The sequence below is a fragment of the Sorex araneus genome, chromosome 6 (genome assembly GCF_027595985.1).
Source record: "Sorex araneus isolate mSorAra2 chromosome 6, mSorAra2.pri, whole genome shotgun sequence".
In the NCBI taxonomy this organism is placed as follows: Eukaryota; Metazoa; Chordata; class Mammalia; order Eulipotyphla; family Soricidae; genus Sorex; species Sorex araneus.
Window position 1 is genome coordinate 121238941 of NC_073307.1, and position 72089 is coordinate 121311029.

At 39.2% G+C, this 72089-nt stretch overlaps 2 protein-coding genes and 1 pseudogene across 2 annotated transcripts; 1 reads left to right on the top strand and 2 right to left on the bottom strand.

Moving 5' to 3' along the window:
* Positions 1-27033: 27033 nt before the first annotated feature.
* LOC129405951 (mas-related G-protein coupled receptor member X1-like) lies at positions 27034-31060 on the bottom strand. The gene is made up of 2 exons (XM_055143674.1): positions 30926-31060; positions 27034-28054 (listed from the first exon to the last, which is right to left on the bottom strand). The coding sequence occupies exons 1-2, from the start codon at positions 30934-30936 to the stop codon at positions 27034-27036; spliced, it is 1032 nt and encodes a 343-aa protein (XP_054999649.1). The 5' UTR covers positions 30937-31060.
* A 9095-nt stretch (positions 31061-40155) lies between these two features.
* LOC101553156 (mas-related G-protein coupled receptor member X2-like) lies at positions 40156-41148 on the bottom strand. Its single transcript, XM_004607945.2, has one exon. It carries the CDS (start codon positions 41146-41148, stop codon positions 40156-40158), a length of 993 nt encoding a protein of 330 aa, XP_004608002.2.
* Positions 41149-52078: 10930 nt separating this feature from the next.
* Positions 52079-52272, top strand: LOC129406145 (small nucleolar RNA U3; annotated as a pseudogene).
* Positions 52273-72089: the final 19817 nt, after the last annotated feature.

The following is a 72089-nucleotide window of genomic DNA, read 5'->3' on the forward strand; positions in this document are numbered from 1 at the left end:
TCACAAGCTTCCACAAACAAGGCCCCCACTATGCGGATTCCAGGACTAAATCTCCAGGCTGCATTGTTGCAGAGAACTTGGGCTGTCTTATCCCAGTCCCTGTCCGCCCATAATTTGCCTCTGGGTGCCCTCTTAGCACACCAACAACTCTGTCCCAGAGACTCCCAATTGAATCCCAAAATGCATTAGTGCCTTACAGAGATGACTCTGGAACACAACCATATGCAACCTAGAAATTGACATTTGCAATCATGGTCACAAAAGTTATCATGATATTCAAAATGAGCAACAGAAAAAAAATTATCTAGCATCTGCCCCTGGAAGGTAGGCTGGAATGATAGTGGCAAAATTGGAGCAAGATATAATGCCCAATTTAGATGAGAGTATTGGGGAAATTGTCTGCCATAGAGGCAGGTGATGACTGGGATTTGGAGGCCTGGTGGATATATATAGAACATTGGCAGTGGAAAATATGCTGGTGGAGGGATGGGTGTTTTATCATTATATGGCTGAATCTCAAACATGAAAGCTTTGTAGCTATCTCACAGTGACACAATAAAATAAACAAAAAGTAATGTGGACTTCATGTCCAATTCAATCAGCTTAATCAATAGCTGAACGATAAGCAGTACTCCTACATGATTGAAAAAAGGTAAGAGACTCCAGTAAGTATCTGCTAATTTTAAAGGATATTGTTTATCATGATAAATAAAACTCAATGAAATTTTAATATTTTAGTATGGGAAAGGTATGTAATTAATGGAGAGAGGAGGCAGTGGGGGGCTGAATTAGAGACTTCATTATTTATTTAATACTGATGCATATCAAAGTATAGAAGAGAGATAAAATTTGCAGTTTTTTAGTAAGCATTTCTATAAAGGATTCTTTGAGGAACCGGCTAGAATATTAATATTTTGTTTGGTTTTATGTTTCTGGCATCCCTGGTGCTTCTCAGGGATTATAACTGGTTATATATGCAGAAATGACTCCTCTACATGCTTGGGGGATCATATGGGATCCTGAGAATGGAGCCCAAGCTGGCCCCATGCAAGGCAAATGCCCGACTGCTGTACTATCACTGGGCCCCATGGAGACTGGTTATGGGTAAGGTGCCTTTTACCAGAGTGACTTGTGATGTAAGCACAAATGCTCATTTGAACTTCAATTTGGGAAAAGCTGTCCAATCAAGTGAAGAAGAGCTGATGGGTTAGTTCTAGTCAAGAAAAAATTCTCTCTTTGGGTTTTCTCAAAAATAAATTGAGTTAACAGATCAAAACTGGTGGCTCTGAGAGGCTGACAGGAGGCTGAGTAGAGGGCCTTTTTGGTCATGGGATGACACTGAAATCCAGCAGTGGGTGTGCTGAGTGAGTGACCTATGTAAAGGTATAAAATTAAGCCTTGAATTTCATATCTAAGTAACTGAATCCATTCAAAATTAATGTAAAAAGTATGAAAATGTTAAGAAAATACTATCATTTCCATATAGAGAAAAGAGAATGGAAGCACAAAGGGTTTGAGTAGTAGATACCTGATTGCTCAAATACAATTGGTGTAGCGCTGTTCTGAATATCCAGGTCTGGGTCAGTTGTTTTTCCTTTCCCAACTGTACCGATCCACTTGTAAAATGGAATGGTGCCTACTTAAAGAGAAGGGAGAGAAAGATGCCAGTAAGTTTATATAGATCCCAGGAGGAATATAATGATTTGGGAGGGTTTTTTTAATCGCCTGGGTTATACAATTTCAAATGTTAAAGATATTTTATAAACTCTACTAAGAAAGTTTTTACCATTTAAAATAAATAAAGTTTTTTTTAGCTTGATAATAACGTTACTGTCGGATTTCATGGATTAAACATTCTAGCACCACACATGTCCTGTGGTCTCACTTTGCTCCATCTTTGTTCCAGTGTCCCAATCCCTCTGTTTTTCCTTCCATTATCTTCTCAATATCATAGGTTTTCCACTGATGTCCAGTTCTCAGCTTCTTTTAGTCTTGGACATTTATTATTCCCTTACACTATTTCTTTATGAAATTGTTTATTCTATATATGTCTTTTTATTTCTAACTTCACTTACAAAAAAATCAATCCACATAGCAAGCAACGAATTGGATGTTTTTTCAAGCCTCCCAAGAACAATGCTCAAAGGCACAAAAGGCACTAGGAAAGGAGAACCATTGTTCTACAAATCAGAAAACGTAAATAGTAGGAGGACATCCTCCCCTGAACAAGTCATACAATGAACTTGATTTCTCTTTCTTTTTTATTGAATCACCGTAAGATCCTCTTACAAAGCTTTCATGTTTGAGTTTCAGTCATACAATGATTGGACACCCATCACTCCACCAGGGCACATTTTCCACCACAAATGAGGAGGGCTTATTTTTATGGAGATGATAAGCCATCAAATTTCTCTTGAGTTTTGCACTCTTGGTGGCCTGAGTGAGAAGAGGTAAATAACAAACATATTCCCATTCATCAGGGCACATGTCCTATTCACTCATTGCACTTAACATAAATATCAGTTGTGACTAGTATTTGTCTTTTATATATCCAGAAAAAAAAAACTTAGAAACCTGAACGTTCTTCATGTTTGTTGTGGTTATAATAACACTCATTATTACAATCTGTTCCTGTAGCACTATTCCCTTTGACTATTTATTGTAATAGCCATATTCACAGAGAAGAGGGATAATTAATGAGAATAAATGACTTGGGATCCAGGTAGGTCAACATAGGCCCTGATCCTGGAACCACACTCAAGGTATTTCAGGTTTTCTGCCTTATTATTTAAAATGAGAGGATCTTCCATCAACTGTCTCTAAATGGGGCAGTTCCTAAGGAAGAATCAGGGTTGAGAGACTTCAATTACCCATTATGTCCATTCTCCTCAGAAATATTATTCAGGGTGTGGGAACAGGGCTGCCTGATCCTGGCTGGTACCAAGCAACCCAAGGAATTGGGCTAATATCATCATTGGACAGCTGATCTGGTGAGGGCAGAAGTAAGGCACTGACTCTTGGTATTCTGCCTTCTTTTCTCCCCTTGGCTGTTTGCTACATGCCACAGAAGACGACACAGTCTTAACACATTAAAAAAATTAAGGGAAATACAAAAAAATGGTAGAGGCATGGGTCCTCAAGACTCAGGTCTGTTTTAGATATTTTAGTTCATTTAAAGAGACCAGCGTGGAACGCCTTCAAGAGCATCAAAAAAGTGGTAAAGAGGACGAAGAACCTCCGGCTCCGGGCACATCTTTTTGACTCCACTGTTCTTCCTGTACTAACATATGGCTCACAGACCTGGGCCCTATGAAAACAGGATGAGAACGCTATTTGGATATCCCAAAGAAGAATCAAAAGAGCTATGCTTGGAGTATCACATTTCACTCAAGTAAGAGAAGAAATCCGGAGTTCCGACCTCCATTGACGGTCAAGAATCAGGGATTCTGTCTTGTTTGCCAAGGAGTCAAAAATCAGATGGGTCATGGGGCCGGAGCGATAGCATAGCGGGTAGGGCGTTTGCCTTGCACGCGGCCGACCCGGGTTCGATCCCCGGCATCCCATATGGTCCCCCAAGCACTGCCAGGAGCAATTCCTGAGTGCAAAGCCAGGAGTAACCCCTGAGCATCCCTGGGTGTGACCCAAAAAAAAAAAAGCAAAAAAAAAATCAGATGGGTCAAACAGAGTTCCAGAGATGAACGTTGGACTAGAGCTGTTACTGACTGGATTCCACGGGATGTCAAAAGACCGCGTGGCCATCCACCTATGAGATTGTCAGACTTCTTTGTCAAAACCCTGAATGAACAGTTTGAGACTCTTCCTGTTCCTGCAGTGAGCAGATATCATTGGGCTACACTAGAATGCAACAGGGATGGAGACTTTACTGGCCTCAGCTTGAGCAAGTCGAAGATCAATAGGATGACAAGTGATGCAAGTGATAAATTCACTTCAACCACATGTTATTCTTTCTTTCAAAGTAAAATAATGAGCATGAAATAATTAAAAATATCTGCTCATCACCGTATTTCCAAATAAATATCAATTTATACTGAGAATGATTTATTATCATGAAATCCCCGTTGATTATCTAGTTGCTCGAGCTGTCTCAATAACCTCTACATTTGTCCTATCCCTGAGATTTTAGAAGCCTCTCTCTTCTCGGCCTTCCCAACAGTGCCGCATTAGAGGTTCTTTCAGGGTCAGGGGAATGAGATTCAGCTGGTTACTGGCTTTGCCATATGGATAGACTATGGGAAGCTTGTGAGGCTGTCCCATGTGGGCAGGAAATCTCAGTAGCTCGCTAGATCCTCCCAGAGGCAAAGTTTCTCTAGTTCCTCCCAGAGGGAAAGGTAGGCAAGGCGGCCAAGTGCTTTTGGGAGCTTGCTTTTAAGTCTCTGGATGTTGGCCGTTGATGGGATTACAAACACCTGTGTTCCTCTGCCGGTACCTTCATGAGTAAGGCTTGTAGAACCTGTGAAGAGGGGCCTTGAGCATGGCTGTGGCTAGATTCTGGTAGTCTTCGGCCGCCGGAAGCTCTGCTCGTGGTGGGGAGGGAAGCTGGAGCCCATCCCCTCTGAGGGGCCCCGAGGAAGACAGCCAGGTGTGCAAGCAAGAGACTCTGACCGAATCATTCCAAAGAAATTATACCTATTAAGATATAAAAACCAAAATGTAAAGGAAACAACTTGATGGTATACAGTGAATAAGAGATCCATCACCCAGAGAAAATCCCAGAAACTACTTCTGTGTACAATCTAAGAAGATAGTCTTCTTCCTTTATGAGGAAACCTCATTTGCATATTCACCATGATGATGCATTCAGGAGGAAATATCTTGGCCTCATAGATGTATTCTCATTTCTTCTGACTCTGGTGCATCATAAAAATGAGATGTGAAAATATCGAAGGACAGCCATTTGAAATACTTTCTCCCTGACAGACTGTGAGTTTGAAGTGACACAGGTAGGCAGTGAGCAAGACAAAACATCCTACCCGCTGGAATATCTCATTGTCTCCTGACTTTCTGTTTTTTCTTGGAGTATTCACATTGCTCCGATTTTGAGGTTCATAGATGTGTCTTACAATAAGAAAACAGCAGTGACTTTGGAAATAAGTTTGATAAATTTACCTGCTTTGCATTCTTCCTTTATGTGGCAAGCTGACTCCTGTTGGCAGAAGATTCTGTGAAAATTCACCTTTTTTTTTGAAACCCTTCTCTGCCCAACTAAAGACCCCTTGAAAGAAGTGGATGTTAGTGAGAAGGAGGCTTATCAAATATCCCAGGTTCTTCTGTGAGTTGCTGTTCAGAGACCTGCTGTCAACTGTGAGCACAAACTGTGAGCACAATGTCTTTGGTGTCATGATTACTCTGGGGATGTGTCAGGAGATCTAACCCCTATCTCAGCCTGTATTTCTCCACTGTAGTACACGTCCCTGCTAGTGGTTCCTGTGGATTGTCTCACTGACAGCTCTGTGCCTGGACAGCACACAGAGCAATGTGAGTCGAGTCTGTGAAGATTTTTAATTAGGTTTAAAGTGCACATTTCTTATCTGACACTCAGACTCTACCTGGCTCACTTAAATTTTTTTGTTTTATGGCAATAAATTAGTAGCTTCAATTTTCCTTATAATTGGCTACAGAAGTTTATCGACTCATATAATATCTACTGATCTCATCTTTGGTAGCAGCACTTTGGTTCATCTTCACATCTAAATCCTTTTGCCATGATTATTGATTTGAATAATTGGCATATGTATTTTCACCTGCCAATTTGAACTAGAGAACCATTTTTATTGATATAAGTTATTAGAATATGACAGTAAATTTAGAGTTTTTCAGATTTATAATTAAACTTACTTGTTGATAATTTGCTAATACTCTCAAGAAAAATTGAATAATATGCAAAATCAACCAATTATGGATAATTAGAATCAGTGCAAAGTCACCATTTTCAATGGCTTAAATGTCAATTTAAATCACTCACAATTGTATTTTTCCCCTGAAGAATAAAAATGCAAAACATTTCTTTGTCAGATGCGGTGAAAGTGTGGGTTGAAACATTCTCTCACATTTTTGACAGAAAATTTGACAGAATCGGCAAGCAGGGACATTTAAAATTTGTATAAGGACATATAAATATCATTCATTTTCCTCCTTTACTTTCTTATGCAGTAATTGATTTACAGTGATGTTTGTGCACATGCTAAATACATAATGCTGAGTTTACACATATAGAATTCTTTGCCGTATTATCACCAAAAGTCAAAGTGCTCAATACACGGAATCAATTGCAATGTATATGAAAACCAGCACTTCTGTAGCTGTACAAAATTGTAATATATTGATTTGGAATGGTTTCTAAGTTAATACTCTTTTTTTGTCAAACATCTGTGAATAATGCACATTAAGGAATTCATAACTGCAACATCAAAAAAACTCACAAAACTCAGTACCATAAAGACATTTAACCCAATGCCCAAGTCAAAGAGCTTAATAGACTTCTTCAAAGTGTACCTACCCATTACTAGTAGGCATAGCAGACAACAAACTCTTCTTCACTCTTACTTGTAACACCATAGCTCGTAGTACCATAGTCTGGTTGTTCATTGATTTGCTCCAGTGGGCACCAGTCACGTCTGCATTGTGAGACTTGTTGTTACTGTTTTTGGCATATAGAATATGATATGGGTAGCTTGTCAGGCTCTGCCATGAGGGCAGATATTCTTGGTAGCTTGCCTGGCTCTCTGGGAAAGATGGAAGAATTGAACCCCGGTCAGCCGCATATAAGGCAAACGCCTTATCCGCTGTGCTAAGTTGAAATAAAAGTCAAAAGGAGGGCTTCTTGTGGCTCAGAGGAGGTAGAGGAGAGGACCTGCATATGAGGAGCTTGGTTCAATTCCATGTCCCACATCAATAAATGCATAATATAATAACCTCACTATCACCTCACATTTGAGAAGGTAGTATGTATCACAAAGATAAGAAACATCGAGGCTTTATAAATATGTGATATGAAGTGAATTATTGTACAGTGTTGGTGGATTTAAAATTGGCCTTCTGTCTTTTTCTGTAGTGTAATACTTCTTTAAACTATAGAAATAATCAAGATGTCTCATAACAGAAGTGAAGATAATGAACTTGTGGTACACACATTATATATACACATATTGTTCCACTATATATCATATCTAGTGTAGGATGACATTACTTTTCCTTTCCCCCCTTTGCCCCAAGGAGCGCATCCCAGTTTTTCCCGGAGTTTAGGCTTACCCCAGTAATACCCATCAAGGTGTTCCAGTGTCATTCCCATCTTTTTGTTTAGTTGTAATCACTTCTCTATGCTCTCTTCTCCAAAACAGTTAATCCGTTTTCCCTTAATCTGACTCTGCAAATTTGTAAGGTCAGACCTTCCTAGGACACTGAATATTATAACATTGCCTTTCTCCCCTCTTTATGCCTTTTGAATAATTTACTTTAAAGCTATGTCTTTTTTGTATAGACACAAGAAGACAATATTATGTTTTTGTAACTTGGGACTTAATTGGATTCAAATATTATTCCCTCCTGGGCATCTGCTTTCTCCACTTAAGCCTCAGTTGCCCTCAGTTCCTAGAACTCCCAAAGCAGGGTCCCGATGAGGGACGGGACAGATCCAGGGCAAGCGGTGAGTTATGTGCTACCCTGGCATCGAGATGGGCCTGGCCAAAGTGCCTAATTCTTTTTTTTTTGCTTTTTTTTTTTTTGGGTCACACCTGGCGATGCACAGGGTTACCCCTGGCTCTGCACTCAGGAATTACCCCTGGCCGTGCTCAGGGGACCATATGGGATGCTGGGATTTGAACCCGGGTCGGCCGCGTGCAAGGCAAACGCCCTACCCGCTGTGCTATCTCTCCAGCCCCCAAAGTGCCTAATTCTTAACTATAAGTTAAGAGCTTGATCATAGACAAATGCTGTCATGATCCAAAAGTAATGATGAGACTAGGACCCTGCTAGGGATAGGAAAGACTGATCTGGCCTGAGCACTGTAGTCTGAGATCAAGATGGCCCCATGAGAGCAATTCTATAAGCTTTAATGCATTTCTTATTGTGTCCATACAAAATGATTAATATTAATTCTTATATGTTTGCTGGCTGAGGAGAGGAGAAACACACTTATGGGACTCCACCCTTGGGTGGATCCTCCTGCTGAAAGGGAGTCAGTCCTAGGTGAAGCATCCCCTGAGGGAAAGGAACCTCAACCCTATAGATGGTGACCACACCTATGTGTACACCCCGAGCCCCTCATGCTGGGGAGATTTAACTAGGCTGTAAGAGTGGGTTGGGGGGCCAGATCCAGAGATCCAGAGAGAGATCGAGAGCTGGGAGAGAAACAGAGGGAGAGAATGAAATAAACTGATTGAGCAACCAGTTTGGCCTTCTTCCTTCCGTCGCCTGCCCTTGACCTACAGCACACACAGCGGTTCCGGAGCACCGAACGTGGGTGGTGTGACAGAGCCGCTCGGAGAGCCCGCGAGTGCACACGCCCCTCAGTGTGCCTTAGTTTTTTACAATCTAAATTGCATTCTAATATATATATATATATAGTGCATATATTATATATACACATAATATTCATTATAATGTATATATACTGTATCACTGTCACTGTCATCCCATTGCTCATCAATTTGTTTGAGCAGGCACAATAACGTCTCTCATTGTGAAACTTATTGTTACTGTTTTTGGCATATCCAATATGCCACGGGTAGCTTGCCAGGCTCTGTCGTATAGATGCAATACTCTCAGTAACTTGCCGGGCTCTCCAAGAGGGGTGCAGGAATCAAACATGGGTCAGCCGTGTGAAAGGCAAATGCCCTACCACTGTGCTATTGCTTCAGCCCATGTATATATACATGATGGAATATTATTCAGTCTCAAGCAACAATAAATTTATCCAATTTACTCTAAATAGAGTGGAACTAAATGCATTCATGTTTAGACACACAAAAGAATCTCGGAACTGAGCAACTCACTGAGGAATGCCTCTGGACTTTAAGTCAGTCTGACTTCACTGGGGGCCTCAAGCAGGGGCATGCATTGTCATCCCTCCATCTGTCCCTTAAACAACCCAGGTGGCCACCCACTTCCAGAACCCAATGAGAAGCCCAGGTACACAGCATTAGTGATGGCAAACTCTAGGCCTCAAGAGATAGGAGATGGGCATTACTTCTTATTTCCCTGTCCCTATGGACCCTGTAAGTCACGCTTAGAACTGAGTCCAGCTGCTATTTCAGCTCCTTGATGGCCAATATCCAGAGACACACAAAAGAATCTCCAATCAGAGCAGCTTGCTACAGAGATTCCTTCAGACACTAATTATCTAAAATTATAGAATTACAGGAGTGCACAGCTGCTGTTGCAGCTACAGAACCTCTTATTCTATTCATAACAAGCATTGTCGCACTGTTGCACTCCCATCCTGTTGTTCACCGATTTGCTCAAGAGGGCACCAGTAACATCCCCATTGTGAGACTTGTTGTTACTGTTTCTGGCATATCAAATACAATACGGGCATCTTGCCAGGCTCTGCCATGCGGGGGCTATACTCCTGGTAGCTTACCGGCTCTCCAAGAGGGACAGAGGAATCGAACACAGATCAGCCGTGTGCAAGGCAAACACACTACCCGCTGTGCTATCGCTCCAGTCCTCACAACAAGCAATAAAAAATGAATTATCTATAATCTGCCCTTTTCAAAGGTTTGAGTGGTGGCAGGAAAATTAAAAAAATTGTTGGTGGGAAGGGGAAGGTATAATGGTGATGTAATTACAATATTGAATGTAATCCATCATTGTGAACAAGTTTATGAAAATTTAAAAACAAGAGAAATAAAATAATAATGTTTAGTGAAGTAAGGCAGGAAAACAAGGAAAATATCTGATGTTCCTCAAAGTGGGAGGAATCCTGGCTACCAGATTTAGCAGTACACATCTTAAGATGCAGTAAATATTCCTGGGTCAGGTCTTGTGTGATAGGCTGCCAACAACATTTCTTTAATAGGCACACATGTGTCACCTTCTCACAAGAAGTTTTTTAGGGACCCAGAACTGTGAAATGAAGCAAATCGCTTGAATTTATAAGAGCCTAGTTGGCTTTGGAGGTAACATCTATGTATTGAAGCAGAGGCTCTGTATCAGAACAGCTGTGTGTATCCCAACATCTGAAGGTGCTAGAGGAAGGCTGTCTTCACTTTCATTCTGTCAACTCAGGGAACTCTTGCAAGGCTCTCAGGAGAATCAAAATCGGGGTCTTACTGTGCTGTTGCCACTGTGAGGTCAAACAAAGTAGCTAAACAGAGATGAGGTATAGCTACATCACACACAAGAAAAACAAAAATGGATAAAGTTAACGGGGCAAACAACATCTTTCAGAATACAAATTGTTTCAGGAACAGTGGATTTCCCGGGAGTTCACAGAGTGGTTAGACAGCACACTGTGAGCCTGATGGTCAGATAGACTCTGGTCAGTTCTTTGTCCTGAGATCTAGTCATCAATCTGACCAGCAGGTCCAGAGAAGATCCATCAAGAAGTAAAAACTAAAAATATTGAATATCCAGCAGTGATGGGACCCTTTTAGTCATTGTTTGCAAAATGAAAGTCACTGCCCTTCCCTTCTAGGACACTCAGCAGCAGAATCAAGGGTCAGAAGAGGACATGTCTGTCATTCACATGTGTGTCAGATGGTGATAGCAGCACATTGTGGGGCACATGGCCATGCAGCCCTCAGTGCCGATAGCTTGGGTGTTTAGGCCTGAGACATATGTGAATGTGGACACATGGTAAAAATCTGGGCATGTAAGTAAAGATGGAATGGAAGGAGTTGATGAGCCTCTCTTGAGGCTTCTGGAAGGAGTAGGAGAGAAGTTCAGAATACACTGGGGTTACAGAGGAAGTATTCCTCCATCTGTGAAAGTCCAGGAAAGACAAAATAATACTATATATGGATGTTCAACTAGGACAATAGCAATAAACAGCAAGTTCAGTATCAGTATCTGTATGTGAAAAAGATCACAGATGGTATGGTTCATTCTATGGATCATTGTGAATTCAGAATTCCAGTCTGTGGAGGGTGGATTCCTATGCACAAATTCTCAACTTATGTTCCTGAGTCGAGAAGTATAAGCAAGACCCTCTGCTATCTTATAACTGATACTCATGGTCACCCCAGTTACTAGGCAATTACTATGTTATTTTTCAGAGGAAAGTAATGGAGACTGAAGATAGCATGCATCTTACTAAAGGTTTAGTTCTGCTTTAACCCACATTCCAATCTAGTTTTTAAACTGTAGTTTTCACTACTGCTATATGGATCTCTTATTAGAGTACTGTAGGATAACATGGGGTTTTTCCTTTTAGCCTTGCCGCAGGGAACTTAGTTTACCTTAAAGCAATCTCCTTCCTGTATGGACACAGGAAGTCAGTTAATGTTATGCTTTGTAACTAGGGAGCCGAATGACTCCAATAATATTTACTCCCGGACATCTGCTTTCTCAACTCAGTTGCCCTTAGTTCCTAGTACCCCAAAAGCAGGGTCCCAATGAGGGACGAAATGAACCCAGGGCAAGCTGTGAGCTACCCTGGCATTGTAATGGACCAGGCCAAAGCACCACAATACTCAACTATAAGTTGAGAGCATGGTCATAGACAAATGCTGTCGTGATCCAAAAGTAAGGACGAGACTAGGACTCTGCTGGGGTTAGGAAGACTAACCTGGCCTGAGGACTGTGGAAGATATAGTGAATTTCCTCAGTAAGAACCAAACTTTAAGTCTGATATATCTCTTACTGTGCTTATACAGAATGACATTGCTAGAAATATTAGAGGTAAATTTACTATAACTAATTAAGCGGATTACTAGCTGAGGAAGGAAGAAAGGGACACACCTTGACACACACTTGTTTGGACCCCACCCCTGAAAGGATCTCCTAGTAATCTCCTTAGATGATGTTTTGATAATCTCCTGAGAAATGGTCTTACCCTGTTAAACCCACCTTTGTGTTACCGCCCTATGTATATAGGGCGGCATAAACTATATAAACTAAGACTGAGACTGTGGGGGAAGACGGGGGAGACAGAAGAAGTACGGGGAGACAGAAGAAGAAGGCAGAGGAAACAAAAGAAGGAGACAGGAGAGACAGAAGAAGAAGACAGAAGAGACAGAGAAGGAGACACATGAGATACCACAGAAGAACAGATAAGAAACAGAAGCAGAGACAGAGAGAGGTCAGAAGAGACCAGAGGAGAGAGTACGGAGACAGAGACAGGGAGACAGACAGAAGTGAGCACTTAAGTAAACTAGAAATAGATCAAAGTTTTTTTTATTCGAAAGCTAAAGATTCTATGTGAACAATATAGCTCTGAGAACAAAAAGAAAAGAGCAGACATACCATAGTCTTTGACTTCAGACTACTGTACAAAGGTAGCAATTAAAACATAATGGTACTGGAGCAAAAAAAAAAAACACAGAACAATGGAATAAAATTAAGCCCCAGAAGATATGCATTTATGCACTTATGTAGCAACTGATTTTTACTAATAGATTTTTAAAATTAGATATTATGGTACTAGATATACATAGGTATTCTTAGCTGAGTTTTAGGGATGCAATGTTTTAACAATTCCACCATCAGGGTTGACTTTCTTCCACCAATGAACCTAGGTGTTCTCCCAACCCCATGTCTGCCTTTTTGATGCGCACATTTCTAAAGTTGATTGTGGAGTTTCAACTTCATACTTAAAGTATTGTTGGCTCTGTAATATAGACATATACTTATATCCATCCCATCTCTACACTACCATTGTTCTCAAAGCTCCTGAACCCTGCTCCTATAACTTCCATTCCTTTAGACTTAGCTTTTTAATTTCTTTCTTTTCCTATCCTCATTTCTATATTCAGTGTTTGGAGTGCTCTGGGTATCCATGCTGAGAGAACAGATATACCTCCTATTTCCTTATATAGACCACAAATAAGTGATTGAATCTTGTATTTGTCCTGCTATCACTCACTTCACTTACATGATATTCTCCTGTTCTACCCAAGTTGCAAAAAAGATGAATTTTTTCATCCCTTGCAGCTGCTGTGTATAAGTTGTATGTATAATATATCTTATTTTCATTAAACTTTCTTCTGTTTTTGGACACTTGGGTAATTCCACATTCTAATTATTGTCCTGAGATTGTTATGAATAATGGTGATCATATGTCCTCTTGAATGAATGGTTTGTTCTGGGGATAGATAGATAGATAGATAGATAGATAGATAGATAGATAGATAGATAGATAGATAGACAGATACCAAAAAGTGGAATTGTTGGATACTATGACAACTCTCTCTATATATTTATTTTAGGCCACACATAGTGGTTTTCAGTGCTTCTTCTTGATCTGTCCTCATGGATCACTCCTGCCAGGATTGGGGGAGCATACAGAGTACCAGGGATTGAACCAAAATTGGCTGGCTCTACAGTGGTACTATTGTTTCTATTCCATGCTAACTCTATATTTCTCTGAGAAACATCCATATTGTTTTCTCATAGGCTTGCCCTAGTCAAAACCACAGACGAGAGTTCAGTTTTTACAGATACCCACCAAGTGAAACAGAGTTTCCAGTTTTGTTTCTATTTGGGTTTTGTTACTGATGTGTGCTAGTCACCCGGGTTTCAGATGACATATCATTGCATTTCTCTGACGCATTTGTATTTCTCTGATATTAAGCGATGATCAACAGTTTTTTCTTGTCTACTGGTCATCATTCTGTTTCCTTCAAAAAAGTGCCTGATCGAAAACCTTTCTATCTCTATTTTTGGATAGAGCTTTTGAATTGTCTTCTGTTGTCAATCTTTGTGCTCTATCTCAGATAGGAATTATTTATCTGATGTGTTGAGTGCAAATATTTTCCCCTGTTCTGTTGATATCTAGTTGTTTTAGCCCATTTTTCCTTAGATGTACAGAAGTGTTTGAGTATGATGAAGTCCCAGTTAGGCATTAAATCTCTCCTTGTTCTTGAGGCCTTGGTGGTCTGGTGAGAAGAGGAAAAGTACAAACATATTTAAATGTATCAGGTGATGTCCTGTCCATTTATGTCACTGAAAATTAATGTCAGATAGACAATTGGCAAATAAACCACCTCTGCTTCACTGATGACATAGTTCTAATAACACCAAACATTAGCCAAGTGGCATGAATGCCAACCAACTTTGACCTTGAGTTGTGTGTGGAAAGGTCGGGCTGCAGCTGAATCTCACGAAGACATTGTTCATAAAAATGCACAAGTTACTGATTTTCCATTTGCCCTCAATGGAATGAACATTTCTAAATGCAGCAGTTATGTGTACCTAGGTTAAGAACTCGACATGACCTGAACTTCGCAAGAGGAAGAGAGCAGCATAGAACGCCTTCAAGAGTGTCAAAGAAATAGTTAAGAGGATGAATAACCTTCCACTCCAGGCACATCTTTTCAACTCCACCATTCTTACTGCACTAACATATGCCTCAGAGACCTGGGCCTTACAAAAGCAGATGAGAACACTATTCGGATATCCTAAAGAGGACTCAAAAGAGCTATACTGGAGTATCATGCTTGGCTCAAGTGAGAGAAAGAATCTGGAGTACTGACCTCCTCTGACTATTGAGTATCAGGGATGCTGTATCATTTGCCAAGGAGTAGAAAATCAGATGGGCAGGACACATAATGCAATCTGAAGACAACCACTGGACTAGAGCCATTACCGACTGGATTCCATGGGATGTCAAAAGACAGCGTGGCCACGCACCTACGAGATGGTCAGACATCTTCGTCAAGACCCTGAACAAACGGTTTGATGCTCTTCGTGTTCCTGGAGTGAGCAGACATCACTGAGCTACACTAGCACGCAATAGGGACGAATGAAGACATTACTGGTTCCCGATCAAGCAAATCGATGAGTAACGGGATGACAAGTGATCGAGTGATCAAGTGGAAAGTCCTTGTCTTGGTGTCTCTTGAAAAATTCTTAGAAACTGGAACCTAATTCATGTTGGTTGTAGTATTTAATGTGCATAATTGTAGTATCCACATGTATCACTTACTTCTATTCATGTAATGGCCTCTTAAGCATGAAGAAGATAAATGTTGATGAGAATAAATGATTTTCCTGAGATTCAGGTTGGCCAGTTTAGGCCCTGATCCTGGCTCTATGTCTACAATTTTCACTGTTTCCTACCACGTAATTTATCAGGAGAGGAGCTCCCATTAAATATCTCTGAAAGGGGCTATTTCTGAGGAAGTATCAGGGTTGTAGAGACTGCAGTTACTCACTAGTTACAATCTCCTCAGAACTAAATTTTTTTGAGGTTTGGGAACAGGGTTTCCTGATTCTAGATTATACCAGGCAATTGGGCCCTCTCATGACTGGATACCTGCTCTGAGGAGGGCAGATAAGGCACTGAGTCATGAGCTCTGCCTTTCTCTTTCTTTACTTCCAATGGACTAACTGCTACATGCCAGAGAGGACCATGTAGTGTTAATGCAATTCTTTTGATATTTTTACAGGGAAGTTCATGATGGAAGACACGTGGCATGTCATGTTTTAGGTCAGTTTTAATTATTGTAGTTCATTTAAAACACATTTGTTATTCTATGTTCTAAAATCAAAATAATGAACACAAAGTAATTCTAAATATCTGCCTATCACCATATCTTAGAATAAATTTCAGGCTATGCTGGCAATGAGTTATCATGGAAGTCAGACATTCCAAAGAAGTTATACTGATGGAGATATGACAATCAGAAGAGGAAAGCAAACAGTTTGATGGAATGTAGTGAATAAGAGATTTATCACCTAGAGAAAGTCCCAGAAACTACCTTCTGTGAGCCTGCTAAAGACTTCTCTGCCTTTGTCATTATATCTCATTTGCATATTCTCTATTGATTATGCATCTAGGAGGAAATATCTCTGCAATCAATGATGAATTCCCATTTCCTCTGACTCTGATGCATTTAGGAAAATGAGACGTGAAAAACCTGTGAGGACAGCCATTGGAAGTACTTTCTCCCTGCCAGGCTATGAGTTGGCAGGGACACAGGTAGGCAGAGAGCCTGGCAAAAACCCTACACACTGTACCTTCTCCCTTGCCCCTGAACATCTGTCTTGCTGCACACATATGACTCCCAGTTTGAGGTTCATGTATGTGCCTTAGGACAAAAACACAGCAGTGGCTTTGGAAGTCAACTTAATAAACTTACTTTGTGTTCTTCTTTTAGGTTGCAAGCTGACTTCTGTTGACTGGAAGAGTGTATAGAGTTTCTCCTTTGTTATGAACCTTTCTCTGTCCCCTGCAGAAGAACACTTGGGAGCAGTGGAAGTTGGTGGGGAAGGTTTCCTTATTAAGTTTCCCACAATTTCCTGTGAGTTACTGTTCAGAGACCTGCTGTCAAATGAGACCACATGTCTTTGGTGTCACGAGCACTCTTGGGATGGCTTAAAGTTATATCTGAGGAAACCTCCATCTCAGTCTGTGCATCTCCACCTCCACGTAGTACACTTCCCTGTCAGTGGTTCTTGTGGATTCCCTCACTGACATTCATGTGCCTGGGCAGCAACAAAGTAATGGGAGTTGGTTGTGAAGATTTACAATTAGCAATAAAGTGCACATTCTTTATCTGATATTCAGTCTCTCTCTCTCTGAGTTGCTAAACTTTGCATTATCATGACAACAAATTATGTATTTTCTTTACAATTTTCTTTTTTATTCAACACCGACATTTGTCATCTCATATACAATCTACTGGTCCATATTACATAATTCGCAGTTTGGTTTACTTTTGCACCTAAATTCTTTTGCTATCTTTCCTGACAACATATTCTTCTTTTTGTTTGCCACTAGAACCAGGGAATCATTTCCATTCATGTAGAAGATCTTAATGTATGGCAGGAGATTTTGAATTTTTCAGATTTGTAATTACATTTAATTTTAAATATTATACAAATACTCTCAAGAAAAGTTGAAAAATATGCAAAACAAACCAATTGTGGGCACCAGAAATGGTGCACAAATCTTAATTTTTAATGATATAAATATAAATTAAAATCACTAACATATATATATTCACTGAGATAAAAGTGCAGAACATATCTTCATCAGCTATGGTAACAACGTGGGAGAAGGCATTCTCAGGTGTTTTGGATGGAAATGAAATTTCACAGAATCAGCAAGCAGGGCCATTTAAAATATTTATAATGATATATCAATGTCATATATTTTCCTCCCTTTTTTGATGTAGTAGTTTATTTACAGAGATGCATGTGCCCGTGCCAAATAAATAATACGAAGTTCACACACATCGAAATATTTGTAGAATTATCACCAAAGGTGAATGTGTCCAACAAACAGAATAAATTGCAATCCATAATAACAGTAAGCTCTAGACCAGCTGTGTGAAGGATTATAATACATTGATTTGGAATGGTTTCTAAGTAAATTCTCTACTTAGTTAAAAGTGTGTCAACCATACAAATAAGAAATTGATAAACAGAAGGTGTACAAATTTTATAAAACTCAATATAAAAAATCATACTGAGTCCAATCCCAAATGTGAAGAGTTGAATAGACTCTTTCAAAGAGTAATAACAATTTTCGAGAAAACAGAAAATAGTTCTGTTTGCTTATTTTTTATTCATATATTTTTTATCTTTTTAAATTGTATTTTCATAACATTGTTCACAAAAATTTTTTACATTTGATATTTCAACAACAGTCAGTCCCACTACTATTTGTACTTCCCAAGGCCATTATTTTGAATTTTCTCACCAACATCCAGTCTGCCCCAAAGGCAGATCTGAAATAATGTATTTTGTAGTGCGTGCTATGAATAATCCTCAGAACATGATTCAAAAATGTTTCTTTATAAAAAACTGTGAAAATTGTTTAATCTCAATTTGAAGCCATTAAAAAAACCTTGTATAAGAACTTACTAACAAGTTTTTAGCTGTTGAATCTCTGTGCATTATATATATATGCATATACACACATATATAAACACATATAAGCATATATATATGTACATATACATATATATATATATATATACTTGATCAAGATTGGTTGCCTTCAACTTTACAAACCGTCAAATGTGGTCTGCTACTCTTGGCATATCAGTGGCTTAGAAAATTAGATGTTATTTCAGAAATTCTAAAATTTTAAGTAGAGTGATGTAGCTGGAATAAAGTTTTCAACTCGATGGTTACTTTGGCGTTCAAGAGCATCTCTGCAGCTTGTTGTTCTCTTCTGATATTTATTTGTGAGTCTCTGGGTCATGGCCATTAATGACCTTATTTGGCACAAGAGGCAGTTCCTGGGCATGACTGCCAGGCTCCAAGAAGAATCAGGAGATGGGGAAATGTTGCCCATTCCCCACTCCATGAGAGTCTGAGGATTTCGTCACAAAATCCTCATAACTGGGTTTTTCAGCAGATTCATTCTTATGCGTGAAGAGCTTGTCCTGAGCCTGTGTAGATTGGCTGTGAGCATGGTGGCAATAGGGTTCTAGGTTTCTGTCTGTTGGGAATATCTTGGGGCAGATGGTGGACTCACCCGCCCCTCTCTAAGGTGTCTTGGATGAACTCAGCCTGGTGTGGGTCATTGAGGCACCTCTGCAGCTTGTTTCTCTCTTCCAAGATTTATTTGTGAGATTCTGGATCATGATTCTTAGTGAGATTATTTGATGTCAGAGGCAGTTAGTGGGTGTTGTTTCTTTTTTACTTGGAAAGCTCAAGTTACTGTGTGGCTCATGTAGTTCTAAGAGCAAGAAGAATAAAGAAGATGCATATTTGACTTCAAGAGATATTACAAAAGTTGTAATTAAAACAATGTTCACTATCACTGTCATCCATTGCTCATCGATTTGCTCGAGCGGGCACCAGTAAGGTCTCCATTGTGAGACTTATTGTTATGTTATTGTTTTGTCATATTGAATACACCACGGGTAGCTTGCCGGGCTCTCTGAGATGGATGGAGGAATGGAACAAGAGCAGGCTGTGTGCAAGGCAAACGTCCTACTACTGTGCTATTGCTCCAGCCCTAAAACAATGGTATTGGACAAAAACCCACACACAGACCGGTGGGTCAAAATTAAGCCTCAGAAATATATTTTGATGCAATGTTATCAACTAACTTTTGTTACTTTGTTTTTAAATTAATTTCATTAGATATTGTGGTACTGTGATATACACTGTTATTCTTATCAGAGTTTGAGGCATGTAATGTTTCAATGCAATCCACCATCAGTGCTGACTTTTCTTTGCTGATGTCCCTAGGTGTTTTCCCAACCCCCAGTCTGCCTTTAGACAGGCACATTTCCAAATTTGATTATTGAAGTTTTTATTTTATACATATAATATGGAAACAACCATACTATATAGCCCATGTCTACACTAAGAATATGATCATAGCTCCTGAAACTTACTCTTGTTTCCTCCCCTCCCTCTAGACTTATCCCCTTCACTTTTCCCTTTCCTGTCCTTGTCATTTCTACATTCAGCAGTCAAGGGTAGCCTGGGTATTCCTGCTCTGAGACCTGGCATCTCCTCCTCCTGTTATTCTTTTATAGACCACAGATAAGTGATATAATCTCATATTTGTCTCCTTTGTGACTTACTTCATTTGCATGATATTCTCCAGTTCTATCCAAGTGGTGGAAAAATGGGAAAAATGCATGATTTCTTTAATTCTTGCAGCTGCAATGTATAAATTGCATTCATAATATATCATACTTTCATTATTCATTCATCTGTTCTTGGACACGTAGGTTGATTTCATACCCCATAGTACTATCACTCCGGCCCCAAGGTAACCTTATTTACATCTCTGAGAACTCTCCATACTGTTTTCTTTAAGGGTTAAATTAGTTGAACTAGACAGTAGAAGGTCTGGAGCGATAATGCAGTGGATAGGGTGTTTGGCTTGCATGCGCCTGACCAGGGTTCTATTTCTCAACCCGTCTTGGAGAGCCCGGCAAGCTACTGAATGTATCTCACCTGCACAGCAGAGCCTGACAAGCTACCCGTGGCATATTCAATATGCCTAAAAAAATAACAAGCCTCACGGTGAAGATGTTACTGGTGCCCACTCGAACAAATGATGAGCAATGGGATGACAGTTACGGTGACAGTGACAGGCACTAAACACCAACATAGACGGTTTTTAGTGTGGTTTCATTTTGTTTTTTTTTTTTGATGTGTGCTAGTATGACTGGTCTCAAATGACAGATCGTTGTTGTCTCAGTTGTATTTCCCTGATAATAAGTGGTGATAAACATTTTTTTTTTGTTCATGAGAAACAAACTAGTTCCTGATGTTCCATTTTCTCTCAATGGGATAAACATCTCTAAATGCAGCGGTCGTGTGTACCTCAGTGGAGAATTCAACATGACAAATGACTTGGCGCCAGAACTGTGTGGGAGGGAGAGAGTGGCATGGAATGCCTTCAAGAGCGTTGAAGAAGTGGTTAAAACGATGAAGAACTTCTGGCTCTGGGCACATCTTTACTAGTCCACCGTTCTTCCTGCACTAACAGAAGCCTCACAGATCTGGGCCTTAGGAAAATAGGATGAGAATGCTATTTCTTTCTCCCAAAGAGGAATTAAAGAACTATGCTTGGAGTATCACATTTCACTCAAGTTAGAGAAAGAATCCAGAGTTTCGACCTCTATCAACCATCAGGAATCAGGGACGCTGCCTTGTTTGCCAAGGCATAAAAAAATCAGATGGAACAAACTCATAATGTGTTTTAGAGATGACCACTGGACTAAAACCATTACCGACTGGATTCCACGGGAAGTGAAAAGACCGCCTAGCCACCCACCTATGAGATGTTCAGACTTTTTTGTCAAGACCCTGAATCAATGGTGTGAGGCTCTTCGTATTCCTGGAGAGAGCAAAAGCCATTGGGCTACACTAGCATGTTACAGGGATGAATGGAGATGTTACCGGTGCTTGCTTGAGCAAGTCTATGAGCAACTGAAGACAAATGAAGTGAAGCTTTAATTAAGTCTATTTGTCCTCTGTCCATCTCCTTCAGAGGAGTGCCTATTTATTTTCTATTCAGATTTTTAGGTAGGGCTTTTGATTATATTCTGTTGTAATCCATATGATTTATATATCACATAGGAAAACTTTTTTCAGGTGTGGTTGATTGCATATACTTTCTCCCTTTTCATTTAGTTTCTATTAGTTTTCGCCCATGTTTCCTAAGATTTACAGTAATGTTTGAGTTTTATGAGCTCCATTTTGTACTTTTTTTACTCTATTGTCTTAAACACAAATTTTCAGTAATTAGTATTTGATTGAAGAGAAAAAGCTCAAGGAGAAATAGTAAGTCCAGATCACTGACAGCACTCAGAGTTGTATAAGACAAAAATGGAACCATCCATCCGGAAAATGAATTAAAAATTATTTGTAGAGTTTCATGTGTAACTTCTTTCCTATTATCGAGAGTTACTCTCTGATTATTCTATGTGAGAAATACAAATATGTCATTAAAACACTCAAAGATTAATGGTAATGTCAAATTTATTCTGTGTGAACACTGTACAGAAATACAAAAGTAGCCTTTTTTCCTATATTAGAGAGCATGAAGATAAATGGTGGATCAGTTATAATATTCACCTTTAAAGGGTGAGAATAGAGTATCTGAACTGCAATAAAAAATTTCTGAAAAATATGTCTAAATTTTGATTGAGTTAGGTCACATGAGTATCTCCTGACATCTCCAGGGTCTCCTGAGGGGGGCTGCGTTGGCTTCCATCCTCCTCAGGAACATCCTGCAAAGCTCTCTGCAGAACTACTTTGAGGCTCCTTCTTTGCTGTCTTCTCTGCTGTCTAAAAGAGCCAACAAAGAAGTAGATTATGGGATTGGCACAGCTGTTGACATTCTTAATAAATCTATCACTTCATGTACTATAAAGTTGTTCATGAAAGAAATAGTTGGCATTTAGTATAAGAGAACATGACCGATTCCCGAGGGCAGGCCATAGAGGAGGAAGACCAGCAGTGTGAGCCAGATGGTCACATACAGCCTGGTCAGCTTTATCTTCCAGGAGACACACAACAATCTAATCAGCAGCACCAGGCTCGACCCAAAAAGAAGCACAAAAGAGAAAATCGGCCATGTAACAATGCTGAAAACAGTTAACATACAAATATATTCATTAGGATATCCAAATGATAAGTGACGGCACACTATGTACAGGATGGTCAGGAGCAGGGACAGGGCCCAGAGCAAGGCACACACTACAGATGACATGTGTTTTGGACGGTGGCAACGATACCAGATGGGCTTTAGGTCAGACAGACATCGCTCAGTACTAATGGCAGTGAGAATGCTCAGGCCTGCAACATAGGAAAGGAGAAACATTATAAAATTAACTTGGAACACCCTGTTGGAGTATAATGTGGTATATTCCATAAGACATAGTATGGAGGATACCATGTGGGTGGATAGACAGACAAAATCAGCTCCTGCCAAGTTGAGGATGTAGACGGAGAAAGCATTCCTCTGTATGCGGAAAGCCAGGAGCCAGAGCACCACAGCATTTCCTGCCAGCCCCCCAGGGAAATGATGATTTTCACAATGCCTGTGATCAGCCAAGTTATTTTATGTGTTCTCAAAAAGTCCTCCCAGTCACTCTCATACTGCAGTGTATTTTCAGTCACACAAGGTGTGACAGTTACATTTATACTCAGATACTCTCTGCTGGTGTTCCTGGAAACACAAATGAGAAAGAATTTTCAGTATGATCATGGACTCTCATGGTACTAATGGTACCTGAGAGCAGAGAGAAGCAACTTAGACAGTTTAAGCAGGCCACACAGCTTTGATATCCTATATTTGGACTCTGCCTGATCTGTCTGATTAAAGCCTGGTATGTCTCTTCTGAATCACAACATTTGACAAGCATGAACTGTTCTAAGGTCCTGATTTTCCCACTAATTTCCTAGGCCATGTCCCATTGCACATTCAAAATGAATGTGAAATGAATGAAAATGTTAAATAAATACTATCATTTCCGTACAGAGAAAAGAAAATAGAAGCACAAAGGGTGTGATTGGCCGGTACCTGATTGCATGCATATAATTGATGTTCTGAATATCCAGGTCTGAGTCAGTTGCTTTTCCTTTCCCAACTGTACAGATCCACTTTTAGAATGAAATGGCTCCTACTTAAAGAGAAGGGAGTGAAAGATGCCAGTTACTCTTCTACAGATTGGGAGAATCTATTAATTTTGCATTTTATCTACAGCTTGGATTATACAATTTCAAATGTTAAAAATATTTTGTTAAAAGTACTGAGAAAGTGCTTACAATTTAAAATTCGTCCAATTGTTCATTAATTTGCTTGAGAAGGCCCCAGTGAGTGGATGTTGTTTCCTTTTTACATGAAAAGCAAAAGTTTCTGTGTAACCCACATAATTCTGAGAGGAAGAAGAATAAGGAAGACGCATCATAATCTTTGACTTCAAGAAATAGTACAAAAGTAGAAATTTAAACAATGGCTTTGGAACAAAAACCCACAAATAGACCAGTGGGTTAAAATTAAGCCCCCCAAATTTATTTTTATACAGCCTGAATGGCCATGATCCCGAAGCACACAAACCAATCTCAGAATGCAGCGGCTGCTGGCAGAAATGTTCCTGGACTATGAACTAAGCTATGGCCCTGTGCCGCCCTGGGGGGGGAAGGGTTTTTATCCCTTGACCTTTACCCCTTTGCAGCATCAGGGCAACTGCCACCTTTCAGAGCCAATTGGACAGAGAGGGAGGAGCTTGCAGTGATGGGGCGTGCAGGAAATCTTGAGATGGGAGGGAGGAGCTGACCCTGCATCCCACACAGGGGAGACTCCAAGCAGCCACCCAAGAATGGCTCCTCTGTTCCTGAAAGGCCATGATCCTAGAGGCACACAAACCAATCTCAGAACACAGCGACTGCTGGCAGAAATGCCTCTGGACTTAATTACTAAAATAACAGAATTAAAAAACACACAGCATCATATGCTCTTCATTAGCAAATCGAAAACAAATTATCTAATGATGCTTTTTGGCAGGTCTGATTGTTGGGGGAAAATTCCAAAAAATAATTGTGGGTTTTCTGTCGAAAAGCAAATTTAATCAAAGTAAGAGAGAGTAAAGTGAAAATCACACCCGGCGATGCACAGGGGTTACTCCTGGTTCTTCACTCAGGAATTACCCCTGGCGGTGCTCAGGGGACCATATGGGATGCTGGGATTAGAACCCGGGTCGGCCGCGAGCAAGGCAAACGCCCTATCCGCTGTGCTATCGCTCCAGCCCCCCCAAAAAAAGAAATATATTTTTATGCAAATGTGAGCAACGAACTTTTGTTACTTTATTTGCTTATTATATTTCATTAGATATTGTGGTACTGTGATATACATAGTTCTACTGAGCAGAGTGCGAGGCATGCAATGTTTCAATACCAACCACCAGCAGTGCTGACTTCCCTCTGCTAATATCCCCAGGTATATTTCCCAACCTCCAGTTTGCTATTTTGATGGGTACATTTCTAAATTTGATTGTTGAAGTTTTGATGAGAAACGTCCATACTGTTTTCTTTAGGGTAGAATTAGTTGAATGAGCCATAGATGAGAGTTCATTTTTCAATGAAACCCCAACCACTGTCTAACTCCTTCACAGAAGTACTTGGTCATTTTTCTTCAGATGTTTGGGTAGGGCATTTGGAATATTTCCTGTTGTTAATCTGTGTGTTTATATATTTAAAATAAGAAAACTTTATCTGGTGTTGTTGAATTCAGCCTTGTTCTTTTCTGTTCATTTTGTGTCTATTAGTTTTAACGCACGTTTCCTTAGTTGTATAGAAGAAATCTTTGCGTATGATGAGGTCTCATACGTGTATTTTCATTTCTGTTGTTTTGAGTAATTAATTCATAAGAAATGGGGCTTGGTTCAAGAGAGCAACAATGAAAAACAGGAAGTCGGAGCACTGACACCATGTAGCAGCACTGTAGCACTGTCATCCCATTGTTCATCGATTTGTTCAAGCGGGCAACAGTAACATCTCCCTTGTCAGACTTGTTGTACTGTTTTTCAGCATATCAAATACACCGTGGGTAGCTTGTCAGTCTCTGATATGCAGTGGGGATTCTCTTGATAGCTTGCCAGGTTCTCCTAGAGGAATGAAAGAATTGATCCCGGTCGGCTGCGTGCAAGGCAAACGCCCTACCTGCCACGTGCTATCTCTCTGCCCCAACACCATACAATAGATTTAAAAAACAGATATAGAACCACCCCTCTAGAAAAGACATTTGAAATTACTACTAGAGTTCCATATGCCACTACTTTCATATTAACTTGTTTTCCCTTCTGGTTGTTCATCTGTGAGAAATACAAACATGTTCTATAAACACTCACAGATGTATGTCAGTAGCAAATTTATTCTGTGAGAACAGTAGAAAAAATAGACTATTTACCTAAACACAGAACATGAAGTAAATAGTGACTCACTTATATAATGAAATACTATTCAGCTTTAAGAACTGAAAAATGCCAGATATCTGAAATGGCAGTGACAAAATTTCTGAAAATTATGACTACATTGTGATTGAGTTAGGACACATGAGTATTCCTGACATCTCCAGAGTCTCCTGAGAAGGGCTGCCTTGACTTCCATTCTCATCAGGAACATCCCTCAAATACCTCTGAAGGATTATTTTGAGGCTTCTTCTTTGCTGCCTTTTTCTACTGCCTATAGAGCAAACAAAAGAAATAAATGATGGGATTAACACAGTTTTTGGCACAGGTTAATATCTTTGTAACTAGAATAGATTTTAAAGGTACATAGAATAACTAATAGTCATTAAGCCTAAGAGGAATCCCTAAGGCAGTTCAGGAGAGGAAGGCTAGAACAGTGAGCCTGATGGGCCCACAAAGCCTGGTGAGCTTTAGTTTCTGGGAGACATAGAGCAATCTGATCATCAGTCCGATTCAAAGAGAAGCACAAAGGCACAAATCAACCATGAGGTAATGATAAAATCAATTCGCTTATATCACTTCAATTGTCATCCCCTTGTTCAAGCAGGCACCAGTAACGTCTCAGACGTCAACAGAATGCCTGGCCACCCACCTATGAGATGTTCAGACATTTTCATCAAGACGCTGAATGAATGGTTTGAGGCTCTTCGTGTTCTTGGAGAGAGCAAAAGCCATTGGGCTACACTAGCATGAGACAGGGATGAATGGAGATGTTACTGGTGTTTGCTTGAGCAAGTGGATGAGCAATGGAAGACAAGTGAAGTGAAGCTTTTATTAAGTCTATTTGTCCTCTGTCCATCTCCTTCAGAGGAGTGCCACTTATTTTCTATTCAGATTTTTAGGTAGGGCTTTTGATTATATTCTGTTGTAATCCATAAGCTTTATATATCTCATAGGAAACCTTTATCTGATTTTGTTGATTGTATATGCTTTCTCCCTTTTCATTTAGTTTCTATTAGTTTTCGCCCATGTTTCCTAAGATTTGCAGTAATGTTTGAGTTTTATGAGCTCCATTTTGTATTTTTATTCTATTGTCTTATACACTAATTTTCAATAATTAGTATTTGATTGAAGAGCAAAAACTCAAGGAGAAATAGTCCAGATCACTGACAGTACTCAGAGATGTGTAGACAAATATAGAAACACACATCTAGAAAATGAATTGAAAATTATTCCTAGAGTTTCATGTGTAACTTCTTTTCTATTACCCAGAGTAACGTTCTGAATATTCATTGTGAGAAAAACAAACATGTCCTGAAAACACCAAACGATTAATGGTAACGGCAAATTTATTCTGTGTGAACACTGTACAGAAATACAAAAGTAGCCTTTTTTCCTGTATTAGAGAGCATGAAGATAAATGTTGGATCAGTAATAATATTCAGCTTTAAAAAGTGAGAATACAGTATCTGAAATGCAATAAAAAATTTCTGAAAAATATGTCTAAATTTTGATTGAGTTAGGTCACATGAGTATCTCCTGATATCTCCAGGGTCTCCTGAGGGGGGCTGCCTTGGCTTCCATCCTCCTCAGGAACATCCTGCAAAGCTCTCTGCAGAATTACTTTGAGGCTCCTTCTTTGCTGTCTTCTCTGCTGTCTAAAAGAGCCAACAAAGAAGTAGATGATGGGATTGGCACAGCTGTTGACACTGGTTAATATATCCATCACTTCACGTACTATTAAGTCCCTGTAAGAAAGAGGTGGCATCCAGGATAAGAGAATATGCTGAATTCCCCAGGGCAGGCCACAGAGAAGGAAGACCAGCACTGTGAGACCGACGGTCACGTACAGTCTGGTCAGCTTCATATTCCAGGAGCCACATAACAATCTAATCAGCAGCACTAGGCTGGTTCCAAACAGAAGCGCAAAGGAGAAAACCTGCCATGTGACAATGCTGAAAGTAGTTAAATCACACGAATATCTATTAGGATATCCAAACCATAAGCCACAGAACACCAATTCCAGATTGATCAGGAGCAGGGACAGGGCCCAGAGCAAGGTACAAATGACAGATGACATGTGTTTTGGACGGTGGCAACGATACCAGATGGGCTTTAGGTCAGACAGACATTGCTCAGTACTAATGGCAGTGAGAATGCTCAGGCCTGCAACATAAGAAATGAAAAACATTATAAAATTAACTTGGAACACCCTGTTGGAGTTTAGTTCGGTATATTCCATAAGACATAGTATGGAAGATACTATGTGGGTGGATAGACAGACAAAATCAGCTCCTGCCAAGTTGAGGATGTAGACGGAGAAAGCATTCCTCTGCATGTGGAAAGTCAGGAGCCAGAGCACCACAGAATTTCCTGCCAGCCCCACCAGGGAAATGATGATTTTCACAATGCCTGAGATCAGCCAAGTTATTTTACGTGTTCTCTCAAAGTCCTCCCAGTCACTCTCATACTGCAGTGTATTTTCAGTCACCCAAGGTGTGGCAGATACATCCATGCTCAGATATTCTTTGCTGGTGTTCCTGGAAACAAAAATGAGAAAGAATTTTCAGTATGATCATGGACTCTCATGGTACTAATGGTACCTGAGAGCAGAGAGAAGCAACTTAGACATTTTAAGCAGTCTACATAGCTTTCACATCCTATATTTGTACTCTGCCTAATCTTTCCTATTTAAGTCTGGGATGTTTCTACTGAATCACAACTTTTCACAAACATGAGCTGTTCTAAGGTCCTGATTTTCCCACTAGTTTTCTAGGCCATATCCCACTGCACATTCAAAATGAATGTGAAATGAATGAAAATGTTAAGTAAATACTATCATTTCCGTACAGAGTAAAGAAAATAGAAGCACAAAGTTTGTGTGGGTCGGTACCTGATTGCATGCATATAATTGGTGTAGTGCTGTTCTGAATATCCAGGTCTGAGTCAGTTGCTTTTCCTTTCCCAACTGTACAGATCCACTTTTAGAATGAAATGGCTCCTACTTAACGAGAAGGGAGTGAAAGACGCCAATAACTCTTCTACAGATTGGGGGAATCTATTAATTTTGAATATTTTGTACAGCTTGGATTATACAAGTTCAAATGTTAAAGATATTTTGTTAAAAATACTGAGAACGTGCTTAAAATTTAAAATTTGTCCAATTTTTCATTTATTTGCTTGAGAAGGGACCACTATCGTCTCCATTTTGAGGCTTGTGGTTAATGTTTTTGGCATATCGAATAGAGCAGGGTAGCTTGGCAGACTTTGCCATGCAGGCAGTATACTCTCAGTAGCTTGCCAGACTCTCTGACAGGGACGGCGGAATCAAGCCCAGGTCAGCCTTCTGCAAGGCAGATGCCTTAACTGCTGTGCTACAATTTATAATAAATTAAAACATTTTCTTCTTTGATAATAATGTTACTGTCATGTTTGATGTATAAAATTTTCAAGCACCCCACATACACTGTGGTCTCACTTCTATCCATCATTTTTCCATTGTCTGAACTCCTCCATTTTTTACTCCCTTTTCTCCTCAGCATCATAGACTTTCTACTGCAGTCCAGTTCTGATCATCTTCTGTTAGTCTGGGGCATTTGTTATTCCCTGACACTATTTCTTTATATGAGACAGATTACTCTATACATAACTTTCTCCTAACTTCACTTACAATAAGATCCATCCACATAGCAAGCAATTAGTTGACATTTTTGTAGCCTCCCAAGAGCAATGTTCGAAGGCACAAGATCCTTGCTACTAGGAAAAAACTACCATTGTTACCAAGCAGAAGACCCGATAGTAAGAGGATATCCTTCCCTGAGCAACTCCCACAATGGAAGGAGGACTTCTTTTCTTTTCTTTTCTTTTCTTTTCTTTTCTTTTCTTTTCTTTTCTTTTCTTTTCTTTTCTTTTCTTTTCTTTTCTTTTCTTTTCTTTTCTTTTCTTTTCTTTTCTTTCTTTATATTTATTTATTTATGGTGATTATTTATATGAATCACCATAGGGTACAGCTACAAAGCTTTCATGTTCAAGTTCCATTCATACAGTGATCAAACACCCATCCCTCCACCAGTGCACGTTTTCAACCACCAATGAGGAGGACTTATTTTACTAGAAATGATAAAGAAGCCATTAAAGCTCTCTTGGATTTTGAACTCTTAGTGGCCTGAATGAGAAGAAGTAAAGTACAGACACATTTCCATCCATCAGGCCCATGTACTATTCGCTCATGGCACTAAACACAAATGTCAGCTGTAACAAGTGCTTGTCTTTCGTGTCTCAAGAAAAAATCTTAGACATATAAACCTTCCTCATGTGTGTTGTGGTTTATAATAATGCTCATTGTTAACTTCTCCTTGTGTAACTATATTCACTTGACTACTAATTGGTATAGCCTTATTAACACAGAGGAAGCAAAGTTAAGGATAATAAATGACTTGAGATCCGGGGAGGTCAACATAGAAGCTGATGCAGGGGCCATGCTGAAGGAATTCCAGGTTTTCTGCCACATTATTTATAATGAGAGGAGTTTCCATCAAATATCTCCAAAAGGAGAAGTTCCTGAAGAAGAAACAATGTTGCTAGACTGCAGTTACCCACTATTTCCATTCTTCTCAGAAATATTATTGAGGTTGTGGGAACAGGGTTGCTGGATTCTGGCTGGTACCAAGCAACTGCGCCCTGTTATCGTTGGGCACATGCTTTGAGGGGTGTATAAATAAGGCACTGACTCTTTGCATTCTGCCTTTCTTTTCTTTCCCTGTCTGGTTGCTACATGCGACAGAACAGTAAACAGTGTCAGCACATTAAAACAATTTTTTTAAAGGGAAATCACAAAAATGGGAGAGGCATGGGTCCTCAAACTCAGGTCAGTTTTAGATATTGTAATTCATTTCAACCACTGTTGCTATTCTTTCTTCCAAAATAAAAATCATGAGCATGAAATAATTCAAAATAGCTGCTTATAACCATATTTTCTAATAAATATCAGATTATACTGAAAGTAATTTATTATAGTAGTGAGAAATCATTCCAAAGAAGTTATACCGGTAAAGATATGACAACCTAAATGTAAAGCAAGCAAGTCAATGGAATATGATTATGCATCCAGGAATAAATACCTCTGTGCCTCACAGACAGGTTCTCATTTCCTCTGACTCTGGTGCATCCAGAAAATGAAACATAAAAATATTATAGGACAGTCATTTGAAATACTTTCTTCCAACCAGTATGAGTTTACAGTGACACAGGTAGACAGTGAGAAGACAAACATGATACCTCTTGGACTATCTGACTGCCTCCTGACTTTCTGTCTATACTTGGTGCACTCATGTGGCTCCCAGTTTGAGGTTCATGGATGTGCCTTAAGACAGAAAGACAGCAATGATTCTGGAAATAAGTGATAAACTTACCTGCTTTGCATTCTTCCTTTTGATGGCAGTCTGACTCCTGTTGACAGGAAGAGTCTGTAGAGATTCACCTTTGTTTTGAATCCTTCTCTGCCTCAGAGGAGTGGAAGTTGGTGAGAAGGTGGCTTAGCAGATTTCCCAGGTTCTTCTGTGAGTTGCTATTCAGAGACCCGCTGTCAAATGTGAGCACAATGTCTTTGCTGTCATGACTACTCTGGGGATATGTAATTAGATCTAAAATCTATCTCAGCCTGTATTTTTCCACTGAAGTACACATCCCTGCTAGTGGTTCCTGTGGATTGTCTCACTGACAGCTCTTGGCCTGGGTAGCACACAGAGCAATATGAGTTGAGTCTGTGAAGATTTTCAATTGGATATAAATTGCACATTCTTTATCTGAGACTCAGTATCAACCTGGCTCATTTAAATATTGTGTTATTATAATAATAAATAGGAATCTTCTATTTTTCTCACGATTGGCCCCAAAAGTATATCAACTTATATAAAAATCTACTTATCTCATGTCCAGCAGAAGCAGTTTGGTTCATCTTTGCATGTAAATTCTTTTGCTATGATTTGAATAACATTTTTATTTCTTTTTTCTTGTCAGTTTGAACCAGAATGATTTTTATTCACATATAATATTTCAAGGTAAGGCATAGTGTCTTTAGATTTGTAATTAAACTTAGTTGTTAGTAATATACTCTCAAGAAAATTTCAATAGTATGCAAAATGAACCAAGTATGTACAATTAGAAATAGTGCAAAATCACCATCTTCAATGATTTACGTGAAGTGTTAATTTAAATTACTCACAGTTATATTTTTCTCCTGAAGAATAAAAATGCAAAACATTTCTTTGTTAGTTGTGGTGACAGTGTGAGTTGAAACATTCTCTCACATTTTTGACAGAAGGGAAATTTGACAAATAGGCAAGCAGGACCATTAAAATTTGTATAATGACATGTAAATATCTTACATTTTCTTCCTTTACTTTCTTATGAAGTAATTTATGTACAGTGATGTTTGTATATGTGTAAAATACGTAATACAGAGTTTGCACATATAGAATTATTTGTCCTGTTATCACCAAAAGTCAAAGTGTCCAATTCACTGAATCAATGGCAATGTATATGAACAACCAGCACCACTGTAGCTGTACAAAATTTGTAATATATTGATTTGGAATGGTTTCTGAGTTAATACTCCACCTTGTTAAAAAGTGTGTGAATCAGGCACATAAGGAGTTGATAACCTCAACATCAAAAAAATCTCATAAAACTGAGTACCAAAAACAGATCCAGCCCAAACCCAAAATAGAAGAGCTGAATAGACTTCTTCAAAGAGTATCTACCCATTACTAGTAGGCATAGTAGACAATAAACTCTTCTTCACTTTTATTTGGAAGTTCAAATAAAAGTCAAAGGAGGGCTTATTGTGGCATTTCCTGCCAGTCCCAGAAGGGAAATGGTAAATTTCAGAAAGTCTATGTAAGAAATTCATATACATGTCACATGTTCTTTCAAAGTCTAGCCAGTCACTTTATGTAATCTGGAAAGAGTGACCTCTAACTCATATTCATTAATGTGTCCTAATGGATAACACTTCTCAGGGTGAAATGATTTCCAACTAGATGATGAAAGATAAGTAAGGGAAAGATTCAAAGCAAGGAAAAGTTGAGTTACATGCCAAAAATAAAAGTCATTATATGGAATTGTTACCGGAATAGGCATGCATAATAAGAAGCATAATTACTCCTCCTAATTTGGAAAGTTTCTTTGAGTGTGTTCAGTAAACATGCACAATGATTACTTTTATCTTCTCTGAGCTCAAATGTTAAAAGCCTCTAGTGGGCACCTGTTAATATAAAGAATATGTTTGTGATGATATTGAAAAACTCACTCAATTTATAGTTTTCTCTTTTTTTTTTGGTTTTTGGGTCACACCTGGCGATGCACAGGGGTTACTCCTGAATTACCCCTGGCGGAGCTCAGGGGACCATATGGGATGCTTGGATTAGAACCCGGGTCGGCTGCGTGCAAGGCAAATGCCCTACCCGCTGTGCTATCACTCCAGCCCCACAATTTATAGTTTTCTAGTATGAAAATGGGAACCTAAGCAACAGAGAGTGGAGAGAGTGGGGCTGAATGAGAGACTTCATTATTGAATTCTGTTATATATGAAAGTGTGGGAAATGATAATATTTGTAGATTTTTATAAATGGAGAATTAATCTTATTTATTCAGCCATTGATTAATCTGATTGGATTGGGTATGAACTCCACATTACTTCAAAAAATTATTTTAATTGGATATCCATGAGATAGACCGTTACAAAGCTGTTCAAAATTGGGTTTCAGTCATACAATGATCCATCACCCATTCCTCCACCAATGCACATTTCCCACTACAAATGTCCACAGTTTCCCTACTATCATTTTTTAACCCCCACGCCTATCCCAAGCCTACCTCTATGGGAGGCACTTTCCTTCTTTCTCTCTCTCTCCTTTTCCCTTTATGCATTATGGTTTGCAATACAGATGCTAAGAGATCATGGTGTTTGTTCAGGGTACGTGGTATTTTTATCGGAATGGTAAGGTTGGAGTAGCTTTATAATTGGGTGGCAGCTTTGGGGTGTGGATGATACTTCTGAGGCTTCTGGAAGTACATGGAGGTGAGGGGAGGTAGCCCATCCCACCTCAAGAAAGCCAGGAGTTTTCAGTCATAAAACCCACATACCAGAATTTTCAACAGATTGTGTCTTGGTGGGGTCCATCCTGAGATGGTGGAGTTAGGTCAGGGGTATGGCAGCAGTTTTGGATTGTGGAAGCAAGTGACTGCTGGGGACACAAATTGGGTGGGCAGAGGTCAAACCCTCTCCCCTCCAATTACCCCTGTCTTTTCAGCCATGCGTGGGTCCAAACTGAACTGCGGCTTTTGATCTCTTTCAAGATTTATTTAGGGGTCTCTGAAGTGAGGCCAGTAGTAGAGTTTACCTGGTGCACTGAAGTTGGTTCATGAGGGTGATGCCAGTGCTTCCATGAGTATGGAAGTAGAAGGAGGTAGCACATGCCAACACCAAGAGAACCTGGAGATTTTAGCCACAAAATCAATACCAGAATATTCAGCTGATTATATCTTAGTGAGGTTCCTCCTCAGACAGTGGATTCAGGCTAGGGGTATGCTGGCGATATTGCATTGTGGAAACAAGTGACTGCTGAGGGCTCTGCTTGGGAGGGCCACCAGTTCATCCCGACCCCCTTCGATTTACCCCAGTCTAATCAGCCATGTGCAGGACTGAGTTTGGTTGTGGGTTTTGATCTCTTTCGAGGTTTATCTATGAAATGAGGCCAATAAATGAGCGTGTATAGCTGAGACAGAGGTGGATTGTGTGCATGGCTCCCACATACTTAACTTCTGGTTGCTTAATTTCTTGGTGAACGGGGTCCCAGGTTATTGGGGTTCAGTGAAAAGCACAGTGGCAACTCTGGGGTGTCAGAAAACCTGAAGGCACCCTCAGGCTGCTGATGCACCCATTATTTGTTGTGTTTTGTATGCATTTGCATAGAGGATTCTTTGGAAAAGATGATAGGATATAGATTTTTTGTGTGCCACACCTGGTAATGCTCAGTGGTCACTCCTGGCTATGTATCCAGAAATTAGGACTGTAGGTGCTTGGGGGGCCATCTAAGAAGCTGGAAATGAAACTAGCTGGTCACATGCAAAGCAAATACCCTACTGCTATACCATTATTCTGACCACATGGAGATTAATAATAGGCTTTTTCCGAGTTCCTTGCTATTTAAAAACAGATGCTCATTTGAAATTTAATTTGGAAATAGCTGGCAAACCAAGGTGAAGAACAGCTGGTGATGTAGTACTATTCAAGATAAAAACTCTGTCTTTATCTTCTTTAGCAAAAAGTGATTTAAACAAAAGAAAACTGGTGACTCTGAGAGGCTGCCAGGAGGGCTGAGTAGAGGGTTTCTATGGTGATGGGATGAAACTGAAATCCTGCAGGAAGGTGTGGTGAGTGAGATACCCAGGTCGAGGTATAAAATTAAGTCTTGAACTTTATCTATGTTATTAAAACATTCAAAACTAATGTAAAATATAAAAATGTTAAGTTAATTCTGTCATTTGCATATAGAGAAAATCAAATGGAAGAACCAAGGGTTTCAGTGACAGGTTCTGATTCCTTGCATACCATTGACATAGTGCTGTTCTGAATCTCCGTTCTGAATCAGATGCTTTTCCTTTCCCAGCCCTACAGATAGACATGTAGAATGGAATGGCACCTACTAAAGGAGATGGATGGAAAGATGCTAATAACACTTATTACATATCCCAGGAGTAAGATAATGACTTGAGATTTTTTGTATAGCCTGGATTGAACAATTCCAAAAGTTAAAAAAATTGTAAAAAAATAAGGAAAAAGTGTTTAATTTTTTAAAAGATTTTCTTTTTAGTTTTTTTTAATTGATAATACTGTCATTATAGGGTTTCATACATAAAACTTTCCAGTACCACACATCCCACTGTGGTTCCACTTCCCACTGTAATTGTCCCAGTGTCCATCCCCCTCCATCTCTTGTCCTTCCTTATCTCCTCAGCATCATGGGTTTCCTACTGGAGACCAGTTTTATGTTTCTGTAGGTTTTGGACATTTGTTATTCCCTTACATTGTTTATTTATATGAGACAGATTATTATATATAATTCCTTCTCCTTCTAACTTCACTTACTATAAGATCCATCCACGTAGCAAGCAGTGAATTGAATGTTGCACATAGCCTCTCTAGAACAATGCTCAAAGGCACAAGTCCCTTGCTGCTAGGAAAAGACAACCACTGTTCTACAAAGCAGAATTGTCAAGTGGTTAGTAGATGTCCTCTTACCCAGAGTAGTGAATTTTCCTAGAGATGATAAACAAGCCACAAAATCACTCTTGGTTTCTGCACTCTTGATGGCCTAATAAGAAGAGGTAAAATACAAACATATAAGGCACATGTCATATTCATTCTTGTCATTGAACACCAATGTCAGTTGTGATAGGTGTTTTTCTAGTCTTTTTTTTTAAATGAATCACTGTGAGATACAAGTACAGACTTACAAACTTTTATGATTATGTTTCAGTCATACAATGATGGGTACAGATCCCTCCAGTGCCCATTCCTCACCACCAATATTTTCAGTATCCCCCCCCTGCATCTATGGCAGGCACTTCCCTTTTACTTTCTCTCATTTTGGGTGTTATGATTTGCAATAAAGGTACTAAGTGGCCATCACGTTTTGTCCATAGTGTACTTTCAGCATGCATCTTCAATCCCAAGCAAATCATCCAAGCATCACTCACTTAGTGGTCCCTTCTCTATCCCAGCTGCCTTTTATCTCTATGTGAAGCCAACTTCCAAGCCTTGCAGTGATCCTCCTGGCCCTTATCTCTATTATCTCTACTATCTCTGGGTGTTAATCTCCCATTCTGATACTTTATATTCCCAAATTATTGCAGTCATTCTATGTCTGTCCCTCTCTCTATGACACATTTCACTTAGCATGATACTTCCATGTTGATCCACATGCAAATTTCATTGTTTCATCTTTTCTATCCATTGTGTTGATCTACACAATGGAGGCTTGTATTTTTTTTCCTTTTGGTTCACACCCAGCAATGCTCAGGGGTTACTTCTGGCTCTGCACTGAGAAATTATTCCAGGCAGGGCTTGGAGGATCATATGGGATGCTGGGATCAAACCTGGGTTGGCTGCATGCAAGGCAAGTGCCCTACCTACTGTGCTATCCTTCCAGCCCCGAGGACAGTCTTTTGGTCCCCTGAAAAAACCCTTAAAAACCTGAACCTTCTTCATGTTTGTTGTGGTTTATAATAATGCTTAGTATTATAATCTCATGTAGTACTAGTCACTTTGGCTATTTTTTGCAAAAGTCTTATTAACACAGAAGAAAATTAATTAAGGAGAATAAATGACTTGGGATCTGAGTAGGTCAATATAGACCCTGATCCAGGGGCCACGCCTTAGGAATTCCATATTTTCTGCAACATCATTTATAATGAGAGGAGCTTCCATCAAATTTCTTTAAATGAGGGAGTTTCTGAGGAAGAATCAGGGTTATAGAGAGCGCAGTTACACACTATTTCCATTATTCTCAGAAATATTATTGACTGTGTGGAAACAGGTCTGCCTGATTCTGGATGGTACCAAGCAACTGGGCCCTGTCATCATTGGACACCTGCTTTGAGGAGGGATGAATTAAGGAACCGATTCCTTGAGTTCTGCCTTTCTTTTCTTCCCCTGGCAGGTTGATAAATGCCACAGAGGACCATACAGCGTTAACACAAAATTTTTTTTTAACAGGAATGCACAAAAATGGGAGAGGCATGTGTTATCAAGACTAAGGTCACTTTCAGCATTTACTGTTCACTTAAAACGCAATTTCTGGGGCTAGAGTGTTAGCACAGCAAATAGGGTGTTTGCCTTGCATGCCACCAACCTGCGTTCAATTCCCAGCATCCCATATAGTCCCCTGAGCACTGCCAGGAAAAATTTCTGAGTGCAGAGCCAGGAGTAACCCCTGTGCATCACCAGGTGTGATGCAAAAAGCAAATACCAAAAAACCAACCAACCAAACAAACAAAAAGACAAAAAACCACAATTGCTATTCTTTCTTACAAAGCCAAAATCATGAACCCGCCAAAAGTTAAAAGCAAATATTTATGGGCTGGAGTGATAGCACAGTGGGTAAGGCATTTGCCTTTCACGTAGCCGACCCAGATTCTATTCCCAGCATCCCGTATGGCCTTCTGAGCATTGCCAGGAGTAATTCCTGAGTACAAAGCCAGGAGTAAACCCTGCGCATTGCCAGATGTGACCCAAAGAGAAAAAAAAAAGTAAATATTTAGAAATAATTATTAAAACCACTATATTTTCAAATAAAATCAAATTATACTGGCAATGATCTACCTTTGAGATATTATTCCAAATATATTATATAGATGTTGTTATAACAATAAAATTAAAACAAACAATTTGATGGGATGTAATAAAAAAGTGTTCCATCACCCAGAAAAAGTCCCAGAAACTTCCTTTTCTGAAGAAAGCAAGCGAATATAGAATCTTCTGCCCTTATCACCAAATCCATTTGCATATTCCCCATTAATTATGCATCCAGGAGGAAATGTCTCTGTGCCTCACAGACTGATTCCCATTTCCTCTGACTCTGGTGCATCCAAGAAAATGAGAGTGAAAAAATTGTAAGGACAGCCTTTTGAAATACTTTCTCCCCGCCAGGCTGTAAAAGGCAATGAGCAAGGCAAACATCCTATCTGCTGGACTATCTCACTGGCCCCTGAGTTTCTGTCTTTTCTTGGTGCACTCAAGTGGCTCCCAGTTTGAGGTTCATGGATGTGACTTAGGAAAAAAGCAGAGCTTGGCTTTGGAAATAAGCTAAATAAACGTATCTCCTTTGCATTCTTCCTTTAGGTGGCAAGCTGTCTCCTGGTGACAGGAAGAGTCTAGAGAGATTCACCTTTGCTTTGAATCCTTCTCTGCCTCCAAAGAAGATTCCTCAGAAGGAGTGGAAGTTGATGAGAAGGAGGCTTATCAATTTTCCAGTGAACATCTACGGTTTCCTTTTTAAAGACCTATCTATTGTCCAATGAGATCACAATGTCTTTGGTGTCACGACCACTCTGGGCATGTGTCTCAACATTAGATCTGATTAAACCTCTCTCAGCCTGTGCATCTCCACCCCCATGTGGTACAATTCCCTGCAACATAGTTCTTGTGAATTCTCTCACTGACAGTGTGCCTGGACAGCACACAGAGCAATGGGATTTGAGTCTGCGAGGATTATAAATGAAGGACACTTTGCTTATCTGAGACTCAAATTCTACTGACTCTTTTAAATTTTGTGTTATTATGGTAATAAGCCCTCTAAATTTCTATGTTCTTTGCAACTGTTACAGAAGTGTATCAACTCATAAAATCTATTAATCTCATCTCCAGAAGGAGTAGCTTTTTCACATTTGCATCTAAATTCTTTTTCTATGATTATTGATTTGAATAACATTTGTGTATTTTTTCGCTTGTCATTTTGAACTAGAGTGTCATTTTTATTCCCATATGAGATTTTACGATATGACAGGAAATTTAGAATTTTTAAGAATTGTAATAAAATTTAATAATAAAATTTAGTTGTCAATAAATTGATAATCCTTTCAAGAAAAATTGAACAATATGTAAAATAAGCCAAGTATGAACAATTAGAAACAGTCCAGTGTCACAGTTCTTAATGACTTACTTGTTATTTTAAATTTCTCACAATTGCATTTTTTCCACTAAAGAACAAAAGTGCAAAACATTTCTTTGTCAGCCATGGTGACAGTGTGGGTTGAGACAGTCTCTCACATTTTTGATAGAAGTAAAATTTGACAGTATTAGCAGGAAGGGATATTTAAAATATGTATAAAGACATACAAATATGCATCATATGTATAACACATGACATGTACAAGTATATAAATATAGCATATATGAATGCACACATGTATATATTTTACATATTAATATGAATAATGACATATAAGTATAAAGACATAATCATAAAATAGAAAACTTTTATCTGATGTTTAATTCACATATTATTTTCCTCTTCATTCAGTTTCTATTAGTTTTAGCCAATGTTTCCTTGGGTGTACAGGAATATTTGAGATTGATGAGGTCTGATATTTTTTCGTTTGTTTCTATTGTCCAGTACTAATTTATAAGAATTAGTATTTTGTGCAAGAGAGCAACTCACAGAGAAATAGTTAAGTCAAAATCATATACAGCACATAGAGATGTATAAAACAGATATAGAATGACCCGTCTAGAAAATGCACTATGAATTTTTCCTAGGGTTTCACATGCAACTTCTTCTATATTATCCAGATTTACCTTCTGATAATTGTATGTGAGAAACACCAACATGTCATGAAAACACTCAAAGGTTAATGTTAATAGCATATTTATTCTGAATGAAAACTATACAGAAATAGATTTTACCTATACGAATATATATATAGACCATGAAAACAAATGATGGTTCAGTTATAATATTCATAATATTTATAATATTATAAATATAATATTTATAATATTCAGCTTTAAAAAGTGAGAATGCAGTATCTGAAAGGCAATGATAACATTTCTGAAAACTTTGTCTGCATTTTGATTGAGTTAGGCCACATGAGTATCTCCTGACATCTCCAGAGTCTCCTGAGGAGGGCTGCCTTGGCGTCCATCCTCCTCAGGAACATCCTGCAAAGCTCTCTGCAGAATCACTTTGAGGCTCCTTCTTTGGTGCCTTTGCTGGTGTCTATAAGAGCCAACAAAGAAGTAAATGATGGGATTAGCACAGCTGTTGACAGCGGTTAATACATTGAGCACCACATGTACTTTAAATCGGATCATTTCAGGAACAGTTAACAACCCTTTTAAGAGAAAATAAGTGATTCCCCAGGGCAGTCCACAGAGGATGAAGACCAGCACTGTGACCCCGATGGTCACATACAGCCTGGTCAGCTTTATCTTCTGGGAGCCACACAGCAATCTGGTCAGCAGCACCAGGCTGGACCCGAACATTAGTACAAAGGAGAAAACCAGCCACGTGACAATGCTGAAATCAATTTGTCTATTCAAATCACCATCACATTGTTCAGACAGAAGATTACAGAATTTCAATTTCAAAATTGTCAGGAGCAAGGACAGCACCCAGAGCAGGCCACAAACGACAGATGACATGTGTTTTGGGCGGTGGCAACGATACCAGATGGGCTTGAGGACAGACAGGCAGCGCTCAGTGCTAATGGCAGTGAGAATGCTCATGCTTGCAAAATAGGGAGTGAGAAATGCTATCCAAAAAACTGGCACCAGGTTTTTGGATAGTAGTTTGCTATATCTGACCAAATACATTATGGAGGCTACCATGTGGGTGCATAGACAGATAAAATCAGCTCCTGCCAGGTTGAGGATGTAGACAGAGAAAGCATTCCTCTGCATGCGGAAAGCCAGGAGCCAGATCACCACAGCATTTCCTGCCAGCCCTGCCAGGGTAATGATGAATCCCGGGATGCCTGTGATCAGCAAAAGCATTTCAAGTTGAGAATTCTCCAAGTAATTTAAATCCTGCGACATGCTTTCAATCTCCCAAGGAGCAACAGTTACATCCATGCTCAGATATTCTCTGCTGGTGTTCCTGGAAACACAAATGAGAAAGAATTTTCAGTATGATCAGGGATCCCCATGGTCATACAGGTACCTGAGATCAGAGAGAAGCAACTTAGACAGTTTAAGCAGGCCACACAACTTTGACATGCTCTCTTTAGTCTATGCCTGAAATTTCTCAAAAGGCTGGGTTTTATCTACTCAATCACAACTTTTCACAGATGTGAAATGTTCTCAGGTCCTAATTTTCTCTCTAGTTTCCTAGGCTATGTCCCATCACACAATGTCTGGAGGGGAGTTTTCATGACAAGATATCAAGGCTGCAGCAACAGTATTATCTGAAGTCACCCGGCCAACCCGGGTTCTATTCCCAGCATCCCATATGGTCTCCTGAGCACTGCCAGGAAATAAGCTTGATAAACTTACCTGCTTCACATCTTCCTTTGTGTGGCAAGCTGACTCCTGTTGATAGGAAGAGTCTGTAGAGATTCATCTTCGTTTTGAACCCCTCTCTGCCGCACAGAAGACACTTAAGAGTAAGAGTTGGTGAGAAGGAAGCTTATCAAGGTTACCAGGAGCTCCTGAGCGTTCCTGTTCAGAGACATGTTGTCAAATGAGAGCACAATAGCTTTGGTGTCATGCCCTCTCTGGGGATGTGAATCAACATTAGATCTGATAAAACCTCCATTTCAGTCTGTGCATCTCCACCCCTATATGGATTTATTTGAAAATATTTGTAAATTTATTTGCAATTTATTTGCAATTATTTCTTGTTGATTGTATCACTGACAGTTGTGTGCCTGGGCAGCAACAGAAAGCAATGTGAGTTGTCTCTGTGAAGATTTACTATTAGGAATAAAATGCACTTTCCTCACCTGAGACTCATTCTCTATCTGGCTCCTTTAAATTGTGTGTTATCATGGCAATAAGTTATGTAGTTTCTATTTTTTCTTACAATTATTTTTAGAAATATATCAACATATATAATCTATTGATTCTATTTCCAGAGCAGCTGTTTGTTCAGTTTTTCATATAAATTCTTTTGCTAAGATTACTGATTTGAAGAACATGTATCTTTATTTTAATTTGTCAAATGAACCTGGAAATCAATTTTATTCACATGGAAGATTTTAGGGTATGGCAGAAAATTTAGAAGTTTTCAGGTTGAGAATGAAATTGATTTGTGAATAATATGCCAATAATTTCTATTAAAATTGAATAATTTGCAAAATAAAGCAGTATGGAGAACCAGAAATGATGCAAAATCACAGTTTGCAATGACTTAGATGCAAATTAAAATTACTCAGAATTGAATTTTCCCCCTCTGAAGAATAAGAGTGCAAAATATTTCTTTATCAGCTGTGGTGACAGTGTGGGTTGACACATACTTACACATTTTTGATGGATGTAAAATTTGGCAAAATAACCAAAGTAGGGCCACTAAAAAATATATATATATACATATATATAAAGACAAATAAACGTTAGACATTTTCCTCCCTTAGTTGAGTAGTGGATGAGGAGTTCACTCTGACAGTGTGCTCCAAGCCCCACATAGAGCTATGTCTTGATACTTGCAAAGGTCAATAAAAGAGAGAGATCCTACATTCTGGTCTAGACTTCCTTTTCAAAGCTAAATTGGAATCGTGGCAGTTGATCTGAAAGAATTTCAAAAGGAACTGAGTTCCTGCATAAAGGGGGTTCACACTCACATAAAGGAAATTGGGATTTTTAAGGGGGTGATTCCCTGGAGATTTCACCACCTTTAATCCTTAAAGGGAAAATGGTCGAAGTTCCATCTTCTGGAGCTATTTCCTGCTGACACAGGGACGCTGAACCTGCCTGCACAAGGAGTGAAATCTCAAGCTACCTTAGTTTTTGATGAGCCCCAAGCAATAAATTTGAAAGATCAGATCAGTTAGGCTAAGGAATGCTACTTTGAAAAGACCAAAACTTTTTTTTTTAATTTTTTTATTGAGTCACCATGTGAAAAGTTACAAAGTTTTCAGGTTTAAATCTCAGTAATACAATGCTCAAATACCCATCCCTTCACCAGTGCACATATTCCACCACCAAGAATCCCAGTATAGCTCCAGCCCGCACCCCCACACCCCTAGCCCCCCCACGCCCCTAGCCTCCCCATCTTTACCCCCCCCCGTCTGTGTAACTAATAAATTTCACTTTACTTTCACTTTGATTGCATTCAATATTTCAACAAAACTCTCTATTATTGTTTGGAGAGTCTCTCCCCTAAAGTCAGACCTGCTGAAAAGGAAGCATTAGATAATTTGTTTTCCATTGCTGAGGATGAAGAGGTATGAGGAAAAAGACCAAAACTTGGAGGCAGAAAACAAATGACAAATGCTCAAATGCTCAGGGTACAAGGACCAATCATCAGTAGCATGGGGAGTACAGTTCTGGGTTATTTCCTTTTTACTGCCCTTTTCATGCCTTTCACCAATATTCCACTGCATTAGTCTAGCGGTCAGTAATTTTCAACTTCCCTTTAGATACCTTGTTCCAATGCCCATTTTTCCTCTTCTGCAGAGTGTTCTGGCTTAGAGGAAATGGGGTATTAATCCCATGATGGAAAATAATTGAGAGCTCTTAAAAATCTCTGTTCTCTCTATATGTATTAACTAAGAATAAATACTTAGAACCAGTTTAGATGTCCAATATTAATACTTTAGCCAATTGACAGACTGGGGGAAAGCAATTGATCCTGCCCTTTGGGCTAAGGTCCACCCTGATAAAGCTCTGGCTTTCTGGCTACACTGGTGGAAGCATGTTCAATATTAAGTTTCTTCATAAACTATCAGCTTACTTAATAAATTACCCAATTATCCAATCACCTTTGTAGAACTAGAATCTGATTCTTATAGAAAGCAAGTTACATAAACATGGTTCTTTCCCCTCCTTCATCTTAAATTTGCCAGAAAGCTTAACAAAATCTGTCTTGATCTTCTGCATAAACACGCAAGATATTAGAACTCTCCATTTTGGGTACCCCATTACTTACTGAGAAGTCCTGGGGATTGGTCAAAGACAAAGTAGGAGACAAGCCAATAATGGCATTTAATATTTTACCTCACATCAGGGCTACCTCAGGTTCGGCCATAAGATGTGAAGATCAGGTCCCATGATGAACTAGAGGTAGAGCCTTCAGGTTGAACTGGATGTGAGCTCTGGCATCCGCCCTCCATAGGACTGTCCTGGCAGTTAGGCATCTACCCCGTCTCCCATCCTTTCTTCAGAGCTAGGAGAGATCTCTGTCTCTGGTTTTTGACACTGAGGGCGGGGCCCGGGTTGAATCAGTCATTGCAGATTTCCAGCTTCCTCATTTTCCACTGCACGGATGATGTCCACTTCTTCCTTAAGTGGACCTGTCTTTAGGGTTTCCCTGAGGTCGGTAGGCTACTTGAAATAATAACTGTTAAAAGCCTGTCTTGTCACTTAGACCAATCCCCTGACTCTTTCCCTGGAAGAGGGCATTTGGGGTCCCATAGTTAGTTTTCCTGTCTGCACCAGGGTTAGACACTATTGCAGAGAGGAAAGACTTTTGTCTGGGTTTATGCAAACAAACATAGTGCCTTAATGCTTCATGGTACTGAGGAGAGAAAAGCACATATTTCACCCTCACTCACTATGAGATATACCTGTTTGTTATGGGTCCTAGTTGAAAAAAGCATTGAGTTCTGTAGAAACGGAATGTACAGTTTAACAACATCATGTCTAATTCATTTAGCTCCATGTTGAAAACCTTGATTTCCAATTATCTAAGAGCATGTAACAGGAGTCACAATACTAGACCAATTCTGCATATAATTTAAAGAATTTCTTATAACAATATCATTTGGTCAGTTTTCTTAATATGGCTCAATCTACCAAGAAATTTGGAAAGAAGTTGCTAATCATTATCTCATTTATTATGACTAATCTATACTCTACAGTACTCATAAAAAAGCATTACATTGTTTTGTTTTTTTTTTAGATATTCAGAAGACTTACCATGCTTATAATTAAAGATCTTATAATATATATTTATTTGGTGAAAGTTCACTTTACATTAGAAACTTTATCTTTAGAATTCCAATTTTTAGGGCAACAGATATAAAAAATTGAAATAATCATAGAAAACAGGATAGTTATTTCTCATTTGGGTGTCACCCGCTGTTGCAAAGGTGGCGCAGAGCCCTGAGCCTCACTCACGCACTTCCCTATCTTCAGAAACCACTAAAGCCAAATGGGCTACCTGTAGTGGCTAGAATTTCAAAAGTGACTTTAAAAAAAACAGATAAATGAAAACAGGTAAAGGAAAGCTGGTCTGGAGCCTTAGCAAGAAAGGACGATATCTTTCACTTTTATCAAGGCACAATTCTGTGGTTTCGGTAGCTCCTGAAATTTAGGTTACCAACAATCTGATATCAAATAAAACATTTGTAGGGTATGAATTTTGCTACTAATTTTATCACTTTATAAGCTCACATTTTAACCCATTATTCTTTAAACATGTCTTCATGTACCACATTAAATTCAATCCATTCTAATAATTCAATGCAAATGCAAATATATATCAACATACCAGCATAAGAAAACCCTCAAACCTAAGTTTTATGAGACATAAGAAAATTTTCTTTGGCTTAATTTTGAAAGTTCTTAATTATCTAAAATCATAAAATTTTTACACCAGATAGTTTAACAATTTCACAATCCAAGCATGCTTTCAGACACTAAAGAAGCCATTGGTACTCACCAAACTTTTAACTAGCAGCATTCGAAAACAGTTGGACTGTCAATGTTTCTGAAAACATGGAAAAACTTTGTTTTGATGTAGCCTAATTGTAATCTTTGCACTGTTTCAGATGACTCTCTCTGTCTCACTCTCTCTCTCTCTCTTTTTTAACCAGGCAGGGTCTCTCAACCAGTTCCTGCCAGACCAGGATGTAAGAGGTCTGATCTGGGTGTCCTCCTGGTCCTGGAAAGAAAACTTTAACTTTTCAGAATGGTCCCCAGATCAAAAATACTTTCCTATAGCAAGCTAACGTTAAAAGCCTGCCACTTAACTATATCAACTTATTGTTTCTAAGAGCTTTTCTGTAGAGTCTTTAAGGTTTTCCAAGTATAGTATCATATCATCTGCAAATTGTCTGCCTTAGAGGCAGGGGGAGGGTAGGAAAGGAAGGGTATACTCGGGATATTGGTGGTGGGGAATGTGCACTGGTGGAGGAATGGGTGTTTGATATTGTGAGATTGCAACCCAAACATGAAAGCTTGTAACTATCTCACGATGATTCAATAACATTCTTAAATGTTTTTAAAAAGCTGGCCATTCTGCAGAACAAAGAGTTAACAGTTTACCTCTCTTCACATCTATGGAGAAGTTGCTGCCCCTTGACCTGAAATAACTGAAATGGTCAGTTACAAGGGTGAGTGGGGTCCACTGATTCTGACCCATGACTAGATGGTGAATTGGGGGCCAATGACAAAAAGACTCACTAGAAACAGGACAGACAACACAAAAATACAACACTCAAACAACAGACACACAAGGGCCGTAAAAATCTTCCTGACAATGTGTGCTCCAGATTCAGATTCAGGCACCCAGAAAGTTTCCTTACCAAACAGCGTCCACCGTTCTTGGGGTGTTTCAGGAGTAGTAGGGATGACTCCCACACTACCAACGAGCGACCTTCCGGCACGTCCAGCTAGGTCCTCTGCCAGTCTCCCAGAGCGGGCCCTTCCACTAGTCCCCCTGACTAGGGTCCTGCAGGTTTTCTACAGAAAAAAGATCTGGCTCAGTCTAGTTTTTCTAAATCTGGCAAACTTGAGTAAAGTTCCTATATCGTATGTGGAGGAATCTCAACTGCTGGGTTCCCGGCCCATGCACCAGATGTTGTGCCCATGTTCCAGATCCCCAATTGCCAAGTGACAATTGGGGATCTGATAATGTCCACACACGAAAATGCAAAAGCAAAGGAACTTTATTACTAGTCTGAGCCATCGCTAGCTCAAGCTAGGGTCCAAGTCTCATCCAACACAGTGGAATTTTGACAAGGACCCCGAGTCCAAAACATAAGCAGTTTATACAGGGTTTAGTTAAGAAGCAGTTTATATGCTGGTCTATTTTTAACATTGCCCTATTACAACAGTGATCAACAATTAGACAGCAGATACCAGTCACAGTTTGGGGTTCTTTCTAAGAAGTGTGCAATGACCCCTCATAACTGGCCAGATCTAACTGCCCAGTTTCTTATCTAGGTGAATTACTCAACTGGGAGTTTACCAGAAATCAGTCCAGCTCTGGGGAAACCGAAATTAAGGCTTAGTTGAGACTTAGTGTTAGCTGCAGCCTGTTATGGCATCAGTTGGGCCCTCACATTCAAGAACAGCTAACTTTGTGTTGCCAACATAGTTCTGAGAGCAAGAATAAATAAGATGCATCATAATTTTTGACTTAGGTTATAGTACAAAAATAGCATGTAAAACATAATGGTATTGAAACAAAACCTCACACCTAGACCAAAGGGTTAAAATTAGCCTAATATCAGAAAATGGGGTGATGAAATGAACAGAAACTATCAAAGAAGAAATTCGAATGGTCAAAATGTACATGAACAAATGTTCTTCATCACTAATCATCAGGGAGATGCAGATCAAAACAACTATGAGATATCATCTCACACCACAGAGAATGGCCTGCATCCAAAAGAACAAAAACAACTGGCATGATCCTGGAACTGGGAAGAAGGGCACGCTCCTTCACTGCTGATATGGACGTTACTCAAAAAATTAGAAATTGAGCTCCCACTTGACCCAGTAATATCACTTCTGGGAACATGACCCAGAGATTCAAAAAATTACAGTAGAAATGATATATGCACTTGTATTTATATGGCAGCACTGTTTACAATAGCCAGAATCTGGATAAAATCCAAGTGCCCGAAAACAGATGAATGGTTAGAGAAACTTTGATACTTCTACACAATGGAATATTGTGCAGCTATTAGAAAAGATGAAGTAACAAAATCTGCATGTAAGCAGATCAACATGGAGAGTACCATGATAAGTTAAATGAGTCAGAAAGAGAGGGACAGACATAGAAAGACGACACTTATTTGTGGAATATAAAGTAACACAATAGGAGACTAACACCTAGGGACAGAAGAAATAAGGGTCAGGAGTATTGCCCCACCACTTGGAAGCTGATCTCATGTGCTGGGGGGAAAGGTAACTGGTATGAAAAGGAGCACTAAGCAAATAATGGTTGGATGGATTGCTTGGTATGATAGATGCGTGCTGAACATAAACTATGGACCAATAATAATGGCCTCTTGATAACTGTATTACGAATCATAACACGCAAAAGGACAGAGAAAATAAGAGGGAATGTGCCTGCCACAAAGGGAAGGGGACATGAGAAGGGTGGGGTGAGGGGAGAGATACTGGGAACATTGTTGGAGGAGAATGGGCACAGATAATTGAACATCGTTTGACTGGAACACAATTGTGAAAGTTTGTAAATCTGTAACCACATCTCATGATCAGTCATTAAAATTAAAATAAAATTTGAAAATAATTTTAAAAACTAAGACTAATAGAAATAAACTTATACATATATGTGAATGACTAATTTTTATTATTTTATTTGATTTCATTAGACATTATGGCACCATGTTGTACACAGTTATTCTTAGCAGAATTTAGGTATGCAGTGTTCAATGCAGTCCCACCAGTAGTGATGACTTCCCTCCACTCATATTCCCAGGTTTTCTCCAAACCCCAGTCTGTGTTTTTCACAGGCACATTTTTAAATTTGATTGTTGGAGTTTTGGTTTCAAACTTACAGTATTGTTTGTTCTGAATTATAGATAAATACATATATCCCATTTCAACACTATGAAGGTGCTCAAAGTCCAGAAGCTTACTCCTGTTCCCTCCCATTCCTCTAGATTTATCCCCTTCTATTTTTCCCTTTCCTGTCCTTGCCATTTCTATATTCAGTGGCCAAGGGTAGTGTGGATATCCCCACTGTGAGATCAGGCGTTCCCTCATCCTGTTATTCTTTTACAGACCACAGATAACTAATATCATCTGGCATTTGTCCTCCTGGAGACTCACTTCCTTTACATGGTATAATCCAGTTATATCCAATTTGTGGCAAAATACATGATGTTTTCATTCTGAAAGGTGATATAAGAAGAAAAAATAAAGAAAACAATTTGATGAAAGTAGTGAATAAGAGATCCATCATCCAGATAATGTCCTAGAGAGTAACTTCTGTGAACATGCTAAAGAAGACAGATTCTTTGGCCTTGATCACAAAATTTAATTTGCATATTCTACATTGATTATGTATACAGGAGAAAATACCACTATATATTAAAGATGAATTCCCATTTCCTCTGACTTTGCTGCATTCAAGAAAATGAGATATGAAAAAATCTTGAGGACAGCAATTTGAAGTACTTTCTGCCTTCCATGGTGTGGGATTGCAGCGACACAGGTAGACAAATACTCTACCTACTGTACCATCTCACTGGCCCCTGACTGTGTCTTTTCTTGCTTCACTCCTTTGGATCCCAGTATGAGATTGATGAATGTGTTTTAGGACAAAAACACAGAAGTGGCTTTGGAAATGAGCTTGATAAACTTACCTCCTTTTTGTTCTTACTTTAGGTGGCAAGTTGACTCCTGTTGAAAGGAAGTGTCTAAAGAGATTCATCTTTGTTCTGAAAGTTCTCTGCCCCTCAGACAAGCCCTCAGAAATAATGGAAGTTGGTGAGATGAAGGTTTATCAAGTTTCCAAAGAGGCCCTATGAGTTCCTATTCAGAGACCTGATGTCAAATGAGACCACAGTGTCTTTGGTGTCCTGACCACTCTGGGGAAGTGTCTCAACATTAGATCTAATTTCTATATCACCTTGTACATTTCAACTCTCATCCAATACGCTTTCCTCCTATTGGTTCTTCTGAATTCTCTCACTGACACCCTTGTGTAAACAGCAATAGAAAGCAATGTGAGTTGTCTCTGTGAAGGTTTATAATTAGGAATAAAATGCACATTCCTTATCTGAGATTCATTCTCTATCTGACTTGTTTAAATTTTGAATTATCAAGGATATAAGTCATGTATTTTCTTTATAATTTTCCTTTTAATTGGCCACAGAATTTGTCAACTCATACATAATCTACTGATCCTGTTTCCAGAAGCTGTGGTTTGGTTCACTTTCACATCAATTTTTTTGCACGGTGTGTGAACAGCATAATTTAGTCTATCTTATCATTCATTGCTGTTCCTGAGACTTTAGAGAAATATATGTTAGTGAAAATGCACTGGACTTGGAGTCTCTGATTTTGGTCTCAAATTCAGGTTTTGTCCTATTTTAGCTACAAAATATTGTCAAGGAGTAATACAACTTTGAGTCTCACTGTCATTTGATGGAGAAGGGAATTCACCTACATTCAGTAGCCAGACTGAGTGATGGCAGAAGACAGTTCAAGTGTAAGCAAATGGTCGGAGTTTCATTTGCATCTGAATTCTTTTGCTATGATTACTGATTTAAATGACATGTACACTTCTTTTTATTTTCCAGTTTAAAGCAGGAAATCATTTTTCTTCATATATACTATCTTAGAGTATGGCAGGACATTTAGAAATTTTAGAAATTGAATTAAATTTATTCTTAAATATTATACTAATACTCTTCAGGAAAGTGAATTATATGCAAAATAAACCTAGTATGGGCACCAGGAATGGTGCAATATCACAATTTACAATGACTTAAATGTAAATTGTAATTACTCACAATTGCATATTTTCCATGAAGAATAAACATGTAAAACATTTTTTTGTCAGCTCTGGTAACAATGTGTGATGAGACATTCTCAGACTTATTGATAGAAGTGAAATTTGACAGAATCAGCACTTATGGCCATTTAAAATATGTATAATGGCATATAAATGTCATACGTTTTCCTCCCTTACTTTCTTATGTATTTGTTGATTTATAGAGATGTTTGTTCATGTGCCAAGTACACAACACAAAATTTACACATGTATAATTATTCATAGTATTACCACCAAAAGTTAATGTGTCCAACACACAGAATAACTTGCAATTTATATGAATAATCAGTTCCTGTGTAGCTGTATAAAAATAGCAATAAATTAGTTTGGAATGGTTTCTAACTTAACACTATTTTTTGTTAAGACTATACTTTTTTTAATTGAGTCACCCTGAGATACAGTAACAAGGATTTTATGTTTGAGATTTAGTCATACAATGATTGAACACCAATCCTCCATCAGTCTACATTTTCCACCCCCGTTGTCCTCAGTATACCCCCTCCCCATTTCAGCGATTCCCCTACTTCTGTGACAGGAAATTTCCCCCATATTCTCTTTCTACTTTTGGGCACCATGGTTTGCAATATAGATACTGAGAGGCTATCATCTTTCGTCCTTTTTCTCTTTTCAGCACACATCTCTATATTGAATTATCCTTCCAACTGTCATTGTCTTAGTCATTGCTTTTCTATTTCAGCTGCCATCTCTCCCAGTTCATGAGGCAGGGTTCCAGCTAGGGAGCAATATTCCTGGCCCTTGTGTCTACTATCTTTGTGTGTCAGTCTCATATTATGTTATTTTATATTTCACAAATGAGTTCAGTCATTCTTTGTCTGTCCCTCTCTTTCTCACTCAAGTCACTTAGCATGATACTCACCATAACCATCCACTCATAAGCAAATTTCATGACTTCATCTTTTCTAACAGCTGCATAGTATTTCATTATGTAGATATACCAAAGATTTTTTTATCAGTCATCTGTTCTTTGGCAGCTGGGTTGTTTCCAGATTCTGGCTTTTGTGAACAGTGCTGCAAAGAACATACAGGTGCAGATGATGTCTTTGATACTATACTTTTTTGCACCCTCTTAAGACTATATTTTTAGTGGTCATTTTTATAGTTTGTTAAAGAGAAGTTTCTCTGATCATACAGAGCACCAAAACCATGAAAAGGACTCAGAGTATTCTCTCCTGAGCATGAAGCCGGATCTAGGTGTTGACCGCTGATGATCATGTTTCTGTTCTTTTGGAAGAGTGATAGGGAGAGGATATAGTCTCAGTGGATTTGTGAAAAAAGAATGCTAAACTTTATTAAAAGTGTGTGAATCATACACATAAGAAGTTGATAGCTAAAAGATCAAATAATTTCATAAAACTTAACGTCAAAAAGATGTTGAATCAATTTGCAAATGGAAGAGTTGAATTGGTTTCTTCAAAGAGCAATGACAATTTTCAAGGAAACTGAAAATTGTTTTGTTAGTTTCTTTTCTAAATGAAAAGATAAAGTTTCTGTTTGGCCTACGTAGTTCTGAAAACAAGAAGAATAAAGAGGATGCATCATAAAAGTTGACTTCCGAATATAGTACAAATGTAGTAATTTAAAAATGATTTTGAAACAAAACCCCACACAAGAAAAGAGGGTTAAATTTAAGACCTAGAATTATATTTATACATATATGTGAGCAAATAACACTTATCTTATATATCATAGATTTTACAGTACCATGATATGCATACTTATCCCTAGCTAAGTTTTGTATATGCAACGGTCCAATGCAATGCTACAAGCTGTTTGACTTTCCTCAAGTGATGTCCACAGATTTACTCCCAGCTGCCCATCTGACTTTCTTACAGGCATAGTTCCACATACATCATTAGCCTTAGTTTGAATTTCATGCTTATAGTGTTGTTGGCTCTGTAGTATAGATATATACATATATTCCATCTCTACACTACATTGTGCTATATGTCCCTGAATCTGATGTCTGTTACCTCCCCTTCCTCTGACCTATTCCCTTCATTTCTTTTTTTTCCTGTCCTTCTCATTTCTGCATTCAATGTTCAAGGGTAGTCTGGATAGCCCTGCGGTGAGATAGGCATTTCCTATCTCCTACTATTCTTCTATAGAACACAGATAACTGATACAATCTGGTAATTGTCCTTCCTGTGACTCACTTCACTTAAATGGTACTCTCCAGTTCTATCCAATTGTTGCATATGCAACGCATTAGCTAGCTTTCCTTCTGATTATTTATCTTTGAGAAATACAAACACATCCTGAAAAGAGTCAAAGAACAATGATAATAGAAAATTTATTCTGTGTGAACACTACACAGAAACAGATTTTTTTACCTATATATGCACACACCATGAAAATAAATGGTGACTCACTTATACAATGAAATAACATTCAACTTTAAAATGTTGAAATGCCAGATATCTGAAATGCAATGACAAAGTGCCTGAAAATTATGTCCACATTCTGAATGAGTTAGGAAACAAGAGAATTTCTTGTCATCTCCAGGTCTCCCAAGGAGGGCTGCTCTGACTTCCATTATCCTCAGAAAGGTCCTGCAAAGCTCTCTGTAAAGTTAATTTGAGGCTCCTCTGCTGCCTTTGCTGCTGGCTTTATAAGCCAACAAATCAATAAATAATGAGATTGGCACAGCTTTGACACAGGATAATATCTCTGGCACTAGAAAAGTATTAAGTAGTATAAGTCATTGACATCCTTAGTATAATTAATTGGTATCCAGAAGAAGAGCAAATTATGGATGCCCCAAGGCAGTTCACAGAGGACAGAGGACTAAGAGCAGCACAGTAAGCCCATTGTCATGCACAGCCTGGTCAGATTCAACTTCTAGAGACACACAGAAATCTGGTCATTAGTACCAGGCTGGATCCAAAGAGAAGCACAAAGGTGTAAACCAACCACGTGGCAATGATGAAATCAATTAACTTCCACAAATGTATGTCACGTTCTCCAGACAGATAGCCAGTGAACTCCATTCATGATGCTCCTAAGCAGGGACGGGGCCCAGAGCAGGGCACACATGATATATGACATGTTTAAGGCAGTGGCAATGATACCAGATGGGCTGTAGCACAGACAGGAAGTGCTCAGTGTTAATGGCTCTTAATAATTCTCATGGTTGCAACATAGGGAAATACTAACATCATGAATATAAATTCAGGAATGAAGCTGAAGTATAATTTTGAAATCATCTGGATGGATAGACAGACTGTCAGCTCCTGCCAAGTTGAGGATGGAGACAGAGGAGCATTCCTCTGCATGCAGAAAACCAGGAGGAAACAGAGCACCAAAGCACTGCCAGCCCTACCAGGGAAATGATGATTTTCAGAATATTTGTCATCACGGAAGCCATAGCTATGCCAAGTGTTCTATCAAACACCCAGTAACTTCCATTCTCTGGTAGGCTTTCAGTCACCCAGCTTGTGATAGTTGTATCCATGCTCAGATACTCTGCTGGTGTTCCTGGAAACACAAATGAGGAAGAATTTTCAGTATGATCATGGATTCTTATGGCCATACATGTACCTGAGACCAGAGAGAAGCAACTAAGACAGTTTAAGCAGGCCACACAACTTTGGCATCCTATATTTGGACTCTGCCTGATCTTTCTGATTAAAGCCTGGGATTTCTCTACTGAAATACTTTTCACAATCATGAAAGGTTAAAGGTTCCTGATTTCCACACAGTTTCCTAGGCCATGTCCCATTGCACAGCGTCTGGAAGGGAGTCTTTCTGGGCAGGATGTGAAGGAAGGATGTAAGGAACTCTGAGGCCAGCCTTCTGCTCTGGACCTTCTGTTCTTCAGAGGCATGAACTATGTGACATCTCAGAGACTGAGAATGACCCACTCACACAAAAGGGGACAGCAGGATTTGAAGGAATATGACCCTGAAGTGCATAGCCAGTTATGTCAACTCTCCCTAAACAGCGAGCTCTTACTCATGTTCATTAGGGTGTCCCAATGGCTAGCATTTGTCAGGGTCACATTGATCATTACAAAATAGATAACAGATGAGTGATGGATGGTTTGAACAACCCACGAGTGGGTGTGGAGTGAGGACGGATAAGATAGAGAAGAGATGGCTAGGACTGGTAGCTGGGAATGATCACGCTGGACAAGATCTGAGGCTTAAGAGTAGATAGTGATATTCTTGATAACCTTACAGTATCAATATTCAAACCACAACTCTAAAAAGGAGATAGATACAGAGAGAGAGAGGAAAAGAACCTTCGATAGTGGCAGGCAGGGGTGGGGGATGGGGGTGATGGGAGTAAACCTGGGGACACTGGTACTGGGAAATCTACACTGGGGTGGGATGGATGTCAGAATACTGTATGACTGAAATCAAATCACTAACATCTTTGTAATGCCCTAAAAAATGAACAAAATGGAAAGAAAAACAATGAGTGAGGGGAAAGTTTAAAAACAAGGGAAAATGAAATGACGTGTAAAAACTGCAAAAATGGAATTGTCATCAGAGTATTACATGCATAAAAAGAATTATCTTTATACTTATCCTTATTTGGAAAGTTTTTTGTTTGATAATATTTATTAAACATGCAAAATGACTATTTCTGTCTTCTCTGAGCTTAAAAGATAATAGACTCCAGTAGGCACTTGCTAATAATAAAAGATATTCTTTGTCATGATAAACAAAAACTCAAGGAAATTTTATTTCTCTAGTATTGTAAAAGCCATGTAATCAATGGAGGGAGGAGGCAGTGGGGCTGAATGAGAGACTTCATTATTTATTTGATCCTGCTACATATGAAAGTATAGAAAAATAGCATTGCAGTTTTTTAGCATGAATTTCTAGAGGATTCTTTGGAGAACTGGTTAGGATATTAATATTTTGTGTTGTTTTATGTCTGTGGCACACCTGGTAATGCTCAGTTGTGACTCCTGCCTATGTATACAGAATTACTGCTGGACATGCTCAGGGGACCATATGGGATACTGGGGATGGAATCTAGGCTAGCATGTGCAAGGCAAATGCCCTACTGCTGTACTACTATTGGTACCCATGGAGATTGGTTATTGGCTGGGTAACTTTTACTGGAGTAACTTGTGATTTAAGCACAAATTCTCATTTGAACGTCAATTTGGGAATAGCTGGCAATTAAGTTGAAAAGAGCTGCTGGCTTAGTGCTATTCAAGATAAAACCTCCCTCTGGGTCTTCTGTAGAAAAATTGAGTTAACAGTACAAAACTAGTGACTCTGAGAGGCTGACAGGAGCACTGAGTAGAGGGCCTTTTTTGTGATGAGAATGATACTGAAATCCAGCAGGTGGGTGTGGTGAGTGAGTTATCGATGTAAAGGTATAAAATTAAGCCTTGAACTTCATATCTAACTCATTGACACCATTCAAAACTAATGTGAAAGGAATGAAAATGTTAAGCAAAGACTATTATTTCTGTACAGAGAAAAGAAAATGGAAGCACAAAGGGTTTGAGTGGTAGGTACCTAATTCCATGCATACAATTGATATGGTGCTTGTCTGAATACCCAGGTCTGGGTCAGTTACTTTTCCTTTCCCAACTTTACAGATCCACTTGTAGAATGGAATGGCACCTACTTAAAGAGAAGGGAGAGAAAGATGCCAGTAACATTTCTACAGATCCAAGGAAGAATATATTGATTTTGAATTTTATATATAGCCTGTATTGTACAATTTCAAATGTTAAAGATATTTTGTAAAAAGTAAGGTGAAAGTATTTAACTGTATTACTGTAGCACTGTCCTCTTGTTGTTCATCAATTTGCTCGAGTGGGTACCAGTAACGTCTCCATTGTGAGACTTGTTGTTACTTTTTTTGGCATATCGAGTTCGCCATGGGAAGTTTTCCAGGCTCTGCCATGCAGGCAGAATACTCATGGTAGCTTGCCGGGCTCTCTGAGAGGGGTGGAAGAATTGAACCCGGGTTGGCCACATGCAAGGCAAATACCCTACCTGCTCACTATTGCTCCAGCCCAAAGTATTTATCATTTAAAAAAATTCTAAAATGTTTTTCTTGTTTGATGTTACTGTCAAGTTTCAGGTATTAACCTTCAGCAACACAATGTGTGTGGTTTCACTTCCCACCATCACTGTTCCAGTGTCCCAATTCCTCAATCTATTTCCTCCCTTGCCTCCTCAGCTTCTATATTTTTCTACTGAAGTCCAGTTCTAAGTTTCTGTTGGACTTGAGCATTTGTTATTCCCTGACATTATTTCTTTATATGAGACAGTTTATTCTATATGTGTCTTTCTCCTAACTACACTTGCAATAAAATCCATCCAAAGAGCAAACAATGAATTGGATGTTATTTGAAGTCTCCCAAAATCAAGGCTCAAAGGCCAAGTCCCTTGTTACTAGGAAAAGACAACCACTTTTTTACCAAGCAGAAGACTCAAGTGGTAGGAGTATATCTTCTGCCCACAACCCAATAAAAGGAGAAGTTATTTTCCTAGAAATGATAAATAAGCCATAAAATCTCTCTTGAGTTTTGCACTCTTGGTGACCTGATAAGGAGAGATAAAGTACAAACATATTTCCACCTCAGGGCACGTGTCCTATTCACTCATGGCACTGGACACAACTGTCAGTTGTGATAAGTGCTTGTCTCTTTTGTCTCCAGAAAAAAATATTAGAAACTGGAACTTCTTCATATTTGTTGTGGTTTATAATAATGGGCATTATAACCTCCTCATGTAGAACTAGTCACTTTGACTGTTTATTTAATAACCTCATCAACACAGAAGAAGTAAATTTAATGAGAATAAATGACTTCGAATCTGGGTAGGTTAACATCGGCCCTCATCCAGGAGCCATGCATAAGGAATTCCAGGTTTTCTGCCACATCATTTATAATGAGAGGATCTTCCATCATATGTTTCTAACTGGGGTAGTTCCTGAGGGTGAATCAGGGTTGAGAGACTGCAGTTACCCACTATTTCCATCCCTTTCAGAAATATTATTGAGGGTGGGGGAACAGAGTTTCCTGATTCTGGATGGTACCAAGCAACTGGGCCCCTGTCATCTTTGGGCACCTGATATGATGAGGGCAGAAGCAAGACACCAACTCCTTGCATTCTGCCTCTCTTTTCTTCCCCTGGCTGTTTGCTACATGCCACAGAAGACTACACAGTGTTAGCACATTTTTAAAAAAAGTTAAAAAGGGAAATACATAAAAATGGGAGAGGCATGGGTTTTCGAGACTCAGATCAATTTTAGCTTCATTTAAATCACAATGTTTATTCTTTTTTCCAAAATCCAAAGCATGAGCATGAAATAATTTAAAATATCTGCTTATCACCATATTTTCAAATAAATATCAGTTTATACTGGCAATGACTTATAGTAACAGTGAGAAAATATTCCAAAGAAGTTATACCAGTGAAGATATGACAACCAAAATATAAAGCAAACAGCTTGATGGAATACAGTGAATAAGACATCCATCACCCAGAGAAAGTCCAGAATCTATCTTCTGTGTACATGCTAACAATGAGAGTCTCAGTTCAGCCCTTTTGGAAAATAGTATGGACGTTTCTCAAAAAATTAGAAATTGAGCTCCCGTTTGACCCAGCAATACCACTTCTGGGAATATATCCTGGAGATGCAGAAAGGTATAGTAGAAATGACATCTCCACTTGTAAGTTCATTGCAACCCTGTTTACAATAGCCAGAATCTGGAAAAAACCCGAGTGCCCAAGAGCAGGTGACTGGTTAAAGAAACTTTGGTACATCTACACAATGGAATACTGTGCAGCTGTTAGAAAAGATGAAGTCATGAAATTTGCATATAAGTGGATCATCATGGAAAGTATCATACTAAGTGAAATGAATCAGAAAGAGAGTGACAGACATAGAAGGACTGCACTCATTTGTGGAATATAAAGTAACAGAATGGGAGACTAACACCCAAGGATAGTAGAGATAAGGATCAGGAGATTGCTCCATGCTTGGAAGCTGGCATCATATGCTTTGAGAAAGGGCAATTCAGATAAAGAAGGGACCACCGTAGGATGTTTGGTGGACCTGCTCGGGATGGGATATGTGTGCTGAAATCAGACTATAGACCAAACACAATGGCCACTTAATACCTGTATTGCAAACCATAAAATCTAAAAGGAGAGAGAGTAAAAGGGAATGAAGGGAATGTGCCTGCCACAGAGGCGGGGGGTGGGGTGGTGGGGGAGATGGGTGGGAGGGACACTGGGAACATTGGTGGTGGAGAATGTGCACTGGTAGATTAATGGGTACTTGATCATTGTATGACTGAAACGTAAGCACAAAAGTTTGTAAGTGTAACAGCACCTCACAGTGATATTTTTTTTTAAAAAAAAGAATAAAAAATAAAAAAGAGATAAAGAAAGAAATTGCCTGAAAGCCAAATCAGAGCCATAAATTAGATTTCACTGTATCACTGTCATCCTCGAGCAGGCACTAGTAATGTCTCTATTCCACCCAGCCCTGAGATTTTAGCAGCCTCTCCTTACTCGTCTTCCCCAATGATTGGAGGCTCTTTGAGAGTCAGGGGATGAGATTAACTATTGTTAATGTTTTTGGCATATCAAATATGCCATAGGTAGCTTGACAGTCTCTGCCTGCATAGGCAGGATACTCTCGGTAGTTTGCTAGGCTCCACACACACATACACACACACACACACAAACACACACACACACACACACATGATTTGTTGCCTACTGTCTGAAATCCATCAAATATGGTGTGGTAATTATGGAAAATGGGTAGGAAGTGTCATAATGTGGCATGCGGCTGCATAGCGGCCTTACAGTCTGGAAAGCAGCCTGGAGTATGGCAGCAGTTGGGTAATGGGGGTCGACTGCTGGGTCTGTGTCCCTTGGGGTGGGGAGGGTTCTCACATGTAGACAGTGAGCAATGCAAACACCCTACCTGCTGGACTATCTCACTGTACCATGACTTTCTGTCTTTTCTTGCTGCTCCCAAATGGATCCCAGTTTGGGGTTCTGGATGTGCCTTAGGATGAAAACAAGGCAGAGGCTTTGGAAATAAGCTTCATAAACTTACCTGCTTTGTGTCCTTCCTTTAGGTAGCAAGGTGACTCCTGGAAGAGTCTATAGAGATTCAACTTCGTTTTGAACACTTCTCTGGCCCCTGCAGAAGGACCCTTAGAAGGAGTGGAAGTTGGTGAGGAAGGGATAATTATCAAGTTTTCCACAAGTTCCTGTGAGTTCCTGTTCAGAAACTAGCTGTCAAATGAGACCACAATGTCTTTGGTGTCATGAGCACTCTGGGGATATGTCTCTAAGTTAGATCTGATTAAACCTCTATTTCAGCCCATGCTTCTCCACCCGCAGACTATACACTTTCATGCTAGTGGTTCTTGTAGATTATCTCACCTACAGCGTGTGCCTAGGCAGCAACACAAAGCAATGGAGGTGTCTCTGTGAAGATTTATATTTAGCAATAAAGGGCACATTCCATATCTAAGATATATTCACTATCTGACTCATTTAAATTTTTTACTATCAAGGGAATTAGTCATGTGTTTTACTTGCAATTTTACTTTAATTTGGCCAGAGAAGTTTATCAGCTCATATATAATCTTCTGATTCTATTCCAGATGCTGCAGCTTGGTTTACTTTTGTATCTAAGTTCTTTTGCTTCAATTACTGATTTGGATAACATGTATACTTTGTTTGGTCACTTTGAACCAAGGAATCAGTTTTCTTCATGTATAAAATTTCAGGGTATATCAGGAAATTTACAGCTTTTTGAATTTCAAATTAAATTTAGTTTTAAATATTAGCACAGGGTAGTAGGGCATTCGCCTTGCATGCGGCCAACCCGGGTTCACTTCTCCGCTCCTCTCGGAGAGCCTGGCAAGCTATAGAGAGTATCTCACACACATGGCAGAGCCTGGCAAGCTACCCATGGTGTATTCCATATGCCAAAAATAGTAACATTGAGTCTCACAATGGAAGATGTTTCTGGTGTCCGCTAGAGCAAATCGATGAACAATGGGATAATTGTGTTACAGTGCTAATATGTTCAATTAAAATTAAATTATATGCAAAATAAACCAATTTTGGACAACCAGAAATTGGAAAAAATAACAATGACTTAATTGCAAATTAAGATTATACAGAATTGTATTTTTTCCCTGAAAAACAAAAGTGTAAAACTTTTCTTTGTCAACTGTGGTGACAGTTTGAGATGAAACATTCTCAGAAGCTTTTGATGGAAGTGAAATTTGACAGAAACGGTAAGTAGAGCCATTTAAAATATGTGTAATTTTCCACCTTTAGTTTCTTACATAAGAATTGATTTGTAGTGATGTTTTACATGTGCCAAAAAAACAGAGTACAAAGTTAGCATGTGTAGAATTTTTTGTAGTATTATCACCAAAAATCAAAGTGTCCTACACACTAAAAAATTGCAATGCATATGAACAACCAGCTCCTGTGTAATTGTACAAAAAATAGCTGAACATCTGATTTGGAGTGACTTCTAAGTTAATACTATACTCTTCTAAAAGTGTGAACCATATACATAAGAAGGAGTTGATAACCAAAACATCCAAAAATCTTCTAAGGCTGAATAGCAAAAAGGGATCCAGTCTGATCCCAAAATAGAAGAGCAGAATAGATTTTTCCAAAGAGCTAATATAGATTTCAAGGAAACAGAAAATGGTTCTTTTTTATCTTTCTTTTTTTTGTTCATTTTTGTTGTTGTTGTTGTTAATGAACAGTTAAAGATTCTGTGCAGCCAATGTAGTTTGGAGAGATAGAAGAATAAAGAAGACGCATCATAATATTTACCTTCAGGCTATAGTACAAAGGTAGTAATTAAAACAATTATATTGGAACAAAATCACATATACAGACTATTGGAGTAAAATTAAGCCATATGTCCCCATATATCTATATGACTAATTTTTATTATTTAATTTTGTTTCATTAGATATTATGATATTGCGATGTACATAGGTTTTCTTAGCTGAGTTTGAAGCAGGCAATGTTTCAGTGAAATCCCACCAGCAGTGCTGACTTATTTCCACCAGAAAACCTGGGGAGGTTTTTCTCCCCACCCACTATCTGCCTCTGACAGAAACATTTCTAAATTTTGTTGTATTTCATTCTGACAGTATTGTTGGCTCTGTAGTATAGATATAGACATATTTCCCACATCTACACTAGCATTGTGTTCAAAGCCATTGAATCTTACTCCTGTAACCTCCCCTTCCTCTTGACTTTTCCCATATATGTATTTCCTTTCCTATCCTTCTCATTTATATGTCTAGTGGTCAAGGGTAGTCTGGGTACCTCTGCTGTGATATCAGGCATGGCCTCCTTCTGTTATTCTTCTACAAACCACAGATAAATGATACCTTCTGGAATTTGCCTTCCTTGCAACTTGCTTCACTTACATAAATCTCCAGTTCTATCCAAGTTGCAGCAAAATGTATGATTTCTTCATTCCTTGCAGCTGCAGTAAAATCAAGTTGTGTATATAAGATACATTCATTATTCATCCATCTGTTCTTGGACATCTAGGTTGATTCCACATCCAAACTATTGTGCTGAGTGTTGCTAGGAATAGTGGTGAGCATATGTCCTCTTGAATGAATGGTTTTGTCCTGGGCTTAGGAGTTAGATACCAAGAAGTGGCATTGAAAGCTTCTATGGTTAACCTCTCTCTCAATTTTTTTAGGCCACAGTCAATGGTTCTAAGGGCTTATTCTTGACTCTGTCCTGGGATCACTCCTTGCAGGCGCAGGGACTATGTGGGGTCTTGGGATAATACCTGAATTGGCTGCGTGCCAGGCAAACACTCTCCCCACTGTACTATTGCTCCTGCCCCATGGTGACTTTATATTTATTTCTCTGAGAAGCCTCCATACTGTTTTTCATAGGGTTTGAACTAGTTGAGCCAGCCTTGGATGAGAACTCATTTTTCACTGCACCCCCACCATCATATACAGTTTCCTGATGTTGTTGTTGTTGTTGTTTTGGATGTATGCTAGCCTCACTGGTCTCATAATATCTCAATGTCATCTTCACTTGTATTTCCCTGATAGTAAGTCATGACAAGTATTTTTACATATGTGTATTGGCCATGTGTCTTCTTCAAAAAAGTGCCTGTTTATTTTCTCTCCCCATTTTTAGATAGGGCTTTTAGATAATTTTCTGTTGTTAATTTTTGCATTTATATATTTAAATGTGTTGAATAAAAATATTCTTTCCATTCAGTTTGCATCCCTTAGTTTTAGCACATAATTCCTTAGTTGTGCAGAAATGTTTGAGTTTGATGAAATCTCACTTGTTTATTTTTGTTTCTGTTGTCTTGAGTACTTACTTAAGTAATTAATAAATTTTACTGTTTGAGTCACACCCATAAATGCACAGGAATAATTCCTGGCTTTGTACTCAGAAATTACTTCTGGCAGTTCTCGGGAACCATATGGGTTGCTGGGAATTGAACCAGGGTCGGCACATGCAAGGCAAACACCCGCTGTACTATCTCTCCAGCCCCTTGAGTATTTCACTTATAAGAAATGGTATATGGTGCAAGACAGTAACTCATGAAGAAATAATAACTCCAGATAACAGACACCATACAACAGATGTAACAAACAGAATGGAATAGATGTAACAAACAAATAGAATCAACCCTCTAGAAAAGACATTGGAAATTAATCCTAGAGTTCCATATACAACTTCCTTTCTATTATCAATATTTCCTTCTGATTATTTATCTATGAGAAATACAAATAGGTCCTGAAAGCACTCAGTGATGAATAGACTTATTCTGTGTGAACACTATCCAAAAATAGACTTTTTAGCTATATCTACAGACCATGAAATAAACAGTGTCTCACTTATTTACTGAAATAAGATTCAGCTTTAGAAGTGAGAAATGTCAGATATCTTAAATTCAAGGAAAAAATTTTTTTAAGATTATGACTACACTGTGGTTGAGTTAGGACCCATGACTATTTCCTGACATTTAAATTCTCTCCTGAGGAGGGCTGGCTTGATTTCCATCCTTCTCAGGAACATCCTGCAAAGCTCTCTGCAGAATTAATTTAAGGCTTCTTCTTTGATATCTTTGCTGCTGCCTGCAAAAGCCAACAAAAAAGGAAATTATGGGATTGGCACAGCTGTTGACACAGGTTAATACCTCTGTTACTAGATAAAGTGTAAAGATGTGCCTAGTATATGTATTTGTAATCCAGCATATAAGGAACCAGTGGATGCACAAAGGAAGGCCACAGAGGAAGAAGACCAGCACTGTGATTCTATGGTCACATATAGCATGGTCAGCTTTATCTTCTGGGAGCCACACAGCAATCTGGCCATCAGTACCAGGCGGGATCCAAACAGAAGCACAAAGAAGAAAATCAGCCACAAGGCAGTTCTGAAATCAATTAGCTGACACAAATATATATATATATATATATATATATATATATATATATATGTATGTATATATATTGTTTTCCAAAAAGAATTCCACTGAATTCCATTCTCAGAATGGTCAGGAGAAGGGACAGGGGCCAGAGCAGGGCACACACGACAGATGACATGTGTCTCAGGTGGGGGCAACAATACCAGATGGGCAGTAGAACAGACAGGCAGTGCTCAGTGCTAATGGCGGCAAGAATGCTCAGACATACTACATAGGGAAAGACAAACAATATGAAGAAAAATTGTGAATCAGGTGAAATCTAAATAGGTGTCCTTGAGGAAACTCTATGGAATATAACATTCAGATGGATAGATAGACAAAATCGGTGCCTTCCAAGTTGAGGATGTAAACCGAGGAAACATTTCTCTGCATGCAGAAACCCAGGAGCCAGAGCACTACAGTGTTGCCTGCCAGCCCTGACAGGGAAATGATGAATTTCAGAAGGTCTGACATGTGGAAAGCCATGACAATTGTTCTATCAAAGTCCTTCCAGTCACTTGCATTCTCTGGTGTGCTTTTATTCACACAGGTGTGACAGTTACATCCATGCTCAGATACTTTCTGTTGGTGTTCCTGGAAACACAAATGAGAAAGGAGAATTTTCAGTATGATCATTGATTCTCTTAGCCATAGTGCTACCTTAGACCTGAGAGAAGAGACTATGATAATTCAAGCAGACACACAACTTTGACATTCTATATATGGATTCTATCTGATCATTCTGATTAACCCTGGGCTTTCTTACTGAATCATGGCTTTTCAAAAAAAAGTGAGATATTCTAAGGTCCTGATTTTCCTGCTATCTTCCATGTCACATTCCACAGTGTCCACAGGGAAGAATTCCATGCAGACTGTGAAGGACAATGGCAGGACTCTGAGTCCAGCTTATCTTCTCTGTTGGGTCTGAGATTTGTTCTCAGATGCACAAAATCTGTATTACTAGACATAAATTATGTGGGATCTCAAAGGCTAAGAATGACCCACCCATAGTCAAAAAGGACACAAGGATTGAGGGTTTGAATAAGTATGACATGTAATGAGTGAACTTTTAGGGTCCACTTGTTATTTCTCTGAAGACAGCACGCTCATTCTTATGTTCATTTCTCTGTTCCAAGTGCCTAGTATTTGTGAGGGATATAGTGACTAGTTTTTTCAGAACCTGTATTGCAAACCATAATGCCTTCAATAAAAAGACAGTGAGAGCAGGATATCAAGAGGAAAAGTGAGTGTGCATATGCTGCCCCAGCCCATGTGCTGCTTGTGCCCATATGGCCGAGCACATACGGTGCCTGAGCACATCTGTTGCCCGCATCTCCCCTCTTGAGATGTGTACTTTCATGCTTTCCTGTCTAATGCTGGGATGTGTGTAGGGGCTCTCCCCACCCTTGGAGAAGCCCAGGTTCTCTCTTGAGCACTTTATTCTCCACTCTCTCTCACTTTCCCTCCTCCCCTTCAAAATCTCCAAATAAGATCTATGTAATTTCACTGCTTCTGTACTCCTGAAATTCCTTTCTGCAAGATGAGATAAGAAACCAGTAACGGCAGAAATGCCTCCAAAATGTGAACTAAGCTACGGCCTGTTGCTGCCCCAGAAGGGGAAAGGTTTTTCTCTCTAGGCTTTTCCTTTCTGGCAGGGGCGGCGTCTCAACCACCATCTTCTAAGGCCCACTAAACAGAGGTATGGGCCTGCAGCAAAGGGACGTGTGGAAGATCTCAGGATGGGGTGGGGGCGGTACCAGCACCGCTCTCTGCCCTGATGTGATCCGGGTGGCCACACATGTGGGGCCCCTCCGCTGAACACCCATGATCCCAGAGGCCATAAGATCATATCAATAGATGCAGCGAAAGATTTGACAATATCCGGCACCAATTTATGATGAAAACTCTCACCAAAATGGGTATTGAAGGAACTTTCCTCAATATAGTCAAATCCATCTACCAGAAGCCTATGGAAAGCATTATCCTCAGTGGGGAAAAACTAAGATCCTTTTCTCTGAGATCAGGGATAAGACAAGGGTGTCCACTCTCACCACTTCTGTTCAAAAGAGTACTGGAATAACTTGCAATAGCATTTAGGCAAGAAAAAGATATTAAGGGAATCCAATAGGAAAAGAAGAAATCAAGCTCTCACTATTTGCAGATGATATGACACTATATTTAGAGAACCCTAAAGCCTCCACCAAGAAACTTCTAAAAACAATAGACTTCTGTAGTAAAGGCACAAGCTATAAAATCAATACACCAAAGTCCATGGCTTTCCTATACTCAAATAATGAGAGAGAAGAAAGTATATAAAAAAATCCTGTTCACAATTATACCTCAGAAAAATCAAATACCTTGAATTCAGCAAAACTAAGGAGGTAAAGGACCTGTACAAAGAAAACTACAAAACACTACCTTATGAAATAAAAGAAGACATGAGGAAATGAAATATATCCCTTGTTCATGGATTGGAAGAATTAACATTGTCAAAATGGAAATACTCCTCAAAGCATTATACAGATTCAGTGTGATTCCTATAAGAATACCCATGAAATTCTTCAAAGAAATGGATCAAATACACCTGAAATGGAACAACAAACCCACACAAATAGTGAAAGCAGTTCTTGCGAAAAAGAAGATGGGAAGCATCACCTTCCCCAAACTCAAACTCTACTACAAAGCATTAATAATTAAAACAGCATGGTACTGGAACAAAGGCACAGTTGCAGACCAATGGAACAGGGTGAATATCCTGACACACACCCTCAAATATATGATGGGGGAATAGGCAGCTCAGATAGAGAAGGGACCACCAAGTAAATGATGCTTGGAAGGTCTGCTGGGGATGGGAGATGAGAGATGAAGGCAGACTATAGACCAAACATGATGGCCACTTAATACCTGCATTGCAGACCACAACACCCTAAATGAGAGAGAGATGAAAGGGAATGTGCCTGCCACAGAAGCAGAGGAGAGTCAGGGTAGGGGTGTTGGGAGGGATACTGGGAACATCCCTGGTAGAAAATGGGCACTGGTGGAGGGATGGTTACTTGATCATTGTATGATTGAAATGTGAGCAAGAAATGTTGTAAGACTGTAACTGTACCTCCCAGTGATTCATTTAAAAAATTGTGACTACCTTTTTGTGACAATTTACCTAAACCTCCCCTTTTGATAAAACTTTCCTTGACTAAATTTTTCTTTAGTCGTCCTATGCTAGATTATGCGTGTGTATGTATGTGTTTGTGAGTTTGTGTTTGCGTATGTGTGTATGTGTAAGAAAATAAATTTTCCAGAGGACAAGATTACTCATAACACTTTTGGCAAGGAATAGTTAAATATAAGATACCTTGCAACATAAATCAGTCAAACTACATATTTCTTCCCATGACAGCAAATTTGAATGGGGTGGAAGGTAGATTGGGAAGAGTAAAAAAAATCTTGGTTTTCTACTCAGATCTTCACAGTTAAGTCTGCCAGTCATCCAATGCACAAAAGTGACTTTGGAAATAAAGTTGATAAAACATACCTTTCCTTCTTCCTTCCTTACAAGTGAGAAGTTGTCATGTCAGAATAAAGAAACTTCAGAAATTGAGGGTGGTTCAGAATGCTCCTCTACCCGGAAAACAAGAGCCTGTTCCCAGGAGGAATGGACCCTGGTGCAGGAGGGAAGCTTATCAAGTTTCCAAACAGGTCCTGTGATTTTCTCCTCGTGAGATAGTGCTAAGTGATAATATAAAGTCTTGACCTCTCTGGGGATGTCGCTCTACCCTCTGTGCTATTTCTCCAGCTCATGTGTAGGAGTACTGCTATTTATTCAGTCATTGATTAAGCTGATTGATCTGATAAAATATCTATCTCTCAATCTAGACATCCCCACCCAACATGGTGCACTTCCCTGCATGTGATTGTTGGACTGACATTCCAAGCAACGTTAATTGGTGCTTATTTGTTTAAGTATAGTGTGAGAGTCAAATACAGTGGTAGGGACTTTGACTTGCATTGAAATCTGGCTTCAATTATGGACCCTCATAGAGTCCCCCAACCTTGTCAGGAGTGAGCTCTGAGTTCAGGGCTAGAAGTAATTCCTGATCACCACTGAATGTTGTTGCCTGCCCTCCCCCACCCCCCAGAAAGAGTATAGTACACTTTCTTTTGCTTTCTTTTTACCCATTTTTTTCTTTTGGGGTCACACCTGGTGAAGTACAGGGGTCACTCCTGGCCCATGCACTCAGGAATAACTCCTGTCGGTGCTTAGGGGACCATATTGGATGCTGGGAATCGAACCTAGGTTGGCCGCGTGCAATGCGAACGCCCGTTGTGCTATCGTGTCAATTTGCTCGAGCGTGCACCAGTAATGTCTCCATTGTGAGACTTGTTGCTGTTTTTGGCATATCGAATACACCACCGGTAGCTTGCCAAGCTCTGCCGTGTGGGCAGGACACCCTCGGTAGCTTGCCAGGCTCTCTAAGAGGGATGGAGGAATCAAACCCCAGGTCCCCTGCTTGCAAGGCAAATGCCCTACCCACTGTGCTATTGCTCCAGCCCATATGTAGGAGTACTGCTATTTATCCAGTCATTGATTAAGCTGATTTAATTGGGCATGAACTACATGTTACTTATTTTTTAAATTAAAAAACATTATTTAATCCAGTATCTTGAGATAGGCCATTACAAAGCTGTTCCTAAGTGTGTTTCGGTCATACAATGATCCAGCACAAATCTCTCCACCAGTGTACATCTCCCACCACCAATGTCCCCTGTTTCCCTACCACCATTCCCAAACACCCCACCCTCCCACCACAGCCTCCCACTATGGGAGCACTTTCCTTCTTGTGCTCTCTCTGTCTCATTTCCTTTAGTGAATTATGGTTTGCAGTATAGGTTCTAAGAGGTCATGGTGTTTGTTCAGGGCATTCAGTATTTCTATTGAAATGGTAAGGCATTATATCTTGGTGAGGTCCATCCTGAGATGGGGGAGTCAGGCCTGGAGTATGGCGGTGATTTTGGAGATTTTGGATTGTGGAAGCAAGTGACTGCCTGGGGCTCTGCTTGGGTGGGCCTAAGGCCTACCCACCCCCTCCAATTTATCTTGATCTCTTCAGTCATGCGTGGGGTCAAGCTTAACAGTGTCTTCTGATCTCTTTCAAGATTTATTTATGGGTGTCTGAAATAAGGCCAATAAATGAGCTTATGTAGCGGAGCTAGAGGTGGTTTGTGAGTGTGACTCCAACATACCTAGATTTTGGCCATTAAATTTCTTTGTAAATGTGGCCCTAAATTGTTTGGGTCTGGCCCAAGGTCCAGCAGCAATTTTGGGGTATCAGGAAGCCTGAAGGCACCACCAGGCTACTGACGCACTCGCCCCATAGGTATAGGTTGACCTGTTGGCATTATCATACCCCCCACACATTTCTTTTCTGACATTAAAAATTTTTATGTGTTTTGTCTCTATATTTTTATTTGTTGTTTGTTTCATGGCTATGACTCATATAGTTTATTGTGCTTTACAGTAGAAAATTATCCAATCCTGTGTAGGAGACTTTCTGATCCTGTTCCAAGAAACAGTAAGTACTTTCAGTTTCTCATCTAATTTTTTGGTTACAGATTTGAATACCTAATGTATAGTTCTAATTTTATTCATCCATTTGAACAAGAGAATTAATTTTTCCTCATTTAAATAGACTAGACTTATGACCTAGCAGAAAATTCAGAATTATTGTACTTGGAATAATAATAAGTGTGAACTATACACTGACATTTAAAAGAAAAATTGAATAATATGCAACAGATGATGGATTCTGTAAGGAAAAACATGTAAACTCAAATAGGGAGTGTAGAGAGGTAAAATATTTTATTTTGAGCCATGTGGCTGGCTCATCATTTTACTAGAAAAGTACACTATCAGCCTGATAGGCCGATAAGGCCTGATCTGCTCTTCTTTCTGAGATCTAGTCATCAGTCTGACCAGCAGTGCCAGAGAAGACCCATCAAGAAGTAAAAACTAAAACAACTGAACACCCAGCACTCATGGCACCTAGGACCCACAGAGCAACCCTCTGTGGGGCAGATGGCTGTGGTACACTCAGAACTGATAACTTTGATGTTCAAGCTTGTGACTTAGGTGAACGCAAACACATACTAAAAATCTGAGCAAATAGGTCAAGACGAAATGGAAAAAGCTTATGAGCCCCTCTGAGGCATGTGGAAGGAGAGGGAGACAGGGTCAGAATACCTGAGGTTGTAGTTTCCTGCATTCAAGCCTAGGTCCCCTTAGTTCTGAAGCTGTGGCTTTCTCTACTGTGGTATGGATCCACTGTTAGAGTGGTAATGACAATATCAAGGAAATAGTAAAATAGTTGTCGATCTCTTTTAAAATGAAAAGGTAAAGATTCTGTGTAGGCAAAGTAAATCTTAGAGAAGAAACAAAAGACGTAAAATAACATATCTGATTGCAATTCTGAATTTATTTGAAAAAATTGTTGATTTTGACTTACACTCTAAATAACTGCTTTTCATGGAAATTATTCTGACACCACATCCACCAATTGTGTACCCGTCTCCCTCTCCTCACCTGACCCCAGGGTGTTCTGTGTGTCAGTTCCCCAATATCTTGCTTTGGGATTTTTGTTGCTGCCTCACTGTGTATCATTTCAAAATAGATAAATTCAGAATTGCCACAGGGCCTGTCATTTTACTTCCAGATTTATATGACAGGATCATGCTAAACTTGAAAATCAATGTTACAGAAGAATCATATATAGTATCCCCACAATGAATATGGACAACAAATAGAGGATTCACTCACTTATCATGTATAATGTAATAATAAAGGGAATATTAAACATAAAAAGCAATTACAATCAATAAGATGCAAAGGGAGCAGGCTGGGAGATGGCAGGAACTTTGGGGACACTGATGGAGTGATTGGTGCTGAACATTGTATGCCTGAAACGATTCTCTTATGAACAACTTTGTAAATCATGGTGTCTTAATACAATCTTTTTGATTAAAAAAAATCAGTGTGATACAGCATATTCTCTCACATGGGTGAATCTGAATAATTCATGATAAATGAAAGAAGTCAGTTATAAAAGACAGGATTCCATGTACCTGGAAAGCGTAAACTAGGAAAATATATTGAGATCGGAAGTAGAAGTGCAGGAATTCAGGCAAACAGAGTGGAGCTGGGAAATTGCTAGGAGATGTAAATGATCACAAATAGCTATTTAATTTATTTTGGGACTGATAAAAACATAATACAAATGATTGTACTACTAGAGTGTGTAATGAATAAATAAATATAGGTGTTTTTAATTTAAAAAGAATACACAAAAGACGCATAATGCCCTTTAGCCCCAAGCTACATTACAAAAGGTTGTAATAAAAACCTAATGGTTTTGGAACAAGTAAATGCATTCAGACCAATAGAATAAAATAAAGCCATACATATGTATATATCCACATACAGAAGCACCTGATTTTTGGACATTTTATTTTATTTCATTACATAGTAAGGCTGGAGCGATAGCATAGTGGGTAGGGTGTTTGCCTTGCACCCGGCTGGCCCGAGTTCAATTCCTCCCTCTTGGAGAGCCTGGCTAATTACCGATAGTGTCCTTCCCTCAGGGCAGAGCCTGGC

What these genes read in the sequence shown, in the direction of transcription:
- LOC101553156 (XM_004607945.2), bottom strand. Translation starts at nt 41,148, where the DNA reads ATGGATGTAACTGTTGCTCCTTGGGAGATTGAAAGCATGTCGCAGGAT.